The sequence below is a fragment of the Mustela putorius genome, unplaced genomic scaffold (assembly GCF_011764305.1).
Source record: "Mustela putorius furo isolate JIRA1106 unplaced genomic scaffold, ASM1176430v1.1 tig00003862_pilon_pilon_pilon, whole genome shotgun sequence".
In the NCBI taxonomy this organism is placed as follows: Eukaryota; Metazoa; Chordata; class Mammalia; order Carnivora; family Mustelidae; genus Mustela; species Mustela putorius.
In genome coordinates, this window is record NW_025422014.1 from 1474316 (window position 1) to 1546404 (window position 72089).

At 39.7% G+C, this 72089-nt stretch overlaps 1 protein-coding gene and 1 pseudogene across 1 annotated transcript; one reads left to right on the plus strand and one right to left on the minus strand.

Annotated features, from left to right (window-relative positions):
• The first annotated feature begins 14915 nt into the window (after positions 1 to 14915).
• Positions 14916 to 35019, plus strand: RTL3 (retrotransposon Gag like 3). The gene is given in 7 exon segments (XM_045066208.1): positions 14916 to 14922; positions 16154 to 16491; positions 33990 to 34127; positions 34130 to 34249; positions 34252 to 34486; positions 34489 to 34618; positions 34620 to 35019. Coding segments are annotated over 7 exon segments (1368 nt in total).
• Positions 35020 to 48715: 13696 nt separating this feature from the next.
• Positions 48716 to 49365, minus strand: LOC101675401 (annotated as a pseudogene).
• Between the last annotated feature and the right edge of the window lie 22724 nt (positions 49366 to 72089).

Here is a 72089-nt window from a genome sequence, read left to right on the forward strand (position 1 = left end):
AGTGGGGAGAGAAAGAAGACTAGAAGGTATATTTGAACAAATCAGAGCTGAGGACTTCTTTAATCTGGGGAATGAAACAAGCATTTGTGTCCAAGAGGCAGAGATCAATAAAAATAGACCCAAATCCTGGCATGTAATAGTGAAAATTGAAAATCTTAAAACTAAGCAAGCTACCCTGAGAGCAGCTTGAGGGAAGAGATTTCTTACATACAGAGGGAGAAAACCAGAATAACATCAGACCTATCCACAGAGACCTGGCAAGCCAGAAGGGGCTGGCAAGACTTATTCAGAGTACTAAATGAGAAGTACATGCAGCCAAGAATACTTTATCCAGCAAGGCTGTCATTCAGGATGGATGGAGAGATAAAGAGCTTCTAGGACAGACAGAAACTGAAAGAATGTGTGACTGCCAAGCCAGTCCTGAAAGAAATATTGAGATTCTAGGAAAGAAGAAATACCCTCAAGAGTAATATAGACCAGAAATTTACAATCTATAGAAACAGGGACTTTACAGGCAATACAATGGCACTAAATTCATTTCTTTCAAAAGTTATTGTGCTCAACATGAATGGGCTGAATGCTCCCATGAAAAGGCACAGGGATTTGGATCGGATAAAAAAGCAGGACCCATCCATATGCTGTCTACAAAAGACTCATTTTCAACCTAAGTCTCTTCCAGATTGAAAGTTAGGGGATGTAGAAACATTTATCATATCAGTGGACCTCAGAAGAAAGCTGAGGTAACAATTCCATATCAGATAAATTAGATTTCAAACTAAAGACTGTAGTAAGAGATGTAGAGGGACACTATATCATACTTAAAGGGTCTATCCAACAAGAAGATCTAACAATTATAAATATCTATGCCCCAACATGAGAGCAGCCAACTACATAAACCAACTGTTAATGAGAATAAAGGATCATATAAATAATAATATATCAGTATTAGGAGACTTCAACACTCTACTCACAGAAATAGACCAATCTTCTAGTCAGAAAATCAACAAAGAAAAAAGATCTTTGAAGAACACATTGGACCAGATGGACTTCATAGATATATACAGAACATTCCAAAAAAACAGAATACCCATTCTTCCTGAGTGCACATGGAACATTTTCCAGAATAGATCACATACTGGGTCATAAATCAGGTCTCAACCAATACCAAAAGATTGAGATTATTCCTTGCATATTTTAAGACCACAGCACATTGAAACTGATACTGAACCACAAGGAAAAACTTAGAAGGAACACAAACACTTAGGTTAAATAGCATCCTACTAAAGAATGAATGGGTCAACCAGAAAATTAAAGAGAAACTTAAACAGTTCTTGAAACACAATGAAAATGAAAAAAAAAAAAACCCATCAGTTTAAAACTTACGGGTTTTAGTAGGTTTTTGTAGTAACAAAGGCAGTCCCTCTTAGTACATAGTACTATGTACATAAGTACATAAGGCTACCAAGCCTCTCAAAAAAAATTAGAAAAATCCCAAATGCATAAGCTAACCTTACATCTAAAGGAACTGGAAAAATAACAGCAACAAAAGCCTAAACCAAGCAGGAGAAGAGAAATAATGAAGATTAGAGAAGAAATCAATGAAATAGAAACTAGAAGAACAGTAGAAGAGATCAATGAAACTAGAAGCTGGTTCTTTGAAAGAATTAATAAGATCTATAAACCTCTGGCCAGATTTATCCAAAATAAAAGAGAAAGGACCCAAGTTTTAAAAAAATCATGAATGAAAGGGGAGAGCTCACAACAAATACCAAAGAAATAGAGGCAATTTTTAGAACTTATTATTTGCAGTTATATGCCAACAAACTAGGCAATCTGAAGAAACAGATGCATTACTGGACACTTATAAACTACTAAGACTGAAACAGGAAGGAATAGACAATCTGAGCAGACACATAAACAGCAAGAAAATTGATGCAGTAATCAAAATCTCCCAAAAACCAAGAGTCTAGGGCCAGATGGCTTCCTAGGGGAATTCTACTACACATTGAAAGAAGAAATACCTATTCTATTGAAGTTGTTCCAAAAAATAAAATAGAATGAAAACTTTCAAACTCATTCTATAAGGCCAGCATTAACCTGATCCCCAAACCAGGTAAAGAACTGATCAAGATGGAGAATTACAGACCAATATCCCTGAAGAACATGGATACTAAAATACTCAACAAGATCCTAGCCAATAGGATCCAACATTACAATAAAAGGATTGTTCACCATGACCAGGTGGGATTTATTTCTGGGATGCAAGGGTGGTTCAACATTTACAAATCAATCAGTATGATAGATCACATTAAGAAGAGACATAAACATATGATCCTCTTGATTGATGCAGAAAAAGCATTTGGTAAAATACAGCACCCTTTCCCAATTAAAACCCTTCAAAATATAGGGATAGAGGTAACATACCAAAATATCATAAAAGCCATCTATGAAAAGCCCACAGTGAATATCATTCTCAGTGGGGAAAAACTGAGGGTTTTTCCACTAAGGTCAGGAACAAGATATGAATGCCCATTCTCAGCACTGTTGTTCAAAATAGTACTAGGAGTCCTAGCCTCAGTAATCAAACAACAAAAAGAAATAAAAGGCATTCAAATCAGAAAAGAAGAAGTCAAACTCTCTCTCTTCATAGATGCCATGATACTTTGTGTGGAAAACCCAAAAACCTCTACTCCCAAATTATTAGAACTTATACAGCAATTCAGCAATGTGGCAGAATACAAAAATCAATGCAAGGAAATCAGTTGCATTTCTATACACTAACAATGTGACAGAAGAAAGAGAAATTAAGGAATTTATTCCATTTACAATAGTACCCAAACCGTAGGATACCTAGGAATAAACTTAACCAAAGAGGTAAAGGATCTCTACTCTAGAAACTATAGAACATTTATGAAAGAAAATTGAGGAAGACACAAAGAGATACAAAAACTTCCCACACTCATGGATTGGAAGAACAAACTGTGAAAATGTATATGCTGCCTAGAGCAATTGGTACTTTCAATGCAATCCATATCTAATCTGATTAACTTTTTCAAGAGCTTGAACAAAGAACCTTAAAATTTGTATGGAACAAGAAAAGACCCTGAATCACCAGGGAATTGCTGAAAAATAAAACTAAAGCTGCATTATAAGGGTGCATAATGTTGTCTGACTTCAAGCTGTATTACAAAGTTGTGATCAGCAAGACAGCATGGTATTGGCACAAAAACAGACATACAGATCAATGTAACAGAATAGAGACTCAAGCAAAGGCCCCTCAACTCTATGGTCCACTCATATTTGACAAATCAGGAAAAAAATATCCAGTGGAAAAAAGATAGTCTCTTCAGTAAATGGTTCTGAGAAAATTGGACAGCTAAACATAGAAGAATGAAACTGGACCATTCTATTTCACCATACACAAGATGAAATATAAGTGGATAAAAGGCCTCAAAGTGAGATAGGAAACCATCAAAATCCTAGAGGAGAACATAGGCAGTAACCTTTTGACACTGGCCACAGTGACTTCTTTCAATACATGTCTCTAAAGGCAAGGGAAACAAAAGGAAAAGTGAACTTTTGGGACTTCATCAAGATAAAAACTTCTACACAGCAAAGGAAATAGTCAACAAAATTAAGAGGCAGCCCACAGAATGGGAGAAGATACTGGCAAATGACATCCAGAAAAAGAACTATTATCTAAGATCTATAAAGAACTTCTGAAAACTCAACATCCAAAAAACCAATAATCCAGTCAATAAATGGGCAGAAGATATGAACAGACATTTCACCAAATAAGACATACAAATGGCTAACAAACACTTGAAAAAATGTTCAACATCAGTAGCAATCAGGGAAATACAAATCAAAACCACAATGAGATACCACCTTACACCAGTTAGAATGGCAAAAATTAACAAGAAAGGAAACAGTAAATGTTGGCCAGGGTGTGGAGAAAGGGGAACACTCTTACACTGTTGGTGGGAGTGCAAGTTCATATAGCCACTCTGGAACACAGTATGGAGATTTCATCAAGATGTTAAAAATAGAGGCACCCTTTGACTCAGCAATTGCACTACTAGGTATTTACCATAAGATACAGACATAGTGAAAGAAGGGGCACATGCATTCCAATGTCCATAGCAGCAAAGTCCACAATAGCCAAACTGTGGAAGGAGCTGAGATGCCCTTCAATAGATAAATGAATAAAGAAGATGTGGTCCATATATACAGTGGAATATTACTCAGCCATCAGAAAGGATGAATACCTACCATTTGTATTGACATGAATGGAACCGGAGGGTATTATGTTAAGTGAAATAAGTCAAGCAGAGAAAGACAATTATCATATGGCTTCACTCATATGTGAAACATAAGGAATAGTGCAGAGGACCATAGGAAGAAGGAGGGAAAACTTAATGGGAAGAAATCAAACTATGAAAGACTCTGGACTCCAGGAAACAAACTGAGAGTTATAGAAGGGAGAGGGGTGGGGAGATGGGTAACGGGGTCATGGGTATTAAGGAGAGCATGCATGGTGATGAGCACTGGGTGTTATATGCAACTAATGAATTATTGAACACTATATCAAAAACTAATGATGGGGGGGCACCTTGATGGCTCAGTTTGGTTGAGCATCTGCCTTCAGCTAGGGTCATTATCTCAGGGGTCATGGATCAAGTCCTATGTCATGCTCCCTTCCCAGTAGGTTCCTGCTTCTCCCTCTCCTCCTTGCTTGTGTTCTCTCTCACTATCTCTGTCTGTCTATCTCAAATAAATAAAATCTTTAAACAACAACAACAAAAAATGAATGATGGATTATGTTGGCTAAATGAACATAAAAAAATTTTATTGATTCCTAATTAGTTTAAGAGAAAAACCTTGGCTTTAGGACGCATAATGCAAATAAGGGCAGCAATGTATACTAGTTCACGTTCTTCAGTCATAGTTATAAATGACCATTTCACAGACATTGGGTGGAACAGAGAATAAAACTGGTGAGGTCTACCTGAGCACGCAAATGAGTGATGCTATCAGGTCAATTACAGGCAAAATCTTTAAGTAAGCATTGTTTTTGTTGTTGTTATTATTATTTGTTTTGTTTTGGTTTGGTTTGGTGCAGAGATAAGAAAGGACATCTTCGCCAAACACTTCAGATCACTCTACCAACATTTCTATGTTGCAAATCTCTACATTTTTTATATATCTGATGCAGAACCCATGCTCCAGGTCAGCAAAAGTCTACACTGAAGATAAGGGTAGCAAAATTACAACATTGGATTAATTTAATCCAATTAAAACATTGGATGTAATAGTCAGATACATGTCTCTATTTCTTATGGCTACCACCTATTTTGATGCTCCAACGTGATAGAGGCCTTTGAGATGGGAAAAGTCAAACAAATGGAAGGAATTTCTCCAGAGGACAAAGTGGAGCAAAATAAACTCTAGTATGAACTGGAAACATCCACCCTGCTCTGGCCCAGCCAGCAAAATACAAAGTGTAGTCTAAGCCCCAATCACTCCCACTCCCCAGGGTGGTGAGTAAAATGATACATCACCTGGTGTAAAAAAAACAAAGCCAAGTTTATTCAAGCCTAGAGGGGCTTTGCCAGGAAAGAGAGACTTAAATATCTAGATGAATTTTCAAAAAGGCAAACAACCAAAACAAACAAAAACAAAAGATCATTTTAACAGGTAAAAGCACATTTCCCACTTCTGATTGAAACAGAAGAATGAAGGCCATATAGGATACATTTTCCTGCTTACCAGACTCTTTAGTACTCATGTAAATTACCCTGAGGCCAGGCCCCTTACAAGTGATGATTTCTAGGGAGGAAGAAGATTGGGCAGGGCTCCTGTCTCCAGGGTGTGAAAGTTGTTTTAAACACCTAGTTCCTAAGCACTTAGCTAAGGCAACAGCTTATTGTTGACTTCATATTGGTATAGAATACCAATATGATATAGGGATGTTTGATGAGGTTTTGGAGATTATTCTACACAGGACTGGTCTTTGATCATGTAATATGCAAAATATGGCCATCTTTCCTCTCCTCTTCCTGCTTCCAAAGGCTTTTTACAAAACTTTTCTAGTGACTCCTAACCCTTAATCCAGTGATCTCCCACTGAACTATCAGTGACTTCAGAGAACACCTCACTGAGGGACCTCTCTTCCAGGACTTAGTATAAGAGGCTGTATTAGTTTTCTAGGGTTGCCATAGCATAAATAAAATAAATTGAGAAATTTATTTTCTCAAATTTCTACAGGCTGGAAATCCAAAATTAAGGTGTCAGCCTGGACATACACCCTCTGAAGTTTCTAGGAAGGAATCTTTCCTTGCCTCTTCCAGCTGGTGGCTCCTGACATTCCTTGGTTTGTTGATGCATCACTCCAAACCCTGTCTCTTCACGTAGACTTCTATACTGCAAGTGTCTCCATATCTTCACATGGTCTTCTTATGAGGATACCAGTCATTGGATTTAGGGTCCTCCTTAATCCAATATAAACTCATTTTAAATAATTATATCTGCAAAGATTTTATTTCCAAATAAGTTCACATTTCGAGGTTCCAGGTAAATGGGGAAAATTTATGGATACAAAATTTAAGAATGTGTAATGCAAAAGAATATATTTTTCTTAGTGGAAGAATGATGATAAATATAAAATGGCAGACTTTAAGAGAGTGGAACTGGAGTAAAAGAGACAGTTTGGGAGACAGGATAGACATTTTAAAGCCCACAGATCTCTTATTTAAAAAATATACAACCTGTGTTGATTTATTTTTGAAAAACACACACACACACACAGAGAAAAATGAAGGTTTAAGTTACTCTGTAAATGTTAGGCTTTTATAAATATCAAGATTACTTTACACATCTTCATTTCTACCTTAGTGGATAATTAAGGGTTCTAGAACTACAAATGGCTGTCCCTGCTTGAAAGCATGTTGGTACCAGGCATACAGAGATACCTCAAATCTTGGGCATTTGGATTCTTTCCTTTAACATTCACAGTCATGTGTCCTGGAGCAACCTTCCAGAACACGACTTATTTTACAGATGAAGAAACTGAGATCCGTTATGAATACAAGTGAGCTCATAGTCTTGACTGTTTCAAAAAGCAGAATATGTTTTATGCTAAAATCTCTCTTCTGCTGGCCTACAGCTGTTATTCTGAAGCACCATCATCCAGAATTCACCTTGAGATTAAACACTGAATATTGCTTTCTGAGTATTCCTTTTAAATGTTAATTCTCACTTGAAGAGAAGCAGAGAAGGTCACTATCCTCTACTGGAGAGGGTGAGTTTATTTTGGGGCAGAATACCAAGGGTAAAGGCTACCACCTAGCAAAAAGTAATCCAAAAGCAAGCAGGCAGAGTAGAGACAATATATACATTGTGCTGAGGGCAGACCCTACCACCAATTTTCAGAACCTAGAGTGAGTTAAGTATTTTGACCATAAGTTTACTCCCTGCTAGTCTTCAAATATTCTAGCGAATTTCAATGCATTTGTCCTGACATTTTTGAGCACCTTTGGAAAAACATTAAAATTAATCTTTATTTAAAACTAGAATTATTGGGGTGCCTGGGTGGCTCAGTGGGTTAAAGCCTCTGTCTTCAGTTCAGTTCATGATCTTAGAGTCTTGGGATTGAGCCCCGCATCAGGCTCTCTGCTGGCGGGGAGCCTGCTTCCCCCTCTCTCTCTGTCTGCCTCTCTGCTTACTTGTGATCTCTCTCTCTGTGTCAAATAAATAAAATCTTAAAAAAAAAAAATCTAGCATTATCTCACCAGCTAATCTCTTACTACTATTACTTATACACATATATCTCCCCAACAACCACAAGCATACTTTAAACAAGCCAGGAAAGAAATCTTTTCTTGGAATGGTTTTGTTGGGTTTGACTTTCTTCTGCTCTCCTCATTCCAACTGCACACCAACAAATTGACTTATTCAGAGCTGGATTTAAAAGTGACAGACAGAGGTGAAAGGAGTAAGAGTACCCATATCTGTACCATTCCTAATGTTCCCAGTACATGCTAAAAATAAATTGGAAAGCTCTACTTCTAGAGAATCTGAAAAAGTAGGTCTTGATTGGATCCTGGGACTCTGCTTTCAAGGAAAAATATCAAATTATTCTGGGTCACCTTTTTTTAAATTAAATTTATTTATTTTCAGCATAACAATATTCATTATTTTTTCACCACAGCCAGTGCTCCATGCAATCCGTGCCCTCTATAATACCCACCACTTGGTACCCCAAGCTCCCACCCCCCCACCACTTAAAACCCCTCAGATTGCTTTTCAGAGTCCATAGTCTCTAATATTCACCTCCCCTTCCAATTTTCCTGAACTCCCTTCTCCTCTCTAACTCCCCATGTCCTCCATGCTATTTGTTATGCTCCACAAATAAGTGAAACCATATGATCATTGACTCTCTCTGCTTGACTGATTTCACTCAGCATAATCTCTTCCAGTCCCGTCCATGTTGCTACAAAAGTTGGGTATTCATCCTTTCTGATAGAGGCATAATACTCCATCGTGTATATGGATCACATCTTCCTTATCCATTCGTCCGTTGAAGGGCATATTGGTTCTTTCCATAGTTTGGCGACCGTGGCCATTGCTGCTATAAACATTGGGGTACAGATGGCCCTTCTTTTCACTACATCTGTATCTTTGGGGTAAATACCCAGGAGTGCAATGGCAGGGTCCTAGGGAAGTTCTATTTTTAGTTTCTTGAGGAATCTGCACACTGTTCTCCAAAGAGGCTGCACCAACCTGCATTCCCAACAACAGTGTAAGAGGTTTCCCCTTTTTCCACATCCTCTCCAACACATGTTGTTTCCTGTCTTGCTAATTTTGGCCATTCTAACTGGTGTCAGGTGATACCCCAATGTGGTTTTAATTTGAATCTCCCTGATGGCTAGTGATGATTAACATTTTTTCATGTGTCTGAGCCATTTGTATGTCTTCATTGGAGAAGTCTCTGTTCATACCTTCTGCCCCTTTTTCTATATGATTGCCTATTTGTGTGTGTTGAGTTTGAGGAGTTCATTATAGATCCTGGATATCAAACTTTTGTCTGTACTGTCATTTGCAAATACCTTCTCCCATTCCGTGGGTTGCCTCTTTGTTTTTTTGACTGTTTCCTTTGCTGTGCAGAAGCTTTTGATTTTGATGAAGTCCCTGCTTTTGTTTCCTTTGCCTTTGGAGACATATCTTGAAAGAAATTGCTGTGGCTGATATGAAAGAGATTACTGCCTATGTTCTCCTATAGGATTCTGATGGATTCCTGTCTCACGTTGAGGTCTTTTATCCATTTTGAGTTTTTCTTTGTGTACGGTGTAAGAGAATGGTCGAGTTTCATTCTTCTACATATAGCTGTCCAGTTTTCCCAGCACCATTGATTGAAGAGACTGTCTTTTTTCTACTGTATATTTTTTCCTGTTTTGTCGAAGATTAATTGACCATAGAGTTGAGGGTCCATATCTGGGCTCTCTACTCTGTTCCACTGGTCTGTGTGTCTGCTTTTACGCCAGTAACATGCTGCCTTGGTGATCACAGCTTTGTAATAAAGCTTGAAATCAGGTAACGTGATGCCCTCAGTTTTATTTTTGTTTTTCAACATTTCCTTAGCGATTTGGGGTCTCTTCTGATTCCATACAAATTTCTGGATTATTTGCTCCAGCTCTTTAAAGAATACCGGTGGAATTTTGATCGGAATGGCATTAAAAGTATAGATTGCTCTAGGCAGTATAGACATTTTAACAATGTTTATTCTTCCGATCCAAGAGCATGGAATGGTCTTCCATCTTTTTGAGTCTTCTTCAATTTCCTTCATGAGTGTTCTCTAGTTCCTTGAGTACAGATCCTTTACCTCTTTGGTTAGGTTTATTCCCAGGTACCTTTTGGTTCTTGGTGCTATAGTAAATGGAATCGATTCTCTAATTTCCCTTTCTGTATTTTCATTGTTACTGTATAAGAAAGCCACTGATTTCTGCACATTGACTTTGTATCCTGCCCCATTGCTGAATTGCTGTATGAGTTCTAGTAGTTTGGGGGTGGAGTCTTTTGGGTTTTCCATATAAAGAATCATGTCATCTGCAAAGAGAGAGAGTTTGACTACTTCATTGCCAATTTGGATACCTTTTATTTCTCTTTGTTTTCTGATTGCTGTTGCTAGGACTTCTAATACTATGTTGAACAAGAATGGGCATCCTTGTCTTGTTCCTGATCTCAACAGGAAGGCTGCAAGCTTTTTCCCATTGAGGATGATATTTGCTGTGGGTCTGTCATAGATAGATTTGATGAAGTTCAGGAATGCTCCCTCTTTCCCTATACTTTGAAGCGTTTTAATCAGGAACGGATGCTGGATTTTGTCAAATGCTTTTTCTGCATCGATTGAGAGGACCATGTGGTTCTTCTCTCTTCTCATATTAATTTGTTCTATCACATTGATTGATTTGTGAATGTTGAACCATCCTTGTAGCCCAGGGATGAATCCCACCTTGTCATGGTGGATAATCTTTTTAATGTGCTGTTGGATCCTGTTTGCTAGGATCTTGTTGAGAATCTTAGCATCCATATTCATCAGGGATATTGGTCTGAAATTCTCCTTTTTGGTAGGGTCTTTGCCTGGTTTGGGGATCAGGGTAATGCTGGCTTCATAGAAAGAGTCTGGAAGTTTTCCTTATGCTTCAATTTGTTGCAACAGCTTCAGGAGAATAGGTGTTCTTTCTTCTTTGAAAGTTTGGTAGAATACCCCAGGGAATCTATAGGTCCAGGGATCTTGTTTTTTGAGAGGTTTTTGATCACTGCTTCAATCTCTTTACTAGATATCAGTCTATTCAGGTTGTCGATTTCTTTCCTGGTTCAATTTTGGGAGTTTATAATTTTCCAGGAATGCATCCATTTCATCTAGGTTGCTAAGCTTATTGGCATATACCTGTTGATAATAACTTCTGATGATTGTTTCTACTTCCTTGGTGTTAGTTGTGCTCTCTCCCTTTTCATTAATAATTTTATGAATATGGGCTTTCTCTATTTTCTTTTGCATTAGTGTGGCCAGTGGCTTATTGGTCTTATTGATTCTAACCAAAAAACAACTTCTAGTTTCATTGATACATTCTACTCTATCTTTGGTTTCTACCTCATTGATCTCAGCTCTAATCTTGATGATTTCCCTTCTTATGTGTGGAGTTGGTTTTATTTGTTGTTGGTTCTCCAGTTCTTTAAGGTGTAGAGACAGCTGCTGTTTTCTGGATTTTTCAAGTTTTTTGAGGGAGGCTTGGATGGCTATGTGTTTCCCCCTTAGGACTGCCTTTGCTGTATCCCATAGGTTTTGGAACGAAGTGTCTTCATTCTCATTGGTTTCCATGGATTGTTTCAGTTCTTCTTTGATCTCCTGGTTGATCCAAGCATTCTTAAGCAAGGTGGTCTTTAGCTTCCAGGTGTTTGAGTTCCTTCGGAACTTTTCCTTGTGATTAAGCTCCAGTTTCAAAGCATTGTGATCTGAGAATATGCAGGGAATAATCTCAGTCTTTTGGTATCATTTGAGTCCTGATTTGTGACCCAGTATGTGGTCTATTCTTGAGAAGGTTCCATTTGAACTGTGTTTTAGGGTGGAATGTTCTGAATATATCTATGAGGTCCATTTGTTCCAATGTGTCATTCAATGCTCTTGTTTCTTTATTATTTTTCTGCTTCAATGTTCTGTCTATTTCAGAGGCATGTTAAGATCTCCTACAATTATTGTATTTATATCAATATGACTCTTTATCTTGATTAACAGTTTTCTTATGTAATTGGCTGCTCCCATATTGGGGCCATAGATATTAACAATTGTTAGATCATATTGGTGGATAGTCCCTTTAAGGATTATGTAGTGTCCTTCTGTATCTCTGACTACAGTCTTTAGTTTAAAATCTAATTTATCTGATATGAGAATCACTACTCCAGCCTTCTTTTGAGGCCCATTGGCATGAAAAATGCTTCTCCATCCCTTCACTTTCAGCCTGGGTGTATCTTTAGGTTCAAAATGGGTCTCTTGTAGACAACATATGGATGGGTCCTGTCGTTTTATCCAATCTGCAACCCTGTGCCGTTTTATGGGTGCATTTAGGCCATTCACATTGAGAGTGATTATTGATAGATATGTTTTTATTAACATCGAGTTACCTTTGAAGTGTTTCTTTCTGTAGATTGTCTCTATATTTCTGTTCAATGCTATTCTTAGGATTTTTCCTCTTTTATAGAACCCCCTTAATATTTCCTGCTGTGTCGGCTTGGTGGTTGCAGTCTTTTAAGCCTTGCCAGTCTTGGAATCTCTTTATCTCTCCACCCATTTTGAATGTCAGTCTTGCTGGATAAAGTATTTTTAGTTGCATTTTCTTCTCATTTAGTGCCCTGAATATATCTTCTCCGCCTTTTCTGGCTGACCAGGTCTCTGTGGTCAGGTTTGATGTTATTCTGATGGGCTTTCCTCTGTAAGTAATGAGCCTCTCTGCCCTAGAGGTTTTCAAGAGATTATACCTACAATTATAATTCCCCAATTTGACTATCAGGTGTCGTTATGTTTTTTTGGAATGTGTTATCATGGGTGGAGTCCGTTCAGCCTCTAGTACATGAACGCTGGTTCCATTCGCGAGATTGGGAAAATTTTCATGAAGGACTTGTTCCATCCATTATATCTTCTAGACTTCTTTCTTTCTCCTCCCCTTCTGGGATTCCAATAATTCTGATGTTGGAACGTTTCATGGCATCATTTATTTCCCTGATTCTGTTTTCGTGGTTTCTAAGCTGTTTGTTCCAGGCTTCCTCCTGATCCTTTCTCTCTATCTGTTTGTCTTCCAGATCACTAATTCTATCTTCTGTCTCAGATACCCTAGCTTTGAGGGAGTTTAGATAAGATTGGAATTCATTGAGAGCATTGTGAACCTCCTCCCTGGTAGCTTTAAGCTCTTCCGTAACATTGTGCACATCCTGTCTGGTTGCTTTCAGCTCGGCCCTAATCAATTCTGTTTGGTCATCCATGGCTTTCTCCAACCTAGCGATTGCCTGGATAATTGTTAGCCTGAATTCTCTTTCCGACATATTGTCTATGTTGATATCTGTTAGCTCTGTTGCAGAAGGTCCATCCTCTGTATTTTTCTTCTGTTGGGCATTCCTCCTCCTAGTCATTTTGGTGGGAGATGACTGAACAGATGTAGCTGGATGTATTAACCATGGTGCAGTCAAGGTGCACCCTGGAGCACTTCTCAGCAATCAGGATTCCCCACCCAAATGAGAGACAAAAGAAAAGAAAAAGAAAAAGAAAAAGAAAAAAGAGATAGAGAGAGAGACAGGAAAGAAAGGGAAGATGAAAGAGAAGGTTCAGCCCAAATGGGCCCCTAGGTAAGATTTATGAAGTAAACAAACAAAAAACAGACAAACAAAAAGACTGATAAAAGTATATGACAAGAGAAAAAATATATATATGCAAATAAAGGAAGAACCTCGTTAAAAAGAACCCCAAGTGTAAGATTTATATACTATCAGGACAAACACAAAAACACAGAAACACTGGTGGAAGAAAAAGATGGGATAGTGGTTATAAATTCTCAGTGTGTGTGAGGAAGGTTGTTTTGATTCTTCCTGGATGTATCTTGATATCTTTGTTAAAGGACTCAACTTTCCTAAGATAAAGGGGGATTAAATATTAGTTTACCTATAGGGGTAGTATTGATTGGGGAAAGGGGATTACTTTGAAATTTAACTCTATATGAATATTAGAAGATAAAAATAAAAAGGAATAAACTAGACTAAACTAAACTAAAACTTAAAAAAAAAGAAGGAATTCAAAAAATAGAAATGTAAAAGAAAAACATCGGTGTATGTATCAAAAAGTTCAGGTTAGAAGGTTATTATGGAAATTGATGTACTGGATAGCTCGCTGTGATGGTTATTAGGTTAAAAAAATTACCTATATATAAAAAAAATGAACCAGAATGAATAGTAGAATGAATGAAAAATAAAAGTTTTCCTATGAAGTAGAGGTTGTTCTCTTGTAGTCCTTTTTTTTTTTTAAAGATTTTATTTATTTGACAGACAGAGATCACAAGTAGGCAGAGAGGCAGGCAGATAGAGAGTGAGAGAAGGATGCAGGCTCCCTGCTGAGCAGAGAGCCAGATGTGGGACTAGATCCCAGGACCCTGAGATCATGACCTGAGCCAAAGGCAGCGGCTTAACCCACTGAGCCACCCAGGCGCCCATCTTGTAGTCCTTTTTTTTTCCCTCTTTTTTTTTTCTTTCTGGTTTGTCTTCTGGGGGAGGGGCCTGCCACGTGCGTTTTTAGTCAATGATGTCCCCTGACTTAAGTCCTCCCGCCCCCCTCAAGGGGGTGGGCTCTGAGGAAACTGGTTTTTGGTTCCCCTCCCCCAGGCTTTTGTTCTCTGGCTGTTTTTATGTTTGTTCACTTTTTTTTCTCACTTTGACCGCTTTTGATGGTTTTTGTAGTTTTAGAGGAAAACAAATCGCACCCTGATCTCCCTCTCAGAAAGAAGCCTCAGTCTGGCTGCAGAGCCCAAATAAGTTCCCCCTCGGCCGCTGGCAGAGCAGGTTCCAAGTCGTGGTCCCTGGGGATGCAGGATCTTTTGCTTGTACCCCAAACCATGGCAGCAGTGGCTCTGGGCACCTCCAGACCGCTAGAAAGGTTCCAAGCAGCAATCGCACACTGACATTTTCCCGCTGGCCCAGGCTGGGAGTGCCTGGTATTTCTGGGTCTAAGAGCGCCCGGCTTGTGCACACCAATTTCAGGGGAGGCTGAGGTTTGTGCATGAGTCTCACGCTCTGAGAACGGGTTGCAGGTCCGAGAGCACCAGTCTGGGCCTTTGCGCACCTCTCTGGGGGAAGAGTTTGGTGCAGGCTCTGAAACAATGGCGCGTATCAAAGGGCATAGGCTGCGCCTTTATACCTCTCTCAGGGGAGTATCTCAGGCTATATAGCAGGGCTCTCACGTTCTGCCGCCCGGCATGGCTCCCATCCCCTCACAGGGAATGGACCCCATGCGTTCTCAGGCACGCTGGCGGCTTAGGGACCAAGAGCTGGTTTCTCCGCCGCACTCTCTCTGCCTCAGTGCCAGGGGAGGCTGTCCTGGGACCTGGGACTTAAGCCCCTGTCCCTAGCCTTCCTGATTCCCACAATTTCCCCCCAGATCCTTTGCTCTTTTGGAGTGCTTTCAACCAGTCTCCAAGTTAATGCTAGTCCCCAGATGCAGGGCGGGCACTCTTGCTCATATTGGGGTATTGAAAGACCCCTCCCCTAGAAGATAGATAGGATAACTAACCGCTTGTTTCCTTTTCTGTGAACCGCTGGCTTTTAGGCGTAAATTAGGTTATTAATTGCTCTTTTGCCCTTCTGTAACCACTTGGCTTATAGAAATAATAGAAGACGCCATGATGGCATTCCTACCTTCCCCCTCTTGTTCCCCCTCCCTGCCTCTCTCCTCCCGCGCGCGGGCCCTCAGAACCAATCAGCTTGTTCCCCCTTCCCGCCTCTCTCTTCGCGCGAGCGGGTCCCCAAAGCCAATCAGCAAACTCCACTAAGGCCTTTTTCAAAAGTTCTAATTGTCAACCAATCAGTTGCACCCCACCCAAAACTTGTTTGTACCTGTTTATAAAAACCCGGCGCCACCACAGCCGGGTGTGCTCAGCTAGCAGGAGCTGCTGACCACCCGCAGGCGCGCGCTGACCACCCACAGGCGCCTGCGTAACAATAAAGAACCTCTTGCTGATTGCATCCAGTGGCAGTGTTGGATTCTTGGGTAAGGGGATCCGCGGGTCTTTCATTTGGAGGTCCCACCGAGATCATCGGACTCCTGCCCACGGATCCAACTGACTCCCACCGGGAGGTAAGCTGGCCAGCATTCTTGTCTCCTGTCTCATGTTCTCGTTTGTATCCAGTCTCGTGTTCTCGTTTGTAGGCCTCTGTTTTGCCTATGCTTCGGTAGTATAGGACTGTACGACAGCGCGCGTTGTTGCTCTGTATTCTGTAGGCAGCTTGAGAAGGAGTTGACGAACTCGGACTTCTCCCCTGCCACCCTGGGGGACGCCCCTGGGATCAAGGGGGGCCGCTTTTTCGGGGCCCCACAAGTACATTTCTCTGTCCGCCACAGAGGAGCCTCTTGGTTCCCCTGGGCTGGTTCTGTCTGCCACAGTGGAGCCTCTTGGTTCCCCTGGGCTGGTTCTGTCCGCCACGGAGGAGCCTCTTGGTTCCCCTGGGCTGGTTCTGTCCGCCAGGGAGGAGCCTCTTGGTTCCCCTGGGCTGGTTCTGTCCGCCACGGAGGAGCCTCGTGGTTCCCCTGGGCTGGTTCTGTCCGCCACGGAGGAGCATCTTGGTTCCCCTGGGCTGGTTCTGTCCACCACGGAGGAGCCTCGTGGTTCCCCTGGGCTGGTTCTGTCCGCCACAGGGAGACCTCGTGGTTCCCCTGGGCCGGTTGAATTTGTACTTTCGGTTTTGTACCGAAATCGCGCAGCGTCCTTCTTGTTAATTGTTTTGTGTGTCTTGCTTATTGTCCTTGGTGTTTTCTTTGACTCCAAATGGAGGCCAACAATGTATGTCTCCATGTTATGTCTTTAAATGTGGATATATGTTCCTTGTACTGGTCATGCCTTGTACTGGTCATGAAGGTTACATTCTTTTTAAGGGGTCTCTGGCTTTATTTCTCTCTGTTTCTCCTAATAGATGTGGGGGGCTTCTCCCTCACTCACTTCCCATGTAAATGGCTATTACTGGAGCCAACTGGGGTTGGTCTAACTCGAGACAGAGACTATAAGGAATATTCCCAAGCAGCTGCCAAAACTCTCTTTGTTTCAGGGAAGTTTCCTTGTGTTCTCTGGCCTGACTTGGACTGCCTAACCCCTCCCCCCTTGCTGGTGGGAAAGCATGGCGTCTGCTCCTCTGTTGGGGCTTATGAGCTCTGAAACCGGGAATCTTTTCTCTGCCTCCTGGCAGCACTTTGTTTCCTCTGTTTTCCTCTTCTGTTTCTGTACCAACGCGCGTGCAACCTGCATGACTAGCCTCTAGATCATGCACCACAGCTCCTTCTCTCTTCACTGTCAAGGAGCAAGAAGAGAACTCCCTGGACCTAACATCCACTCCAGATCTTCCCACACATGTCTCAGGTAAATATTCAAAGCGGAGTGGGCCCAGGTGGAACGTAAATCAGTGTTGGAACTAAGTTAAGTCTGTTGGTTTAATTAAGATAGATGCATCTTTGAAGTTAACAGCAGTAAATGTGAAGCTTTATTCTATCGAAGTTTACTAAAGGTCAAATAAGCTCATGTTATTTATTAAAATTTGTTAGCAAAGAAATGACTAAACTGATGGTTAATTGTCTGTCTCAAAGTTCTAATGGGTAATTGCTGAAGTAACTTTCAAAGTCTTTGGTAACCTGAAAGTTTTAAAGTTTTGCTTGGATGACAAGTGGAATTAAATTGTGGACATCTAGGTCTTAACCAAACAGGATAAAATGCTAAGTCATTAATTACTGGATGTAGGTTTGTGCTTTTTTACTTACTGCAAAGAAACTAAGAGTATTTAAATCTGCTGGTAAACTTGTTTGCCACTTAACTGATTCATAAATTGCCACCTGAAGAATTCTGTTGTAACAGTTCACAATTGGTTAATAACTAAAGGTGTTTCTAAGAATACAAAGTTCTGCTTAGTGTAACTAAGACTGATGGAAATAAAGGGAAACTCTGTATGTAGGAAAGTAGGAGATATGTAAGAAAGATTTAAGGAATGGGAATACATTTTGTTGAAGGTAAAGGAAGGTAATTTTGTCCTAAATGAGATGGTTGTTTGGAAGGAAATGTCTTGGGACAAAACCTGAATGCAAAGGAAAGTTGTAGAAGGTTTGTGAAGGGAAATCTTCAGAAAAGGAATTTTAGCTATGGTCAAGAATGGATTAAGATTGAAATGAGTGGGTTTTAAAGGTACATTGGTACAAGACTGAAATTGTCTCTGTTCAAAAGGACAATGTTTTCTTAGATCAATTGATCTGTTAAGAAAATGTAAATGGTTTTCTCTTTGCCTGCCCAGAAAAACCAGTTTCTATGTTTTGTTTATCAGGTGTTTAACATTCCTAATTATATTGAGGCATGTGCTTTAAAACTTTCTAAGATTTTAGCAAATGTTGACAAGATTTAAATTGTAAATCTCTTTAACTCAGGCTTTTCCTTGGTATGTGAAGTTGCTCATGAAGTACTACGGAACCAATGATAAACCTTGGATTACATTTGGGAAAATACTATAACTATTCTAGAGATTCTATGCACTTCCTAAAGTTTTAACGTTTTGAGAGACCACCGCTTGATACTGTAATTATGGAAATGTTATGTATCACAGAAATAACCTGATTTCCTTGCAGCTAAATTGTAAACTCCCATTTCTCTTTAGCTCTAACCATATCTATTCTGAGTTTTTGTAATTTATAATTGTTTTAATTCTCTGGTAAAATGAGTTTTATCTTCAAGGAGATTCCTATAAAGGACTTTCAGGACAAATACAGATATTTGATATACTTGAAAATCCTAAAACTGAAATGGGTAAGAATTTCCAAAACTGACTAAAGCCGCATTCACCAGAATTAGTAACATGGGACTAAATGAACTAAAAGATGATAGTGTTGTGTCTCTTAATGTTTTGTCTTACTTTAAACATTGCTGGTTCTCTCTACTGTTTGCTCTTACAGACTAGGGATACTCCCTCCTAGTTATCTGTAACTTATAGAGATGTAAAAGTGCTCATTTGTAAAAGTGCTCAAAGCATTCACCTTTTCTCTCTATCTGAACCCTCTGAAACCAAAAGGTCTTAGTAAGTATTCTTTCTTCCATGGCAATCAGTCATTTGCATAAGTTCAATAAGAATCTGTTCTCCTTGTAACAGGAAAGAATTGGAAACACGGGTTATTTTACCAAGGCTTTGACTGGGATGTCATATTTGAAAAGACTCAGATATGACCAGACAGCTTTAAGGAACTAAGGTTGACTTTATGAAACCTGGAGCCATAAAGCCCCTTGGGACTGTTGGCCTGATACCTTGCTTACAGAGTTCCCAGCAGCCCCACCAGGTGAGTAAAGAATGTCACTCCTTGGTAGGTGCAGTCTCCGGAAGAGGAATTCGCCCAAAGGTATTGCAGGCATGCCTCATGGCAAGTACAGGGCTTGGCTTCTGGCCCGGAGAGGCTACTAAAAGTTCAACCTAGAGATTCCTTATACAAAGTTCCAGCAAAGCAGATTCTAAAAGATCTATTGATCACAGTCACTGTTCTTGCTGAGCTTATGTAAATAATTAGGCCAAGTTTGTTTTAAAACTGGACTTGTTTCACAAGTGAATTAGTCCTGATTTGGCTATCTCTGGAAATGAGGGTTATTTTAGAGAGAAAAATTGTGTTTTTTAGTAACACACCTTTATGGATGTTAAATTCTAGATTTGATTGTCTTTAAATGTTTGTTTACCTAAGCTAAACAATTTGAGGTAAACTTCAGAGAAGTTGCACAATAGCTTCTTTAGTCGATCTTATTATTTTGTGGGGATATTAGCAGACCCCACAGCACATGATTAAACAACTGGAAAATGGGATTGATTCCCCTACAATTGTAGAACTTAACTAACACCTTATGTGTGGCTGGGATAATGAAATTGCCTAAAAACCACCATACCACACTCCATAGGATTAACTATGGACTTGTGGAGATAATGGATGACCCCACTTTCTTTATGAGTGGATTGGATGATCCATGGGGGGTTCCCCTTATCTCTTGACAAGTTTTCTCACTTGCCAGTGATCCTCTGTAATCAGGATATTGTTAAGGCTGGACCACTCAAAGGTCGTCTTATTGGTTTCATCCCTTAGTCATATTTATCCTAGAGGCCACCTCTGTTGAGGTGCGATTGCAAACAGATGCTTTAGCTAAGCATAGAACAGCCCTAATAAAAGGAGCCTCAAAGCTCACTATGGGACAGTCCTTGACTGTAATGATGTCACATCAGGTCCAGATTTGTCTTAGAAGGCAAAGGCCACCAATGGATGATGGAGGCCAACTTATTAAATACTGGGCTACATTAACAGATATGCCAGAAATAAAACTTGTCAAACTTTAAACCTAGTTACCTGTATGCCTGAACCTGACCACTGTACTTCTTTCTCTTTAGAGCAAAAATGTTCTTTGTATTTTATTTGATCTTGCTCATTCTATATGGCCAGATTTAAGATACCCCTGTTAAAAATATGAATGACAGTTGGTTTTCTGATGACAGTAGTTTTCATAGAAAAAAATAAGAAAAGCTAGGTGTGCCATAGTGCTCACTAGCACTTTGCAATTGCCAAAGCCTAAGAATTAACATTTATACTGACTCCAAATATGCTTTCCTGGTACTACATGCCCATGGAGCTATTTGGAAGGAAAGGGGATTGCTATCAAGCCATAACTCCCCAATCAAATATGGGCCTAAGTTCCAAAACCCTCCTTATCACTATTCTAAGGATGGCATATATCAAATCTGGGATACACATCTGTGGCTTACACCTATGATTGGACAGCTCAGTCAGAAGGCAGTTTTATGCTGGGAACAAAGGAATCATACGAGTGGTACTTGGGCAAATAACACACGATATCTGGGATGGCTATCACTAGAAGTGTGTTCCCAAGTTATAGTACTCCAGGCTACTGACTGGTTTGCTACTGACTGGGCAAGGCGACCTGGCATTAGATGGCCAGCTCCAAACGGAACCCACTGGATATGTGGAACCAACCTGTGGCCCTGGCTTCCTCCAGGGTGGATAGGTCGCTGTACTTTAGGATTTGCCTGGATTCATGGGCGCATTACTAAAACCATTACAACTCCAGCTAATCTCCCCAACTTGAAACAAAGATGGACACGATCTGTTTTTAAATGGTATGATCACTTAGCATCCATTTTTGTTCCATCTGCGGGACTAGAGGATGTCATGTGGCATGTAGAAGCCCTTAATAAATATACTACAAAGGCACTCAATGATCCACTAAATGGCATCTCCCTCCTTAATACCGAAGTGTCACAAATACGCAAGGCAGTCCTACAAAATAGGATGGCTTTAGATGTCCTGACAGCAGCCCAGGGTGGCACAGGTGCAATTATCAAGACAGAATGTTGTATATACATCCCAGACTATCACAAAAATATCACAGGACTAATAAAGGATATAAATGCCCAGATTAAGGCTCTACAAGGTCCCTCTCTTAGTGATTGGTTAAGTTCCTGGTTTGAAGGAGGGCTATGGCCAAATCTCCTTCTCGGGCTTCTTATTTTTATCACCTCATTAACCTTAATATGTTGCTTTGTTCAATGTTTCTCTACTTGGTACCAAGACTCCATTGCTGCAATGACTTCACCATGACAGACGATCCTTGTCGCGCGCAAGGACGCCTCTTCACTGTCAGCGCTGGATTCAGCTGCCTCCACCTTTGTTAACTCCCTTATGTTCCTACCCTGATCAATATTGACCCGAGCAGGTAGGGACAGCTCTACGCCCCTATTCAGCACGAAGAAGTTATAGAAGATGAGACCTTCCACCTTCAACCCCCTTAAAGATTTCAGGGTCAAGATTGTTCAGGGGGAAATAAAGGAGCAGGAGGCTGGCTGAGGAGAAAGCAAAAGCTGGCCCCTTGCACCCCACTTAGTGCAAGAACAGGACGAATGGATATAAGATTCTATCCATGATAAAGAAAAAGGGGGGAATGAAAGACCCCTCCCCTAGAAGATAGATAGGATAACTAACCGCTTGTTTCCTTTTATGTGAACCACTGGCTTTTAGGCGTAAATTAGGTTATTAATTGCTCTTTTGCCCTTCTGTAACCACTTGGCTTATAGAAATAATAGAAGACGCCATGATGGCATTCCTACCTTCCCCCTTCTTGTTCCCCCTCCCTGCCTCTCTCCTCCCGCGCGCGGGCCCTCAGAACCAATCAGCTTGTTCCCCCTTCCCGCCTCTCTCTTCGCGCGAGCGGGTCCCCAAAGCCAATCAGCAAACTCCACTAAGGCCTTTTTCAAAAGTTCTAATTGTCAACCAATCAGTTGCGCCCCACCCAAAACTTGTTTGTACCTGTTTATAAAAACCCGGCGCCACCACAGCCGGGTGTGCTCAGCTAGCAGGAGCTGCTGACCACCCGCAGGCGCGCGCTGACCACCCGCAGGCGCCTGCGTAACAATAAAGAACCTCTTGCTGATTGCATCCAGTGGCAGTGTTGGATTCTTGGGTAAGGGGATCTGCGGGTCTTTCAGTATTACTTTCCAACTGGTCGCCTCTGGTGGCTCCCTCCCCCTTGTGTTTATCTTCTGATATCAGTCCGCTGTTCCCACTCAGCTTTACCTGCCCACTGGCGTCTTCTCCCCCTGTAGAGATCCAGACATGTGTAATTCTGATCTCAGGCTGATTTCATTGGTGATTGGAGTTCTTTGGTAGGTAATCAGCTCACTTTGGGGTACAAGTTGAAAAGGCGCCTCCTCCTACTTCCCTGCCATCTTGGGGGTCCCAGAAGGCCCTTGCTTAACCAACTGAGCCACCCCCTGAGGTCACCTTTTGAGGACTACCATTTGAGAGCTACTGAATACCATTGTTTTATAAGTATCTTGTTTAAAATGAAATATTCAATTCATATGTCCTACAATGCACAAATCTTCAGTGGCTTTTTTACCTATGCATACACCCATATGACCACCACTCAGATCAACATATAGAATATTTCTATCACTCATACTCAGAAAGTTCCCTTATACTTCCCATTCAATACCCGGAGGTAACCTATTCAGACTGGTAGCACTACCTATTAAATTTGCCTCCTCTTGAACTTTAAAAAGTAGTATCATTTAGTTTTTTGTTTTTAGCTTCTTTCACTCAACATGTCTTTGAGGTGCATCCACATTCTTGTGTGTATCAATAGCAACTTTAGTATTTTTTTTTACTTCACATAGAATAGTTGAATTTCAAAACTTGAATGGACGTCAAAGATCATATATCAGGGATTAGAGGTCCAGTTCAAATGTCTACAAGGAATAAGGCAGATAAAGGTTAAGGATAAAGCAGGTATGTGTCATGCAGTAGGGAGTGGTAGGAATGGCAGAAAACTAAAGATAGTTCTACAGCTAAAGAAAGCAACCAGTATTTACTCAGGTCCTGTTAGTGATTGCTATATGGGAATGTGCACTTAGCATAGGTTTTTAATTTCCCAAGAGAAGTCCGATATCTATATGGTTTTGTGGAATCTTCTCCTTTTTAATCAACTTTCAAATAAGTACAAAGTAATCAAAATACATCTGCAGGCTACCTCTAGCCCAGAGAAAGTCAGTTTGCAATCTCTGACTAGTCTAGCCTTCTCACTTTCAAATAAGTAAATAGGCTCAGAAAGGAAGGGATTTATTCATGATGTACAGGAAGTCAGAGGCAGAGCTGAAGCAACCTAGTATAATAGTTTAAATCAATTACAGCACAGAGTATAAAGACAAATGGCTTGAGATGGAGTTCCACCTCTGTAATCAACCAGCTGTGTGACCCCTTGACACATTATTTAACCTGTCTGGGCCTCAGTTTTCAAATCTACAAAGGATGGGGAAAATGCTTTCCTTATAGGGTTATTGTAACAACTGAATGAGTTAATGTAAAGTTAAAGTAAGCAAAGAGATAGTTTAGTGCCTAATGCATAGTATGTGACATAGAGATGTTTGTTCTTATTGTTTCCATGGATTATACATTTTCAAACTTGATGAAACCAAGCCTTTAATGGGTTCCTAATTCCAAATCCACATTTAGTCAAAATATACTGAAGTGATTTTTAGCTCAAGAATAAAAAGCGTAGGGGAATGTAGGTGTCTCAGTTGGTTAAGCATTTGACTCTTGGTTTTGGCTCAGGTCATGATCTCAGGGTCCTGAAATCGGACCCCACATTGGGCTCCACAGTCAGCCCAGAGTCTGCCTGTCTGTCCCTCTGCTCCTCCCCGCTCCCATCAATCAATCAGTTAATCAATTCTTTTAAAAAGAATGAAAGGCATAGCTGCCAATAGAGGAAAAATGTTTAAATCTGTTTCCCTAACGTGTGAAAAATAAGCTTTCTGATTTTTTTGGAAGTAGGACTTTAACTGTTATGTAACTCTGAACTCTTAGGCCTTTGTTAACCAGAGAAGTAGAATTTTTATTAAACTTTAAGATGATTTATATAAGCAGTTTTTCAGAAATACAGCTATTTTACCTTGTAATGTAAAAGCTGTGGAGAAATTTTTTTTAAATGCAATTCTAATACCACTTTCTATTGTATAGTGTTTTAGAGTTTTTTGAAAGCTTCTTTCACAAATATTATAATCCTAGATTGTTAAAATAGAAGGTACTTAGGAAATAATCTAATACCCTTTATTTTCTAGATGAGAAAGCACAGCTTGCTGTCCACCCAAGATCATATAGCTAGGCTGTGACAGAACAAGAATATGGACCCTTCAGAGAAAACTAAGAACAAATATAATTAGATTCCAAAGAGGAAATGCAATCAGTTTTGGCTGCATTTGTAACACTAGCACATAGCAGAAAGAGGATATATGGGCTAGGGAAATCAGGTAAGGCATTTTGGAGGAGACAGCTTCTGGGATGAGCCTAAAAAGGACTAGATTTCTAAGTGTAGAAAGCTAGTCAGAGGGCATACACATGTAAACAAAGACAGGGTGACTGTGCCATGTGAGTGACACAGTGTAAAGGCTAACAAGGCTAGTAGAGTGTAAATAAAGGAAAAGGGAAGCACTGTTGGAGAAGTAAGGTAAAACTGCATCCTAGAGGATTTTGAATACCAAATCAATAAACTTGGACATGAGGCCACTGATAGGTAGTGAGGCTCCTTTTTTTTTCATAAAAGAAGTATATGTTCTTATGTTAAGTGTTCTTGACATGCCAACCCCCCCCGACACACACACATGAACAAGGGATACAAGGAAGTTCTGGGAGGTGTTGGGTATGTCTATTACTTTGATTGTGGTAATCATGGATGTTTGCATATGTCCAAAATCATCAAGTTGTACACAAAAATATGTGCAGTTTTTAAAATGTGAATTATAGCCCAATAAAGCTGTTTTAATAAAAAATTTTTAAAAGTATGCTCATATTTCAAAAATAACCCAAATGCTACATTAAAATGTAAAATGAAAACTAAAAATCCCCCCCATCTTCAATACCCAGAGTCACTTAAAATTAACAGTTTCTTATAAAACTTATCAGAAAGGCCCCCAGTGGAGCTCTTTTTAAATAACAATCCTTATTTTTCAAACTCTATCTACTGCAGTTATTCTGGTGTAGTACAGTGATTAGATTTCATCATGTCTTGGTTATACAAATGTTTAAAGCAAAACGTGGCCCATTGGTACCACTTGGCCTGCCTGAAGGCAACTGAAAAAAAGAAATCTCCAAGTCCTCTTTTGTTTTTAAATTTTATTCATTTATTTATTTCACAGACAGAGATGACAAGTAGGCAGAGATGCAGGCAGAGAGAGAGAGGGGCAGAGAGAGAGAGGGGCAGAGAGAGAGAGGGGCAGAGAATCAGGCTCCATGCTAAGCAGAGAGCCCAATGCGGGGCTCTATCCCAGGACCGTGAAACCATGACCTAAGCCGAAGGCAGAGGCTTTAACCCACTGAGCTACTCAGGCACCCCTCCAAGTCCTCTTTAAAAATGAAGAAAACTGGAACACCTGGGTGGCTTATCAGTAAGCATCTGCCTTGGCTCAGGTCACAATTCCAGGGTCCTGGGATCAAGTCCCCATTAGGCTACTTGCTCATCAGGGAGCCCGTTTCTCCCTCTTCCCTCCCGCCCCGCTTGTGCACTCTCTCTCTCTGACAAATAAACAAATAAAATCTTTTAAAAATTAAGAAAACCAAAATGACCTTTCAGCCCTTGACAAATAATTCATCAGTATAATCTTCCCCATCTGCACATGCTGGAAGATTCTTGCATGCATGAAGAAAATACAATGTCCCAGGAATCTGATGTTACTCATCAGTAATGATATGTTCTGCTTTAGTCTTTCAGCCAGAAAATAATCAAAGAATAAGAGGGGTCCTCTTTTTCTGTCAGGGATATACATAGGAACTCAATTTTAGATAATCCAGCTGTGCTAGAAAAATCATATACAGTAATGACAAGAAAAAAATCATGGCAGAAATGAAATGGAAGGAAATGGGTAAATGGAATTTTGTTATGTAAATATGATCCAAGAGAAAATAACTGAGATGAAATAGCTAAACCATGCTGGGGTTAAGATGAGACAGTCCTGCTTGTTTAATATCCAGTTTAGAGGAGGAAAGGAATCTAACTATTCCAAGCATGGAGGAAATCACAGGCAGGATTACACAGTGTTAATGAAACACACTTTAGAAAGTTCTTAAAAATGTTAAGAGATAAAATCAGCTGATAGAATATATTCAAGACCTATCAGATATTTTTGAGAGGAGGAGGTAATGGGAGCCATATATATATTAAGAAAATATATAGGGCAGGGATGCCTGGATGGCTCAGTAGTTTACACATCTGATTCTTGATTTTGGCTCAGGTCATCTACTCAGGATCCTGGGATTGAACCCCACATTGGGCTCCATGCTCAGTGTGGAGTCTGCTTGTCTCTCTCCCTCTGTTCCTCCCCCTGTGCTCTCTTTCTCTTTCTCCTTTTGTTTCTCTCTCTCTCAAATAAATAAATAAAATCTTTTTTTAAAAAAGCAAATATATATGGCAGTTTGAAATTGCCAGGATCACATATTCCCTGACCATGTATATGTGGTTCATATTTGCTATTTACTGTCATCTCTGTGCTAAATCCCAACTTTCTCTTTGAATAGCTATGTATCACATTATGCATCTTTAAATTTGTAAATTATGCACTTCCTTCATATACCCTAGTCTTTGTTCAAACTGAACCGTTGCTTACCCATTTATAGGCTGCAATTCCTAACCTCATGCTTTTGTTTTTGCTGTCTATTGAGTTGGGAATGTCCTTTTCCTCACCCATTCTAAGTTCACCCTCATAGTGGAATGGTAAGGTCTTACCTTCCTTTCAAGTCCAACCCAAAAGCTCAGCTCAAAGGTTACCACTTTTATTAAACTTTCTCAGATTCTATCCCTCACTCCTCCACCCACCTTACCACATTAACAAACTCTCTCTCTTTTCTACTTTCATAGGACTTTATCTGTATCTCTTATTTGGCATTTAGCACTGGGAAATTTCTTCATTATTAATGTGAAAGTACATACGTTGCCTGCTTTACTGGCTTGTACATTCTTTAAGAGAAACTCCACATAGGTTATAACATATATGCCACACACACACACACACACACACACACACACAGAGCAACATGCCTTTAACCGCCTGGATGCTCAATAAATATTTGTGGTGCAATTGTGCTAATTATGGTGGTTTTATAGACAAAAAGTTGAGAATAATTTTTTGAATGCTATAGATAAGCTAGTACGTGAAGTTTAGTGGTAATTCTTTTTACCATCAATATGATTTTATTATCAGCTACAACTAAGCAAATCCTTATTGTTATGTATGAACATTATTTTTAATCCTCACAACTAAATAATGACTTATTATTATTCTCTGCCTTCCACATGAGGAAAGTAAGTCTCAGAGAATTTAAGTAATTTGGCCAGGATCACACAGCTAGTAAAGAACAGAGCTATGAATTGAGCCTTAAGCTTGCCCTACTTCAAAGCCTGGTTTCTTTCCATATTTCCATATTTTCTCCCATATTTTTTCAAAGAACTTTCACAACTATTATCTCATTTGTACCACACAACAAAAATGTAAAGTTGGCAGGGCTAGGTATTGGCCCTCCTCAACACCCCATTCACTGCTGCATCTCTCATCAGTACACTCCAATCTTCCTCTCCAGTCTGACTGAGGGTCTATCACCATCCCTTTAGCCATCTATAACTCAGTATAAACCATACTATCCCCATTGCCTGATTAAGACCTTTACAAGTAAACTTATGCACTAAAAAGTAGTCTTCTACCATGTGATTTTCAATATGTTAAACCATAAAATTATTTTTAATTTAAATTCAAATTAATTAACATATAGTATATTATTAGTTTCCAAGGTAAAATTTAGTGATTTATCAGTTGCTTTTAACACCCTGTACTCATTCCATCAAGTGCCCTCTTTAATGCCTATCACCCAGTTACCCTATTCCCCCACCAACCTCCCCTCCAGCTGCCCTCAATTTGTGTCCTATAGTTAAGACTCTCTTATGGTTTGCCTCCCTCTCTGTTTTTACCTTATTTTCCTCCCATTCCCGTATGTTCATCTATTTTGTTTCTTAAATTCCACATGTGAGTGAAATCATATGGTTTTTATCTTTCTCTACTGATATTTCATTTAGCATAATACCCTTTAATTCCATCCACATGGTTGGAAGTGGCAAGATTTTATTCTTTTTGATGGCTGAGTTATATATATATATATAGTTATATATAACTATATATATAGTTATATATAACTATATATATAGTTATATATAACTATATATATATATATATATATCACATCTTCTATACCCATTCACCCATTGATGGACATCTGGGCTCTTTCCATATTTTGGCTATTGTGGACATTGGTGCTATAAACATATAAAATTAAGCTTTATCTTCAAATAACCAAAATGAAAGGGTTCCTGGGTGGCTCAGCCAGATAAGCAGCTGACAACTGATTTTGGCTCAGGTCATGATCTCGGGGTCATGAGATCAAGCCCTAGGTTGGGCTCCACGCTCAGCAGGGAGTCTGCTACTCTCCCTCTCCCCCTCCTCCCAATTGTGTGCTCACTCTCTTTCAAATTAACTAATTAATTTTAAAAGAATAAATGACCAAAATGTACACATGCTCAGTTTTAAAGTTTCTTTCTCGACCTTCTGATATCTTTCCTTCTCCCTAACCCCACCTTCTTTCCTCTATGCTCCTCTTCCCCCTCCTCTCTCTTTTGCCTTGCTGATGCCATCAACTCTGGCTTAGTCTGCTTTATGGGTGAACCAACATTGGCAAACCTCAGGATCCAGAAGGTAGAGGAGAGGGCCAGATAAGAAAAACATTCCTGCAATTTGAATTATAGCAAAGACCCCCATATTTCCTTTTTATGTCATCATGGTGGTTCCCTCAGCCCTTAACTATCACATCATCAAGGTTCAAAGAAGCCAGAGCATTGAAATCATTAAGCAAATCTGCTAAGACTAGAAAGCATACTAGACCAGTATTATAAGGAAATGAAATACAGAGCCACTTGAATGGTATAATCTGAAGGATGTTAAAATGATATCTCTGTCCCAGAACATCTTTCCTAGCAAAAAGTTCTTGAAGGGATTGCAGCCTTTCAGAATATCCTATGAAAATGAAAATTCCCCCAAGAAAGTTTTTTTAGAAGCCTAGGAGATAATATCTTAGTAGAGATTCATTTCCCAAGGTGACAGTGGATCAAAGGGAAAAGCCACATAAGAATGCACAGGACAAGAAATAGAACGGGAAGATGGTACATGTCATAAAGGAAGATAAAAGGGTGACAAATTTTGACTCCTTCAGAGTTATACTAAGGTACACCTTGTTCCTACTGCTTTACCAGGTGCTCTGGATCCCAGTCATGTAAGTAAGAAGAATTTTTGGAAAGCATTGTAAAGGAATTGGGAACTCCAGCTGTCCTAGTGCTATGTGGTGTTGATGACAATGAAAACTTTCAGTCTGTACTAAGCACATTATGGGTTAAAATTACAAAAGTCCTTCAAGCTCTAATGCAATCATAGGAATATCATGTTGAACAAAATAGACACCAGAATGGAACTGTACCCAAAGGGTAGCTGGGCATTGGGCCAGAGAGCTGTCAAGTAACCTGTCTTTTTGACTATTTCCAGTACAGAAAAAAGAAGGGGCAGGAGCTTGAGTTGCTTGAAGATGCAGTTCAGCCAGCATTGGGAAGGAAGACCCAGACACAGACCTGAAATATTTTAGAATATACATTTGTCCCCCACCCCCAAATTGTGGTGTACAAAGTAGAATTTCAAATTATTCAATCTTTCTTTTCTCCCTAATCTAACAATTAGCATGTGTATTTTATTAACGTAACTGAGCATAACTGCAGTCTCTTTATAAATCTGTTTAATGAACACATTTATCTCATGTTTCTCTAAAATTCATTTGCCCCAGTTAACAAAACCTCATTTGCTTAAAATGTGTTAATAATCACTATAAAGCCTCCATAAATCTCACAGTGTTGTGAGTGTAAGAAGGATTAAAGTGCGGGTGAAACACAAGACTTTCAATGTGATTACTTCCCTATTCTTATTTTCACTTATTCAAGATACTAAAACAACTTTAGTCATTCTGACAAAAGTCATTGTAGCTCCTTTTTTTCTACTCAAAAGAGAATAATTCTGTAAGTTTAGGTAGTTTGGAACTCATACTTAAAGATGTTCAATTTGGTCTTTGCTCTTTAGCATGAGGGTGGGGGTGAGGAGAAAGGTCTGTATTCTTATCCATTGGGTAAATATGTCTGTAGGCAGGTCACTGTTCACTGCTTTAGTTCTTGAACTGTTTAAAAACCTTTCTTGGTTACTCCACAATCCCCTTTTTAATCATCTCATCTTCCTGCTCAAGTGTCTCCAGTTCTGATTCTAAAGCATTATTTGGTAAACTATATCATTCATAACTCAACCAGGAAGGGGGAATAAAGAGAAAGCTTCTGAGTGGTGAAAAATGGATGCCATAAAAGTCATGCACTGCATATGTCTTCATGTGAGAGCCCCTGCTCTGCCCCTAAACAATTTCAGGAAGTCTACCTGTCTACTTTCAAATTCACAGATGATTAAAAATAATAACTTAAAATGAGGTTACTGCTGCTACTGACTATTATTATTTTTAACCTTTGTTGCATGTTACTAGCTACTGAACACTATGCTAAGCCTTTTAATCCATTATTTCACTAAATCTTTGCAACAACTCTATAAAGTTAATATACTAAATAAATCAATTTTACAGTTTCATAAACTGAGTTTTAGACTAAGTTTTAGGATTTTCAAATTTATCTATATTTAGTATGGACAGGCATATAGGTAACAGTGTAAAGGGCTATGAGATAGTCTGATAACAAAAGATTAGAAAAAGTACAAAAGAGAAAGAGAAAGAAAATACATGCAGTTGGAAAGCATGCAGTTGGAGGTTTTTAATTTGGATACAGCCTACTTTATACCTCTCAGCAGGTTTCAAAAGGCAATATGGTGTTAAAATATTGTTAAGGAGCTGGTTTGTGTACTTATAACCCCTAAACCATTAAAAATAAATTAAATTGGGCGCCTGGGTGGCTCAGTGGGTTAAGCCGCTGCCTTCGGCTCAGGTCATGATCTCAGGGTCCTGGGATCGAGTCCCGCATTGGGCTCTCTGCTCAGCAGGGAGCCTGCTTCCTCCTCTCTCTCTCTCTCTCTCTCTCTCTCTCTCTGCCTGCCTCTCTGCCTACTTGTGATCTCTCTCTGTCAAATAAATAAATAAATAAATCTTAAAAAAAATAAATTAAATTACATTTAAAACCGTTATTTAAGAATGGAGAAAGAAGTGTAATGCATGCTATAAGTACTGGAAATTTTTAATTAAAGCCTCTGGATTCTGGTTCTGTTCATCAGTTTGCTGTGGTCTGAGCATATTCCATCACCAGAGTTTATCCATTATGCTGACTAATGTGGAATTGACCATTTTTAAAGGAGACTTGGGAACACAACTGACTAGATGTGTGATTTGAAGTTGCCAAAGACAATCCCCAGCCCCACTCTAATAAAGAGACAGAAATACCTTTCCCTTAGCCCTACTTAATACGATCACGGGGCCCAGGTTCAGGATGTGATTGTAATTTGTGATGAGAAGAGGTTAGATCTTGAGCAAGGGCATTTCTCAAGAAGCCAGCCCTTGGTGGAGTACCTGGGGTTTGCCTAGTGCACCTGAGTGATTCGGGGAAGAATGAGAACTCTGGGCAAAAACATTTAGAACAAGCCAGGTCCCTGTAGGACTACTACAGGTACCCTTCAACAAAGTTGGCCAGATCCACAATCTTACCTATGACACCTTGCCTAGATCTATTCATGGTAAATATTCCAAACAAAACATTGTAGGAAGGGACCCTAGGGACTGAATAGGTAGGATGTGGAAGAGGCTGAGGTACTGCAGGCTGTGAGAATTAAACAAATGGCCTAGTGTGGATGGAAAAAGGGGAAGTTACATAAGACAGACATTTAAAAAAAAGTCCCAAACCTCTGTGGTCTTTGAGAAATGTTTGCAACTTTTTACAAGGGCAGTGGTATTACTCCTAATTTCCTAGCCAAATATTTATTAAATTGACCAAGGACTGAGTACATCAGGCTGCCTCACATCACTGCAACATCTCACTTACTTTCCCTGCAGCTCTAAACTGAGGTACTGTAAAAAAGAAAAAAAAACAAACAAGCAAACAAACACCTCTTCCACACTCTAAATAGCGACATTACAGTGGAAAGTTGGAATGTGTCCTGGGAGTGGGTGTGTTTATTTGAGTTCAGTGTGTGCAGAAAAGGCAAGACTCCATAGCCATTTACACATTTTCCTCCTCAATGATGGGTACAAAGACAGCTGAGCTCCTGGACTAAGTCTCTGAATGATAATGTACATTTATAAAGATTATTTTCTTAACTATTTTGAGACACTTTATAAATAATGCGCATGTGTCTGCTGAGTATATATATATATATATATATATAGTCAACTTTTGTTTATTTTCTCCTGAGGGTGATCTTATGTGGTTACTTTTGTGATATGATTTCTGAGGTGTCAGAAAGAGTTTCTACCTCAGCCACACCAAAATTGGGTTGACCCACCACAGAGACTAAAATCTCCACATTGCTCAAACATTTGATTTAGTCATTGAAAGCAGCTGTTAAAATCCAAATGTTACATTGGGATATTAAGCAGACATAAGAAATTAAATACTAAGTAAAATAGAAAAGAATACAGAGAAATTGTCTCTAATGTTAAGTTTCAAAAGAAGAAAGCAAATGACATATACAGTCTGGATCAGATATTGTTCTTAAAATGTCATGGGGTCAGAAACCAGCATATATGATTCAACTCGTGAATATGAAACTATAGTAAAAGAAACCCAATATTGTTAGGCAGGTTTTGTTCTAATTTATTTTAAATTAGTACTTTCCACAGTTTATGATCCTCAGATCCCACTCTCTTGACAGTGTATCTCATATTCCCCTTGCTGAGCTCCAGAGGTTCCCAATGACCTGGTAATCAACTTTGGTGGGACCCAAATCCCTACCTCCTGGGAAACTTGCAGAGCCTGACATCTTTTAGAAAGGATCTTTTTCTAAATGGAGTTTTTAGTAAAACCACCCAATCTCTCTTGGTAGCAAACTGCCAAACCAAGCTCATTTCCTCAAAGGATGGTAGAGAACTTAGCAGCCTCCTATATTGCTCTGAAATTGGAGAATAAAATTTTGTAAGCCCAAGTGAAGTGGATGATGAAAGAAAATGTTGCCCCACAGGCCCAGATCTTCGAGCTCCAGATGCCCCAAACAGTCAAGGAGACCTGACCACTCCAGAATATCTCAGAGTCCCAGGAACCCCAGAAACCTCTAGAAAACCTAGATCTCCCTCGGGACTGGAAGTACCAAGAACTCACAGAAGTTGAGGATCCCCAGAACCCCAGGGACTTCCAGACTGGAAGCCCCCAGCAGCCCAGGAGCACCAGGAAGTGCCAATGGTCCAAGAGACCCAGAAGCCCTTAGAACCCCCAGCAGCCCCATAGGCCCTGAAGCTTCCAGCAATCCATGAGCCACAGGCACCTTCACTGGTTTGGAGCTCTCAGCAGCCTGGAAATTCTAAAATGTTCCAGAAGTCAAGGAACTCCAGAAGCCCCCACTTTGCATAGGAGGCCCAGGAGCCCCCAGATACTCAAGATGCCCTGGTGCCCAAGAAGCCCCAGAATTCAGAGCACCAGGATCTTCCAAGTGCCCAGGAGACACAGGATGAAACAGAATGCCAGGAGACCCCAACAAACCTAGAACACCTTAACTTCCAACTCTTCAGGAGTCTCTGGAAACTGGAATGCCCCACCAGCCTCTGGATCCTTTAGATGCCCAGGACTTCCTGGGAAGTCCTTTAGATCCTTTAGAGGATCCAGCCTCTGGATCCTTTAGATGCCCAGGACATCAGCAGCTTCAGAGTTCCCACAATCTCCCAGTGGGTTAGAGGGTGAAGCTGTCTTCCTAGAATACTGTTTAGCCTTCAGTGGAGATTACCAGAAACTTGCTGAGTTCCTGGTTCAATTAAATAGTTACATGAGAGTCAGAAGGCACCTGTATCCTACTAAAGCAAGTGTGGTGAGCTTTGTTGGCAATTGATTCTCAGGTGAGGCAGGAATGTGTTTTTAAGCCCTTAATATATATCTAAAGTGTGCCCTTTTGACAGTCCAGAAAACATGGAAGATGCTAGTCACTGCATTTGTCAGCTTTGCCAAGGGGAGGGTCCTGTCCACTAGCGTGTGACCCACTTCCATCTCTGCTCAAGAACTAAACTGGAATGAAAGCATTCTCTGCATCCAATTTCAGGAAGGCCTTGCCAGTTCTGTCCCAGATGATCTGTCTCACACCAGCCCAGCAGCCACCAACCTATCCGATCTGATCATTCAGTGCCTAGAAGAGAAGCTAAGTGGCAAGCCTGATCTAAATCCACAAGGAGCAAGTCCCTATAAGGAGATAACTGGACCTGAGTGTTCACTAGCCGAAAACCAGCCTGTGCAGGCTGCAAGCAATAACCCACATCTCACTGAAGCTGAACATGCCCACTGCTGTGAAGGCCTCTTGTGCCTCTACTATGGTCATCCTGGTCATTTTGACAGAGATTTTTCTGTCAAGCCTCATCGTGCATCAAGACCCTACAGTAAGGGAGAGCCCACATAGGCCGATTTACAAATATGGGTCACCCTCACTTTCAGTATCCATGTCTCATACCCTATGGCTTACTGTTGAATTCCGACTAGGAAGACTATAGTTCTTTGAGCAAGCAATGGTGGATCCAGGTTCCTAAAGGAATAGAACTGACCATTCTGTGGTTCTTTGAGAGAATTGTCCATCCACAATAATATCTTCCCTCTGATGCTTGAAATGGTAGATGTTCAACCACCAATTGATGGACCCATAACCAAGGAAACACAGTCTGTGGAAGTTAACATTAGAAACCACATTGAATAGCTCCAGTTTGATATTATTCATGCACCATGGTACCCTTTGTTTCTTGGAATTCACTGGCTTGAAACACATGATCCAAACATTGAGTGGAGCAGCTGCACTGTGTCCTTTCCATCCCATTATTGTCACTACAGTTGCTTCAGGCACAAGTGGAATGGAAGATGTTGTGATGAAATAATTGGTGAATAGATCTTGTGTCCTTAATAATCTTTTCTCTGTTCCTCAGTTCTCATCAGTATTTGCTCCTCTCAGAATCTTCCACTGATAGGGCACCAGAGTGGTACAGTCAGTTGAGATTCCAGCTCTTGGTTTGGCTCAAGTCGTGATCTCAGAGTCCTGAGATAGAGCTCATGTTGGTCTGTGGTCTCAGCAAGAGTCTGCTTAAGGTCCTTTCTCCCTCTGCTCCTCTCCCTTCCTTGTGCTCGCTCACTCTCTCTCAAATGAAAATAATTAGTTTGGCGACCATGGCCATTGCTGCTATAAACATTGGGGTACAGATGGCCCTTCTTTTCATGACATCTGTATCTTTGGGGTAAATACCCAGGAGTGCAATGGCAGGGTCCTAGGGAAGTTCTATTTTTAGTTTCTTGAGGAATCTCCACACTGTTCTCCAAAGAGGCTGCACCAACCTGCATTCCCACCAACAGTGGAAGAGGGTTCCCCTTTCTCCACATCCTCTCCAACACATGTTTTTTCCTGTTTTGTTAATTTTGTCCATTCTAACTGGTGTAAGGTAATATCTCAATATGGTTTTAATTTGAATCTCCCTGGGGACTAGTGATGATGAACATTTTTTCATGTGTCTGATAGCCATTTGTATGTCTTCTTGGAGAAGTGTCTGTTCATATCTTCTGCCCATTTTTTGATGTTTGCCTGTTTCATGTGTGTTGAGATTGAGGAGTTCATTATAGATCCTGGATATCAACCTTTTGTCTGTACTGTCATTTGCAAATATCTTCTTCCATTCTGTGGGTTGCCTCTTTGTTTTTTTGACTGTTTCCTTTGCTGTGCAGAAGCTTTTGATTTTAATGAAGTCCCAAAAGTTTATTTTCGCTTTTGTTTCCTTTGCCTTTGGAGACATATCTTGAAAGAAGTTGCTGTGGCTGATATCGAAGAGATTACTGCCTATGTTCTCCTCTAGGATTCTGATGGATTCCTGTCTCATGTTGAGGGCTTTTATCCATTTTGAGTTTATCTTTGTGTACGGTGTAAGAGAATGGTCCAGTTTCATTCTTCTACATATATCTGCCCCGTTTTCCCAGCACCATTTATTGAAGAGACTCTCTTTATTCCACTGAATATTTTTTCCTGTTTTGTCGAAGATTAATTGGCCAAAAAAAGAAAATAATTAATTAGTTAATTAATTAATAAAATATATTTTTTTAAAAATTTCCACTCAATCTTTGGCAAGGAAATAAGGGTATTTGCACAATGACCCTGCCTCTCAGATCATGCAATGATCTCAGATCAGGCGATTAACCTGGTATCTTTGAGTTGCTTTTTTTCACCAACTCTGCATACCCCCACCTTGAACCCTGCATTAATGTGGGGTTGTTTTAATTGCGATTTATTCAACAATATCCATGAGCATAGGTATTAGGAACTAACATTGAAAAAGTGTAGTTGAGGGACGCCTGGGTGTCTCAGTCGGTTAAGCATCTGCCTTAGGCTCACGTCATGATCTCAGAGTCCTGGGCTTGATCTCTGCCTCAGGCACCCTGCTCATTAGGAAGCAAGCTTTTCTCTCTCCCTTTGCCCCTCCCCCTGATTATGCTCTCTCTCTTTCTCTCCCTCTCTCTCTCTTAAACAAATAAAATCTTTTTAAAAAGAAAAAAATGGAGTTGTTAGATTTACTTGACTTTTTGGTCAAAATTTTACCACAATTGCAACATTTTCTCAATAAACAAAACAAATTTGCAAGTGATAATTTTTAAAAATCAATAAATATTGGCAATTTCTTCTAGTGTTTGAATTATTTCATGACTTAGCTGAGGGAAGAGGAAAGGGGCAAATAAATTGGGAAAGAGGAGATTTGGCAAGGACTTAAAGTTTGGGTGAGATCCTGATTATTCCAGGGGCAGTCAGGTCAGTGGGTGATGGGGTTAGGGGAGACAGAGAGTAGGGGAATGGTTGTGGTAGAGGGAAATTGGGTAAGGTATGAGGGAGTAGGGGGTAGAGGGTAGAGGGAAGGTTGTGAAAAGAGTTTGGGGAAGATTGGGAGGGAAGGTTGAAAGGGGTTCAGGTGAGGGCAGGGATGAGAGGAGGATGAATTCCTACAAAAATAAAGGGAGCAGCAAAGAGAGATATTGAACAACTTTAAAAGCAAACATCTTGGACTTTGTAAGTTAAATAAACAAAAGCATTGAAAAAGGTAATGACACCCCTCAGTGAACCAACTTTCCCAGTAAAGTGACAAGGGTTTATTCCCTGCACCCGGGACATTTGTCTTAGGGCTCATGCCTGTTAATTTGCTCTTGCTGGTGCTTAAGGATGGGATAGCAAGAATCAGCTTTCAACACATGCAGATCATTAGTAGCCAACTATAACTCTTCCACATATATAGGTTGTCCCACCCTTCAAGTCATGCTGCTTGCATGACACACAGAGAGAGCCAAGTCAGTGAAAATAATTATGTCCTTATGGACCTGAGAGGGGGTAGTGTTCTGACTTAAATCACACACACATATACATTCCCACAAAATACAGGGTGAGGAGAAGGAGGAGTGGGATCTCCAGGTAAGATGTAAAAAATTATCAAAAGATTCTAATGCTTTTCCTCTGTCATTTCAACACTCCTTTTGGAGTCTTCTTCTGAAGCCACTTGAAGGAGTTTCTACCTCTTACTTAGAGAAATAATCAAATATATGAACATAACCTTAGAAAGAGATAGGTGAGGAACCTACCATCATTGAGCACCTAATATGTTCCATTTATAATATCGGGATGTTATACACATTAACTTATGTCTCAGAATAATCCAATGTAGTAGGTATGTTTCCTCCTGTTTCATCAATGAACAAATAGAGTCCCATGGAGGCCAGTTCACTTGCCCAAAGTCACATTAGTAAGTATTGGAGACCTGTTTGGTTTTCACAACATTTGCCCTTTTTCCTACAGTATGCCAATTTCCCTAAAGCAGTGGTAAGGGTCAAACGAGATTGTGGTGGCAGAAAGCTAAATGAGATAACTTTGAAAAGGGAAGAAAGGACCCAGAATAAAATCTGCAGTGACTATTTGGGTAATAGTTCTGTTTCCCGAGTTCCCATGGTCTTACTCTCAACCCCTTCTCCACCACATTAATCCCTAAACTTTCTATTTCATCTCATATATATATATACATATACATATACATACACACACTCATTTTATCATCTATGCTAGCTGTGTGAAAATTTATATATCTATAAATTAGTGCTATATATATATATTCATATATATCTGAAATATGATAAAATTAACAGTAATAACTACACTTGGGTTTTGCCAGACATCGGACTAAGTGATTAGGTATTATTAGGTATTATTAGTAGTATTAGTATTAGTATTATATTATTAGGTATTATTATTAGTCCCTTTATATAAATCAAAGAAGTGAAACCCACTGAGGTGAGGTCACTTGTCAAAGGTCACACTGCTAGGAATTTGTAGATGCTAAAAATGAACCCTGATCTGTCTCATTTCAGAGCTGGAATTCAAGCCAATACACCACACTGCTTCTCAGGCTGAATAAACTTTACTCTTTATTACCACTTTAACAATATTTATTCACCAGACATGAGTTATATTACTTTAGAAAAATATATTCATTTTTTAGTGCATTTATTTATTTACTCATTGAACAGGCTTTGCTGAATGTCTTCAATGTGTCAGACAAAGCATGTAGGAAGAGGAAGAGAGGTACAAAGATGTCTAATGTATGATTCATGGTCCTTGCTCTGACCACATTTAACAGGGGAAGTTATGCAACCAACAGTCCTGGTGTACAGAGGAAAGCACTAATTTTGCTATGGACTAAAAAAGTGTGTTTTGAGCTGGGTCTTCAAGGTATATCACTGGAAACAAAAGAGAGGGCATGGCTTTCTAGATTGAATAAAGTGTACACAAAAAAGCAAGGAGGAGGGAAAAATAATGATGTCATTAGAAAAGATAGGTCTATTTCACTGGAGAGTAGTGATGTCTGTACATGTATGTAGGGTAACTGGTAGGTGTCGTTGGGGAGATGAAACTTAACGAAGAAATTGCAAGTTCCAGGTTAAAGACCTATCTACATGGATAAAGCATTTAAAATTTATCCTATGGTCAGATTGCACTGGAATCTTTGTTTTTCTCCTGTATTAGATTTGGGTGTGCTTTTTTCCCTTTTTTGCTGCAAAGTAATGTACACCCATTGTAACAAATTCATATATATATAAGAAGTTTATAATATAAAGTTAACATACCCCTTATCTCACAAATTATTTTTTAAGTAGGAAAGAAACATGATTCATTTACATTTTATAATTTTTTTTTTATTTTCAGCATAACAGTATCCATTATTTTTGCACCACACCCAGTGCTCCATGGAATCTGTGCCCTCTATAGTACCCACCACCTGGTACCCCAACCTCCCACCCACCCCCACCACTTCAAACCCCTCAGATTGTTTTTCAGAGTCCATAGTCTCTCATGATTCACCTCCAATTTCCCTGAACTCCCTTCTCCTCTCTAACTCCCTATGTCCTCCATGCTATTTGTTATGCTCCACAAATAAGTGAAACCATATGATAATTGACTCTCTCTGCTTGACTTATTTCACTCAGCATAATCTCTTCCAGTCCCATCCATGTTGCTAAAAAGTTGGGTATTTCTGATGGAGGCATAATACTCCATAGTGTATGTGGACCACATTTTCCTTATCCATTCGTCCATTGAAGGGCATCTTGGTTCTTTCCACAATGGCAGGGTCATAGGGAAGTTCTATTTTTAATTTCTTGAGGAATCTTCACACTGTTCTCCAAAGAGGCTGCACCAACTTGCATCCCCTCCAACACATGTTGTTTCCTGTCTTGTTAATTTTGGCCATTCTAACTGGTGTAAGGTGATATCTCAATGTGGTTTTAATTTGAATCTCCCTTATGGCTAGTGATGATGAACATTTTTTCATGTGTCTGATAGCCATTTGTATGTTTTCTTTTCTTTTTTTTTTTTTAAATTTTATTTATTTATCAGAGAGAGAGAGGGGAGGGGGAGAGAGCAAGCACAGGCAGACAGAATGGCAGGCAGAGGGAGAAGCAGGCTCCCTGCTGAGCAAGGAGCCCGATGTGGGACTCGATCCCAGGACGCTGGGATCATGACCTGAGCCGAAGGCAGCTGCTTAACCAACTGAGCCACCCAGGCATCCCCATTTGTATGTTTTCATTGGAGAAATGTCTGTTCATATCTTCTGCCCATTTTTTGATATGATTGCCTGTTTTGTGTGTGTTGAGTTTGAGGAGTTCATTATAGATCCTGGATATCAACCTTTTGTCTGTACTGTCATTTGCAAATATCTTCTCCCATTCCATGGGTTGCCTCTTTGTTTTCTTGAGTGTTTCCTTTGCTGTGCAGAAATTTGATAGCAATATAGAAAATAGCAGAGAAAGTGACAAAGTATCCCCATTATATTTTATCTTCTTAGATTTTTATGAACATAAGCTCAAATCATCAAAAGCAAAGAATTAAAAGTAGATTAAATCCAATTTTCCTCAAATATTTATTTTGAGTTCCTAGTATGAGCAAGATATTGGAGTATGCATACATATACACAGAATGTCCAAACCATTAAAAAATTTAAAATCTAATAATGAGTGAATTATAAGAAGCTCATGAATTATAAGAAACTGCTTTTCTTTTTGGATTTCCTTTGTTTCACATTTTAAAGATACTAACTGGAGAGGATTTTCTGAAATTATATATTCTGCAATATTGGCACAGGTACAAAGAAAACAGTTCCCTCTTTAGCTAACTTTTCTAAGTTTAAGCTTTAATAGGAAAATTAATCTCCATATATTTTGGTAACTTCCCTTCCTGGTTTGTTTTCTTTAAAAATATTTCATATTTCATGCTACCAAAGTACACCTGGAGTAGTCATGGTCATTCCATGGAGGGCTTTATGTCCTTTAAATATCTGTATATTTCTCAAAGTATGTTTTTATATATTTCTCAAAGTATGTATATCTTTAAAAGTATATCTTTAAAGTACCTGTATATTTCCAGAAGTATGATTTTAAAAGATTTTATAGGGATAGATGACTTTAAAATTCCTACTGTAATTAACTTTGATATCTAGCATGTTATTAGATATCAAATATTAAATGACAAGAGTAACATAAGGGTCAGAAAATTAGGGATGAGGATATTAAGATTAAACTCCAGAGTTCATTGCTTACTGGCTGTATGACCCATTTGACTTATGAAATGAGAATAATAATACTTACTTTGCCTACCTGATGAAGGTAGAAAAAAAATGAAAAAGCTCATGCTAAAAAAAAGTCATGAAAGTTAAAAATGTTGTTCAAATAAAAAGTATTAAAATAAGTTATGTTTGTAATAATGACCCCAAGGAACTCCACGGTACTAAAATACCTGTTTCAGGCTCCAGTTATAGAATGAATAAGTCATGAATTTGAATAAAATGTACAGCACAGAGAATATAGCCAATGATAATGTAATAGCATTGTATGGTGACAGATGGTGGCTAAATTTAAATAAATAAACATTAGTTATTATTGATTTAATAATTATTAATAAGTATAACTATAATTTTAATAAATATGGCTAGTTTTTAATATTTAAATTATATAGAGTACATAACATTGTTAAGACAAACATTCAGACCTACCTCAAAAAATTGATGTGCAAAAGATCATTTATACAAAAGAATATGCCATTAATGAATAAACATCATAAGAAGCATTTGACTATTAGTAATAAACACATCTTTAATAATGAAAAATAAAGTGCCCATTTAAATTAATTTCAATTTCACAGACATCTAGTAAGTATTTATTATCTTCCAGTACTCTATATTGTCAATCAAGCAAAATTTAATTAGGTTTGATATAATTATTATATTAAGTAGATTTGGGGTATTAGTGTAATCAAATTATTTAAATATAGAAATAACAACTTTTGCGTGTGTGTGTGTGTGTGTATATATATATATATATATATATATATATACACACCAGCACTCTATCAGAATATTATATTATTTAAAATGCTGCTTCTTTCCTGAGGTATATCACTTAAATAAGAACTTACTAAATTGGTCTGAGCTTATTTCTTCATCTATTTAACTGAAGCTGCATAAAACAAGTCAAAACAAATTAATCTTCATGTCCCACCAAAAAATTTTAAATTAAAAATTGAAACTCATAAGACTGTCATATTTTCCACTTTGAATTTATTTACATGGGATTGGGAGGGAGACAAACCATAAGTGACTCTTAATCTCACAAAACAAACTGAGGGTTGCTGGGGGGAGGGGGTTTGGGAGAAGGGGGTGGGATTCTGATTTCTATGTAAAAACAATTGATAGTTAAAATGTCAAACTGTACTGGCTTCTTAGTAAGTCATAGTGTGTATAGGAAACAACTGCCATTATCATTTAATATGACTAACAAGGTCCTCACTTTAGTTATTATTCTGCTTCAAAATAATCCAAATACGTGAGAAAGTTTGGTGAAGAATTTTAGTTTGGAGAATGTGTGACATACTCCAGCCATGCTGGTGGGGGTAGGGTGGGGAACAAATGCTAGCAATAGTCAAATGTGCCTGACTTGACTCAAATGGGAGAACCATTATGTATTCTGATACAGATGAAAATGGGATATGGCACAGAAACACAAAATAGTCATATGTGCACAGAACATCTAACAACCTAAAATTTGCATAAGAAAAAGAAAGTATGAAATTTTACAACCACTGCTGTAAATTCAGAACAGAATGTCTGAAACTCTATACCTGATCTCAGTTTTTCTTTACCTTTCACATTGCTTTTTCCTGTCAGTTATACCACAATCACCACATAATAAGCAACAAATGAACCAGCTGTATTGCCAGGGAAGCTCCTCTATTAGAAGAAAGGGCAGCCAAACTCCAATATTATTAAAGACATTCCCCAAAAGGTAAATACTAAAGGGAATTTTCATTTTTCAATTTCTATAGATGTAACATTGACTTCTGTTGTAAAATTGGACATGTGTCTGAAGTAATGGGAGACAGACCAATTAGGGACTAAGCAAAATCACACTTAAGAATTAACAATATTCGGGGTGCCTGGGTGGCTCAGTGGGTTAAAGTCTCTGCCTTGGGGTCGGGTCATGATCCCAGGGTCCTGGGATCAAGCCCTGCTCAGCAGGGAGTGGGCTTACCCCTCTCTCTCTCTGCCTGCCTCTATGCATACCTGTGATCTCTGTCTGTCAAATAAATAAAATCTTTTAAAAAATTAACAATATTCAATGGAAAATGTGAATATATTCCAATTCTTTTAATTTTTTTTTACCAATAAGTTTTTATCTATTCTCTGTATTTTCCCTGAGTAAAGAGAAGAGGGAAAAGAGTCAGCATGTGTGTTAAAAAAACAAAAACAAAAACAAAAAAACAATAGCTTGATGTCCGGAATTGTGATGCCACCAACGTTGGCTTTCTTTTTCAATATTCCTTTGACTATTCGAGGTCTTTTCTGGTTCCATATAACTTTTAGGATTATTTGTTCCATTTTTTTGAAAAAAAAAAATGGATGTTCTTTTGACAGGAATTGCATTAAATGTGTAGATAGCTTTAGGTACCATAGACATTTTCACAATATTTGTTCTTCCGACCCGGGAGCATGGAACATTTTTCCATTTCTTTGTGTCTTCCTCAATTTCTTTCATGAGTACTTTATAGTTTTCTGAGTATAGACTCTTAGCCTCTTTGGTTAGGTTTATTCCTAGGTATCTTATAGTTTGGGGTGCAATTGTAAATGAGATTGACTCCTTAATTTCTCTTTCTTCTGTCTTGCTGTTGGTGTAGAGAAATGCAACTGATTTCTGTGCATTGATTTTATATCCTGACACTTTACTGAATTCCTGTACAATCTCTATTACAAAGTTGTCATCATCAAGACAGCATGGTACTGGCACAAAAACAGACACATAGATCAATGGAACAGAATAGAGAGCCCAGAAATAGACCCTCAAATCTATGGTCAACTAATCTTTGACAAAGTAGAAAAGAATGTCCAATGGAAAAAAGACAGCCTCTTCAATAAATGGTGTTGGGAAAATTGGACAGCCACATGCAGAAAAATGAATTTGGACCATTTCCTTACACCACAAACGAAAATAGACTCAAAATGGATGAAGGACCTCAATGTGCGAAAGGAATCCATCCAAATCCTTGAGGAGAACACAGGCAGCAAACTCTTCGACCTCAGCCGCAGCAACATCTTCTTAGGATCATCACCAAAGGCAAGGGAAGCAAGGGCAAAAATGAACTATTGGGATTTCATCAAGATCAAAAGCTTTTGTACAGCAAAGGAAACAGTTAACAAAACCAAAAGACAACTGACAGAATGGGAGAAGATATTTGCAAACAACATATCAGATAACGGGCTAGTGTCCAAAATCTATAAAGAACTTAGCAAACTCAACACCCAGAGAACAAATAATCCAACCAAGAAATGGGCGGAAGACATGAACAGACATTTCTGCCAAGAAGATATCCAGATGGCCAACGGACACATGAAAAAGTGCTCCACATCACTTGGCATCAGGGAAATACAGATCAAAGCCACAGTGAGATATCACCTCACACCAGTGAGAATGGCTAAAATTAACAAGTCAGAAAATGACAGATGCTGGCGAGGATGCGGAACAAGGGGAACCCTCCTACACTGTTGGTGTAGTGCAACTACATGCAAGCTGGTGCAACCACTCTGGTAAACAGCATGGAGGTTCCTCAAAATGTTGAAAATAGAACTACCCTATGACCCAGCAACTGTACTACTTGGTATGTACCCTAAAGATACAAACGTAGTGATCCGAAGGGGCACATGCACCTGAATGTTTATAGCAGCAATGTCTACAATAGCCAAACTATGGAAAGAACCTAGATGTCCATCAACAGATGAATGGATAAAGTAGATGTGGTATATATACACAATGGAATACTATTCAGCCATCAAAAGAAATGAAATCTTGCCATTTGTGATGACGTGGATAGAACTAGAGGGTCCCATGCTTAGCGAAATAAGTCAATTGGAGAAAGACAACTATCATATGATCTCCCTGATATGAGGAAGTGGAGATGAAACATGGGGGCTTAAGGGAGTAGAAGAATAAATGAAACAAGATAGGATCAGGAGGGAGACAAACCATAAGTGATTCTTAATCTCACAAAACAAACTGAGGTTTGATGGGGGGGAGGGGGTTGGGGGGGTTGGTTTATGGACATTGGAGAGGGTATGTGCTATGGTGAGTGCTGTGAAGTGTGTAAACCTGGCGATTCACAGACCTGTACCCCTGGGGATAAAAATATATGTTTATAAAATATTTAAAAGGAAAAAAAAAACAATAGCAAGAATGGTGAGTGCTAGGAATTGTGTAAGACTGATGATTCACAGACCTGTACCCCTGAAGTAAATAATACATTATATGTCAATTTAAAAAAATAGCAAGTGAGAAAGGAAGTACCCAGCACAACAAAATCCACCTTCAAACAAACATTCCTCAGTAATGGAGTCACTAAAGCCCAAGGAGGCTCACTCAGTCTCCTGCAGTTCAGAAGTGAGAAGAAAGGATGAGGGAAAGAACAGATGGGACAAACTTTCATACCCTCTCCATTTCCCAATGAATTTCAAGATTTCACACAAAACTTTTGCTTCTAGCACTAAAGAAAGGGTTATATTTGTCTGTCTCCTATTACATAGTCTTGTGGCCACTTTGACATGTTTCTTGCACCCACCAAAAAATTCTTGAATGACTTGAATAAACATTCATCTTCCCTTTCTTGATCTCTTGGCCCTAGTTTCTACATGGAAAACTCCACTCATTGCTTTTGCTTCTCTCTACAACAAGAGAAGAGATTAAATTAGGTTTGATCCATCAAAATAAAAGTGTATTAGTAAGAATCACATCAAGGAATGATCTTGGAAAGGAGATTGAGAACAAGGAGGTGGAGAGTTCTTAGCTTCTTTGGGATTTTTGCAGAAATCATTAAAGAGTCATGGAAAAATCCCACAAATTAAATATGTATGTGTGGGGGCTTTTACTGGGAGAGGGGATAGGATAGGGGTCATATCTGGCCCAAAATAGGAAATAGGGGAACAGGAACACAATAGAAAGGATGGTTCAAGACCTCCACACTTGAAGAGGGGCCACCAAGCTATGTTCCATATTCTTTCCCTTGTGCAGAACATTTCATTAAAGATGCTTTGGCTATTTTTCTAAGTGTAAAAATAAGTTTGTTAATAATACTAAAAGAACATGGAGAAAACTAACACATTATATTTGCACAAACCAGGCCACATAGCAATCACCCAGTCAGTTATTCGTGAACTCCTATGAATCCAGACAAATACGACAACTAGACAGGGGCAATGACTGGAGAAGACAAGAACCCAGGATCAGACACACATCACCCAATGCACTCTAATTGCATTTTCCCTGTTTCAACACAATGAGGTATGTTTATGGTGATCTCATAGCATGTAAACAAAACCTTCTTTTCTCCTTTAGCTACCATGACACTAATCACTGCAGCAACAGGGCAGGGCACAGGCTCTGGTCAGCACGAAGAAGTCATGGTTTATGTTCTCCTTGGAAGCCAAGAAGAAAAGCCCAGAATTTATAAAGGTTAAGAAATTTAGTCTTTGGGGCACCTGAGTAGCTCAATCGTTAAGCATCTGCCTTCACCTCAGGTCATGATCTCAGTGTCCTGGGATTGAGCCCTGTGTTGGGCTCCCTGCTCAGTGGGAGGCCTGCTCCTCCCTCTCCCTCTCCCTGCTTGTATTCCCTCTCTTACTGTGTCTCTCTTTGTCAAATAAATAAAATCTTAAAAAAAAAAGAAATTTAGTCTTTGCTTCTTGCACCCACCCCTGGACAGCTCAAGATAGGTTCAGAGGTATTGTTCTTAAACCTGTTCTTACCAACTCATTCTTTTTACACACACACACACACACACACACACACACACCTCACACACTCTGTTGCGCATGGTAGGCCTAGCCCAATCAAGTGAAGGATGGCTCTAGTATGTAAAGTGAGTCCCATGCCCTGGGATTAGAGGTCCAGAACAAGAATCCTTTTTAGACCTATAGACAACCCTTACCTAATCTTGACTTCCCTTCTGCACCTTTCACCTGGTGCAGCCTCTCCTAACCTTCCTACACCATTTTTCATGTCCAGAAAGATTTCCAATCATCCAGTAGAAGGATATCAAGTCATGGGGCAACTGAGTTAAAACCCAATCTCCCAAGGAACATTGAAAGTAGAGGAGATACTACACAGAAAATCTAGCTCAAATTAGCAAAAATAAGGTAAATCAATAGTCTATGCACTCAAATAATTTGTTTTTCTGGTGATAAAAAAAAAGTATTCCTGCTGTCCAGACTTAGAATTGCTGTCAATTCATCCTTGAGATTGCCCATGTACCTAAGAACACAATGCAGTAACAAGGGTCTTAAAATTAAGATATGCAAAATTACAAAACCAGAATATTTATGTTAGGAAAAAAAAAGTTAAAATGCACAGTGTCGTGTACATCATTCACGTGCAGCAGTGCAGTTGGCATCTTGGATAAAGTGGGACCTAATGTGTGGTTATCCAAGGGATCAAATAAAATTCTATTGGCCCAGAATGGGGTGGGAGTAAGCTTAGCAGCAGCAAGTGTACAACTATTCTCCCAACAACCCCTTTGCCTCTTGTCACAACCTATTGCCTTGGACAGTTCTCAATACCCTATCCTAAGAGTGGGTTATGAGACAATATGTGGAGAAACCCTGCCAAACCCCTGAGAGATTCCCTCCCATAAAATGTAATGGTTCATGAGTTGGGTCCATCAATCTGGTCTCACGCTTAATCTATGCACTCTGGCATAGGAAAAATCATTATGTGTTTCTTTCTTTGAAGGGAAAACAATTTCCCTATATAGGCCACTTTCAAAAGCTGAAGATTCTCAGGGCAGAGAGTCAAAGCACACAAAGAGGGATTTTTCCCTAAAACCCTCACATGCATTTGGATAAAACAGGGTTGGAGTTCATTTGCCTTCCCCCTTCCTCCATTTACCCTGCCAAAAGGGAAGAGAGGATAATATTGTGGACTCCAGCCAGAGATACATGGCAGTGCCAGCTGCCCTCTCCCTACCCTGTTCCCACTTTCTCCACTCTGTCATTGATGCCTGCTCCTCAAAATCTCCTGAACACAAAAGGATAGCCCCCATCCACTGCAGCCCAATTCTGGGCCTCTGGGAGCTGGGCAGGGCTATGGATTTCTTCTTCTTCCTCCCAAAAGTAGGCTGGTTTTCATGTGAGTTCAGGGCCTGCTGGTCCTTAAGAGGACATGAGACCACCATATGGTTGATGCTCTGGCAGAAGTGGCACTTCTTTGGTTGGGGTGGCAGCTTGCATTCCTCGGCATGGTAGTCTAGATCTCCACAGTTGTAGCACCTGTCTTCCTTTGATCTGTGCTTCCTCATGTTGTTCCCTTTGCGTCACCTCTCCTAGTACAGAACTCCCTACCAGGGCAGGTGACTCAGATAGATTCCAGGCCATTACCAGACTTCTTAAAGGTAAAGTCCACTGCCTCACCCTCCTTCAGGCTCTGGAAGCCCTCCATGTTCAGCTTAGTCTGGTTCACAGACATGGACAGGGGTCAAGTATGACCCTAGCGCATGTTGTCATGGACAGGAAGCTGAACTCCATGCACACATTTAACCACTTAAAGAAGTGGGAGCCCTACAGCAGCTGTGACTCCTCTGCCGTTAGGCAGTGTCAGGTGCCTCCTCAGGCACCTTGGTGCAGCCACCTGTAACCTGTTGTTCTGACACAGAGCCCATGGTAGTTGACTGAGTTTGTAATCCAGGTCAGGTGGCTGCTGGCCTCAGAGAAGTCTAGGGGCAAAGGGATGGCTTGAAAAAGAGGCTGCTACATCTTCCCCCAGCACCTGTTCTAATACTTTTTAAATAATTATGCTAAAATAAAGTGCAAAAAATACAATTTCTAGCATAGAAAATGCCATAATGATATTGGAAATTGTTGGTCCCAGCTTCTCTCCAAGTATACTTTCTTTCTAGGCTCTTTGTTTTTTGTTTGCCTGTCAGAAACCTAAACAACAAAACACTCACAGATAATTAACCATCAATAACTTTCTAGGAGAAGACTATCTCCTCACTATCTTTCCTTATGGGAAGAAAATTAGATCATAAATCCATATATATATATATGTATGTATATATATATATATATAAAAATTTAATAACATTGTTAAAGCCTTTTTAAAACAATAATGACATTATTTTACAAATGAAGAATGGATAGACAGGCAAGGGCTAAGAAGCTTTAACCAAGTCGCATGGTGAGGTAAAATGAGGAGCACAGGAGTAGTCAGGACACCTAGATTTCAGATTTAGTTTTTAACCTGCCCTGTGACCTTGGGTAAGTTAAATGACCTCTCCTCTGAGGCAGTTTCTCCATAGGAAAAATTGTGATGGTGATATCAGTGCTGCTTACCTTTGTAAAATATTACAAAAAGTAATTTAGTTATCCAATAGACATTTGTTAAATTCTTATTACATGTCAGACACTGAGTTAGAATCAAATGAGATAATGAAAATCAAAATGGCAAGCCCAGATATAAGTTAGAGTGTTATTATTGCTCTAAAACCTGCCTAACTCTTCAAAGAGATATAGGTTTTGCACAAAAAATAGATAAAAAAGGACATAAACTTAATATTTTCTTTCATATTTTTATTCCAGAAAATTTCTGTTATTAAGTCATAGCTGTTTAGCCTATAAAATTTAGCAGAATCATCTAAGAATTAATGTTTTTCCTCCTTACCAGATATGAAAGCTCTCAGGTTGCTTATCATTTAAATGAGCATAGACATTGCATAGCAACTATTGTTACTCCTCCTCCTCCTCAGGCTTTTCATTGATTCCTCATAGAAAAAATAAAAAAGGAACTAATACTTAGTGAGTATCTATTATTGGTCACACTCTGTGCTAGCTCTTTTATCTATAAGAACTCATTTAATCCAAATAAATGTTTGGCAAGGTATATATTATTCTGCCCATTTTATAAATTCACTAACCATGTTTTAGTGAAATGAGGGTCACTTAGGAGAAATTGGTGAAATTCTAAAACAAACTCAAGTCTTTCTCTCAAATCCCATGCTTTTTCTGACATATTTAAAGAAAAATTGAGTTATAATAATCCATATTTACTGGTAGAGACAAGTAGAGATGTCAGATTCTCCATGGAGGGCATATGGCAAATTAATGATGGAATCAGATCTAGAATACATGTCCTATGTATTCCAGTTTATTGTATTTTTCCTTTCAGTTTCATTAAGTGTATATTAAGTGTCAATTTAACTATAGCTACCAAATATAATTAACTAACTGAAGAAGTGAAGCAATATTAGCCTTAAAGTCAATAATTTATTAAAGATTGTTTTCCACAGGAAATAAATTTAAAAGAAAAACGTATTTTGATACATAAATACAAATTGATTTTTTTTTTCATTTTTACTTTATAGCTGGTTTGGTTAGTAGTTTCCTGCCTTTCTTAAAGTCTTATCAACTTGTTTCTTTTTTATTGGTTTTTCAAGTAAAAGAGAAACCATTTTTAAAAACTGCAATTAAGGGGCACCTGGGTGGCTCAGTTGGTTAAGTGTCTGACTTGTATTGGTCTCCCCACTCAGCAAGGAATCTGCTCGTCCCTCACCCTCTTCCCCTTCCCACTGCTTGTGCTGTCTGTCTCTCAAATAAATAAATAAAATCCTTAAAAAACCCACATAAACATATAAAACAACTAGACATAACAGGCACCCAGAACACTGCATCCAACAACAGAAAAATATTTTTTTAAGATTTTATTTATTTGTTTGACAGAGAGAGAGAGAGATAACAAGTAGGCAGAGAGAGAGGGGAAGCAGGCTCCCTGCTGAGCAGAGAGCCCGATGTGGAACTCCATCCCAGAACCCCGAGATCATGACCTAACCCAAAGGCAGAGGCTTAACCCACTGAGCCACCTAGGTGCCCAGAAAAATATTTTTCAAGTGAACATAGAGCATTCTTTAAAATAGACTATATGGTAGGCCATACAATAACCATTAATAAATTTTAAAGGATCAAAATCCTACAAAATATGTTTTCCAACCATAATAGAATAAAATTAGAAATCAATAACAAAAGGAAAATAGGAAATTTCACAAATATGTGGATATTAAACAACATGTTTTCAAATAACCAGTCAGAGAAAAAAATTACAAAGGGAATTAGAAAATCCTTTGAGGGGTGAGTGGGTGGTTCAGTAATTAATTGTTTGCCTTTGGCTCAGGTTATGATACCAGGCTTGGGATCAAGCCCCACATTGGACTCCCTGCTCAGTATGGAGCCTGCTTCTGCCTGCTGCACCTCCTGCTTGTGCTTGCTCTCTCTCTCTCTCTGTCATTGAATAAAATCTGTTAAAAAATGCTTTGAGATGAATGATAAGGAAAACATAACAAAATTTATGTTATGCAGCAAAACCAATCCTTAGAAGGAAATTTATGGTTGTGAAGACCTATATATAAAAATAAGACAGATCTCAAAATAATAACCCAACTTTCTACTTTAAGAAACTAAAAATAAAGAAACACAAATTAAACACAAAGCAGGCAAAAGAATGAAATAATAACAGAGCAGAAATTAATGAAACAGAGAAGGAGGAGGTGCCTTTTTCAGCCTGTACCCCAAAGTGAGCTGATTACCTACCAAAGAACTCCATTCACCCATGAAATCAGCCTGAGATCAGAATTATACACGTCTGGATATCTACAGGGGCAGAAGATGCCAGTGGGCAGGTAAAGCTGAGTGGGAACAGCGGACTGATATCAGAAGATAAACACAAGGGGGGAGGGAGCCACCAGAGGCGACCAGTTGGAAAGTAATACCCCAATATGAGCAAGAGTGCCCTGCATCTGGGGACCAGCATTAACTTGGAGACTGGTTGAAAGCACTCCAAAAGAGCAAAGGATCTGGGGGGAAATTGTGGGAATCAGGAAGGCTAGGGACAGGGGCTTAAGTCCCAGGTCCCAGGACAGCCTCCCCTGGCACTGAGGCAGAGAGAGTGCGGCGGAGAAACCAGCTCTTGGTCCCTAAGTCGCCAGCGCGCCTGAGAACGCCTGGGGTCCATTCCCTGTGAGGGGATGGGAGCCATGCCGGGCGGCAGAACGTGAGAGCCCTGCTATATAGCCTGAGATATTCCCCTGAGAGAGGTATAAAGGGGCAGCTGGTGCCCTTTGATACGCGCCATTGTTTCAGAGCCTGCACTAAACTCTTCCCCCAGAGAGGTGCGCAAAGGCCCAGACTGGTGCTCTCAGACCTCAGCCTCCCCTGAAATTGGTGTGCACAAGCCGGGCGCTCTTAGGCCCAGAAAGACCAGGCACTCCCAGCCCGGGCCAGCGGGAAAATCTCAGTGTGCGATTGCTGCTTGGAGCCTCTCCAGCGGTCTGGAGGTGCCCAGAGCCACTGCTGCCATGGTTTTGGGTACAAGTAAAAGATCCTGCATCCCCAGGGACCGCGACTTGGAACCTGCTCTGCCAGCGGCCAAGGGGGAACTTATTTGGGCCCTGCAGCCAGACTGAGGCTTCTTTCTGATGAAGTCCCAGAACCTAAGTCAGGTTCGGTGGGGTGAGGAGGTTCGGAGCCGACGACTAAAGAAACAATTCTTAAGACGTCGTTAGTGTAAAAGGTGATTTATTAGAGCAAGGGGACAGGGCCCGTGGGCAGGCGGAGATGCGGCTGCCCCGGGTTGTGAGGGTAGGCATGTTATATACCCCATGGCTGGGGGGAGGTGGTGGAGGGATGGGAGATTTCAACAGAGTTCTCACATGTTAGGGAGGGCCTACAAGGTGCGGGGGGGGGGGGGGGGGGGAGGGAGGGAGTCCTTGCCCTTATGGCTTGATCAATGTCATCTTTAGGTCAGGCATTAACATCAAGATAATTGGGAGATTCTTGGTGGGGTATTATGATCCTGCTGTCATTTACATTCCCTTCTACCTCAGTCTCCTCCAGTTTATGGTGGGAGGGAGACATTAGGGCTTCAGGAACCAAGAGTTATTTGCCTCTGGAAATTGTGCTATTGATAAGGTAACCTCCCTGTTTAGGTCTCTAGGACATCTGTAGAGCAAGGGAGATTCCTGTTCTGCAGGATTGCGATCCCTGCAAGTTAACTATTTATCGTTTTATGGCAGTCAGGGGTGCCTGAGGAATGCTACACATATGGAGGGGAAAGGGTGAAGAGGGGGTGCAAGGCGCCAGCTTTTGCTTTGTCCTCAGCCAGCCTCCTGCTCCCTCATCATTCCTCTCTGAACAATTTTGACCCTTAAATCTATAAGGTGGTTGAAGGTGGAAGGTCTCATCTTCTGTAACTTCTTCCTGCTGGATAGGGGCGTTAGAACTGTCCCTACCTGCTCAGGTCAATATTTGTCAGGGTAGGAACGTATACGGGAGTTATGAAAGGTTGAGGCAGCTGAATCCAGCGCTGACAGTGAAGAGGCGTCCTCGTGCGCGACAAGGATCGTCTGTCATGGTGTAGTCATTGTAGCAATGGAGTCTTGGCACCAAGTAGAGAAACATGGAACAAAGCAACATATTAAGATTAATAAGGCGATAAGAATGAGAAGCCCGAAAAGGAGATTTGGCCATAGCCCTCCTCCAAGCCAGGAACTTAACAAATCACTAAGAGAGAAAGAAGGATCTTGTAGAGCCTTAATCTGGGTGTTCATATCCTTTATTATTCCTGTGACATTTTTGCGATAGTCTAGGATGTATACGCAACATTCTGTCTTGATAATTGCACATGTGCCACCCTGGGCTGCTGTCAGGACATCTAAGGCCATCCTATTTTGTAAGACTGCCTTGCATATTTGTGAGACTTCGGTATTAAGGAGGGAGATGCCATTTAGTGAATCACTGAGTGCCTTTGTAGTATATTTATTAAGGGCTTCTACATGCCACATGACATCCTCTAGTCCCGCAGATGGAACAAAAATGGATGCTAAGTGATCATACCATTTAAAAACAGATCATGTCCATCTTTGTTTCAAGTTGGGGAGATTAGCTGGAGTTGTAATGGTTTTAGTAATGCGCCCATGAATCCAGGCAAATCCTAAAGTACAGCCACCTATCCATCCTGGAGGAAACCAGGGCCACAGGTTGGTTCCACATATCCAGTGGGTTCTGTTTGAAGCTGGCCATCTAATGCCAGGTCGCCTTGCCCAGTCAGTAGCAAACCAGTCAGTAGTCTGGAGTACTATTATTTGGGAACACATTTCTAACGACAGCCATCCCAGATATCATGTGTTATTTGCCCAAGTACCACTCGTATGATTCTTTTGTTCCCAGCATAAAACTGCCTTTTGACTGAGCCGTCCAATCGTGGGTGTAAGCCACAGATGTGCATCCCAGATTTGATATATACCATCCTTAGTATAGCGATAAGGAGGGTTTCATAACTTAGGCCCTAGCTGGTGAGTATCATCTTGTGAGCCTGTAAGGTCAGTTAGGATTTTAATAGTTTGAGAATATGAAAAACTTTGATTATGTCCTGGTGAATCCTATGTTTTACTGATCATGGGCCAGGAAGAAACATTTCGATTAGTAATAGATTTATCCCAGAATGTGCTGTCTCCATCTATCATATCTGAGATATAATTTTGTAGAGAATGCCAATCAGTGCCCTGTAAAGGAGAAACCCACCAGGGTAATCCAGACGTACTTGAAATAGGCAAACTTCCACATATCCAGCAATCTATCTGATTATGTAGTTCAGCAAAATGCTGTGCCCACTGTAGAAAGGAATTGTCAGCTAAGACAAATGAAAGGAAGACAAAGAGAATATATATAACCTTCATTTTTGTTTGAAGAGAAGTTTGAGGTCTTCTAGGGACTCACAGGAGTAAGAAGTCACATTGGTTTGTTTGCTCGGTTCCTGTGGAGGAGGTACAGGTTTTATTCTAGATATATGAACCCATGAGGAGTGTCCTTCTAGTATTACCGCAGTGGGGGTACATAATATGACCCGATATGGACCTTTCCATCTTGGATGTAAGTTTTCAGTTATATCTGACTTCCAATTTTTTAAGTAAACCATGTCTCCCAGATTTACATGGGGTGGGTTTTCAGTTATAGTTAAATCAGGTTTGGGGAGAATACGATTAGTATACTCATTGAGTGACTTATGAATTAAACCAGCTTCCAGTGAATAATTTAGTAAGGCATTATAATTTTCATCTAATAACAGATCTACAGAAAGAAATGGTCTTCCATCAACTAACTCAAAAGGGCTAAGTCCTATAGGTTGTTTTGGGGGCAGTTCTCATCCTGAGAAGTCCTATTGGTAGGAGAGTAACCCAATTTTCCCGGGTTTCTAGACTAAGTTTAGTAAGATGACGTTTTAAAGTATGATTAGCTTTCTCCACCTTCCCGGAGGACTGTGGATGCCAGGCTGAATGTAAGAAATATTTAATTTTTAAGGCTTGAGCTATCTGTTGAGTTATCTGAGCAGTAAAAGAAGGACCATTATCACTTTGAAGAGATTGAGGAAGGCCAAATCTAGGGATAATTTCTCGCAACAAAACCTTAGTTACTTCTACGGCCCTTTCAGTTTTACATGGAAAGGCTTCAACCCATCCGGTGAAGATATCAACAAATACTAACAGATACCTATAGCCTTTGCAAGGTGGCATTTGTGTGAAATCAAGTTTCCAGTCCTCTCCTGGATAGGATCCACGCCTCTGGACTGGTTTTAAGAGAGGTGGGGGGCGAGCTGCACCCTCCGGATTTACTTGGGCACAGATGCTACAGGATTAACACACCTGTTTTATTGTGGTTGTTAAATTTACTCCATCAAATATATTTTTGATTAAATGTTTTAAGGCGTCTTTGCCCAAATGAGTAGCCTGGTGTAGGCCCTGTATTATTTTCCATTGACTAATCTTAGGCATAAAGAATTTTCCCTCATCATTAACAAGCCAGTCTTGTGCATTTTTAGTATACCCTCGCTCCTGAGCAATATGAATTTCTTGGTCTGAATAGACTGGAGTTATGGACTCCATTGGAGTCAAGACTGGTATGAGGCTTAATATCTGTTTACCCTTTGCTGCCTCTTTGGCTGCATGGTCTGCTAGATTGTTTCCTTTAGATTCTAAGGTCATATCCTTTTGATGTCCTTTGATGTGAATCACCGCTACCTCCTTAGGCAAGTGTACAGCCTCATGAAGGGCTATGATCTCAGGTCCATATTTGATTGGGGAGTTATGGCTTGATAGCAATCCCCTTTCCTTCCAAATAGCTCCATGAGCATGTAGTACTAGGAAAGCATATTTGGAGTCAGTATAAATGTTGAGTCTTAGACCTTCTGCCAATTGAAGAGCACGAGTAAGTGCTACTATTTCCACTTTTTGGGCAGAAGTATTTGCTGGAAGGGGTTTTGTCTCCATTGTTTTAACCAAACTAACTATAGCATATCCAGCCTTTCTTTCTCCCTTATCCATAAAACTGCTGCCGTCAATAAACCAGTTATCATCCGCATTTTCAATAGGGGAGTCCTTTAAATCCAGCCTGCTTGAATAGACAAGGTCAACAATCTCTGAGCAGTTATGTTCTACGGAAGCAGGATGGTCAGGTACAGGCATCAGAGACTCTGGGTTTAAAGTTTGACAGGTTTTAAGTACTACTTGAGGCGTATCTAAGAGCATAGCCTGGTATTTAGTAAGGCGGCCTCCTGTCATCCATTGGTGACCCTTAGTTTCTAAGACACTCTGGACCTGATGCGGAGTCATCACTGTCAGGGACTGACCCATCGTAAGCTTTGAGGCTTCTTCTACCAGGAGGGCCGTGGCAGCCACTGCTCGAAGACAGACTGGCCACCCTTGGGCCACATTGTGAAGTGACTTTGAAAAGTAGCCCACTTTCCTCGTTTCATTCCCTAATTTCTGGGTGAGAACTCCCAAGGCTTGGCCTTGCTTCTCTGCCACATATAAAGTAAAAGGTTTCTCTAAATTCGCTAGGGCCAGAACTGGAGCTGACAGAAGTTTAGATTTTAATGTTTGAAAGGTTGTCTGCTGAGCTTTAGTCCATAGCAAAGGTTCCTCATCGGGGTCTTTAATTGAGTCATATAATGGTTTGGCCAAAAGTCCAAACCCAGGAATCCACAGGCGGCAAAAACCTGCCATTCCTAGAAAAGTGCGAAGTTGTTTTTCCGTAGTTGGAGGCTCAAGATCTAGTATGGCCCTTTTTTTGTCACTAGATAGAACACGGTGACCAGGCGTTAGTTCATATCCCAAATAGTATACGTTTTGTTGAGAAATTTGTGCCTTTTTAGGGGATACACGATACCCTCTATCTGCCAAAAAGTTAAATAAAGTTATAGAATTTTCATCAGATGCCTCTTTTGTAGGACTACAGATTAAAATGTCATCTACATATTGAATTACCGTTCCCTTAGATAAGGACACATCACGGAAATCTTTGCTAAGTACAGCTCCAAATAGATGAGAACTGTTCTTAAATCCTTGTGGTAAGACTGTCCAGGTTAACTGAGCAGCCTGTGAGCTTGAGGGTGAAGTCCACTCAAAAGCAAATAGCGGCTGTGCTTCCTCACTTAATGGGATGCAAAAAAAAGCATCTTTCAAACCAAGTACAGTAAACCAGTTGGCGTCACCGGGGACATGGTTGAGAATAGTATTCGGATTTGGCACTATAAGATGAATAGGCATTACTGCCTCATTTATGGCTCTTAAATCTTGTACCATCCGATACTCTCCATTCGACTTTTTTACTGGTAAAATTGGGGTGTTATAAGGAGATTGGCAAGGCTTTAGTATACCATGTTTTAGAAACTTGTCAATAAGCGGTTGTAACCCAGCTTTGGCCTCAGGTTTTAGAGGATACTGTTTCTTATGAGGTATATTGGCTGGGTCCTTTAAGATCACCTTGACGGTTGGGCTGTAAGAGCCCGTCCTGGGACATCACAATCCCAGACCTGTGGGTTTACTTCCTTCCAGACATTGGAAGGGATGGTAGGGTATGAATCAAGCTCTCCGGATGTTAAAGAGAACAAGCCATCCCCCTCTATGATAAGAGCAAATCGGCTACCCAGTTTATACATTAAGTCTCGTTCAAGTAACGGGGTGGGACAAGACGGAAGGACTAGAAAAACATGAGTTACCAATTGACTCCTATATTTACAGGTTAAAGGCATTGTCTGATAGCATGTTTTAGTTTCTCCCTCTATGCCAACAATTTTAAGGCTAGAAGGACAAGTAGGGCCGGAGTGCTGAATAAGGACAGAGTAAGTGGCTCCAGTATCAATAAGAAAATTGATAAACTTACCTCCCACATCCAGGGTAACCCGGGGCTCAGTCATCTTGATGACAAAGGGAGCCAGACCAGCCTCAGGGCCCCGTCATGCCAGTTCCTCCTCCGACATCTACTCTCGGGCGGGGAAGGGAGTTCCTGTCCCCTTCTCTCTCTGGAGACGAGGGCAGTCTCTCTTCCAATGTCCTGTTTCTTTACAGACAGGACATGGCCCTGGTGGAGAGTTCCTGTTCAGACATTTTCTGCTCCAGTGTCCGATCTGGCCACACGTATAGCATGGGGACTTACCTGGTTCCTTTCTTGCTGCCGGCCCCTTCTTTGGCCTCTGGCTCTCTGGCTCTGTGGGGAATCCGCAATAGTGGCAGCCATTACTTGAGCCTGTATCTTACCCTGCAATTTAGTCCTCCGGTCCTTTTCTTGCCTCGAGGCCACATCTCTATTGTTAAAGACTTCAGTCGCTACCTCTAATACGCGCTGGGTGGGAGTCTGAGGACCTAGGGCCATCTTAGTTAATTTTCGGTGGATGTCAGGTGCCGATTGACTTATAAAATGCATGTTCAGTATGGTTATTCCCTCAGGTGAGGCTGGGTCCAGATTTGTGTATTTATGGATGGCCTCCACCAGTCGCCCCTGGAATAGGGCTGGATTTTCTTCAGTTCCCTGTGTAACTTCCAGGAGCTTGTCAAAGTTCACAGGTTTAGAAAATCCTTTTTTCATTCCTTCTATCAAACAAGTAATCATATGGTCCCGTTTCTCTCTCCCTGAACTATCCTCCTGATAGTTCCAATGCGGCTCAGTATTAGGGACGGCAGTGCCCCCTACTGGGTAATGATTCCTGTCTCTTACTGCTAGTTCATCAACGAACTCCTGTGCTCCCTCCCAGATTCGTCTCTTTTCCTCGGGGGTGCAACAGTGAGTTAACATGATATATATATCCTTCCAGGTCAAATCGAACATAATAGATACTTCCTGAAAACCATCAATAAATTGAGAGGGGTTTTCTGAATACCGTCCTAAACGTTGTTTTATCTGAGCCAGATCTGTCATGGAGAATGGGACATGGACCCTAATTGTGCCTGCTTCTCCATTGGCAACTTCCCTAAGAGGATGCATCCCATATTTAGATGGAGCTCCTGGTAAGTAGGGAATCCCGCTCCTAGTATGTCCAGCGGGACTAGGGGCAGTGGGTTCTTGGGGTTTATAAGGAGGAGGAGTAGCATCAGAGTCAGTGTTCTCTTCTTTGGGACTGTCTGGCAGTTCCCTCAACATCCCGGGTTTGTTGAGAGGAATCGGCCTGTTTAGACAGTCATCATCCAATATATCCTGGGGGGGGGTAGAGGGCCGCTAACCTGGCCTAGGATTAGACACATTCTGCAAGAGGCTTGGACATATGGAATTTCAGTCCATTTGCCCTTTTCCCTGCAGAAGAGGTCTAACTGATCGATTGACCTATAATTTAGAGTCCCATTTATGGGCCACTTTTCTCCGTATCCTAAGGAGTACTGAGGCCATTCAGTATTACAAAATAAGATCATCTTCTCCTTTCTTAAAACTTGCAGTTTGAATTGATCCCAGTGGGTTAAGAGGCATCCCAAGGGAGAGTCCTTGGGTACAGAAGAGGAGGATCCCATGTTCCTAAAAAGTAAAGAAGGTCCATTACCATAAATTCCCCCAACTCCTGTGTGGCGTCCCACTCAGGGTATGTCAGAGGTTTCAGGTGTCAAGAGCGACCAGAGGCGTCCCTCACGATGTCGCCATTGATCACCTTCATGCCTCCCAAGGAAGGCATTTCTGCCAAAAGGCCCTGGAAGGGGTGCTGGCGTCCCTCCACTTCCCCATTGCATCCTAGGCTACAGATGGGTACCTGGTGAATGGACTAGGGAACTATGCCATCCTACACTCAAAAGGTTGTGCTGTCCTGCCATTTATAACCCACAAAAACGCTAGAGAAGTGTTGGCAAGGGGAAATTACTCAATTTCTTAGCTTTATGCGGTTTGCAGAAGACACTGACGAGAAACAGTGGAGACTGAAATCCATCATGGTCTATGCGACATTCCAACACATGTGGTCCTTACAGCCAACTTCCCTAGGAAACAGTCCCCGGTTGCGTTTTAATTGAATCGGGTACTAGTTTCGGCCAGCTCCCAGTGGAGGTCTCGCGGCCAGAAGTGGCTAGACCAGGGATGTGGAGGGGATCACATTAGATCAATCAGGAGGAAACCTCACAAGGGAGTCTTAAGATTGGCAGCCGTCCTAGTGACTTAGGTGGCTGTCCCGTGCCCAAGAAAGACAACTTTCTATAAGAACAGGAATAAAGAGAGAGTATCAAGTTTCTGGGTCTTATTGCCATTCCGGCCAGGGTACTAGCTTACAGCCCTGTGGAGTAGCAACAGGCTAGAGGATTACAGCCTGAGCAATTGACATGGAAGTGTTCCAATAAGACCATACTCCTTGAAAAAGCCCTGGAATCTTGCCATTTGCAACAACATGGATGGAACTAGAGCGTATCATGCTTAGCGAAATAAGTCAAGCAGAGAAAGACAACTATCATATGATCTCCCTGATATGAGGAAGTGGTGATGCAACATGGAGGCTTAAGTGGGTAGAAGAATAAATGAAACAAGATGGGATTGGGAGGGAGACAAACCATAAGTGACTCTTAATCTCACAAAACAAACTGAGGGTTGCCGGGGGGAGGGGGTTTGGGAGAAGGGGGTGGGATTATGGACATTGGGGAGGGTATGTGATTTGGTGAGTGCTGTGAAGTGTGTAAACCTGGTGATTCACAGACCTGTACCCCTGGGGATAAAAATATATGTTTATAAAAAATAAAAAATTAAAAAAAAAAAAAAAAAAAAAAAAAAAGAATAAAATCTTGTAATAAATGGCCTATGTCAATAATTAAAAAAAAAAAAAAAAAAAAAAAAAAAAAAGCCCTGGAATGAGAATAAAGGAAAAGGAGAAAAAGTACTCACCAATTTTGCACCGAAGCTCAGAGTCCAAATGTAAAGATTCACAAATCTCCTGCCTGGCTCGCCAAAAATGATGAAGTCCCAGAACCTCAGTCAGGTTCGGTGGGGTGAGGAGGTTCGGAGCCGACGACTAAAGAAACAATTCTCTAGACGTCGTTGGTGCGAAAGGTGATTTATTAGAGCACCGGGACAGGGCCCGTGGGCAGGCAGAGATGCAGCTGCCCCAGGTTGTGAGGGTAGGCATGTTATATACCCCACGGTTGGGGGGAGGTGGTGAAGGGATGGGAGATTTCAACAGAGTTCTCACATGTTAGGGAGGGCCTACAAAGTGCCAGGGGGAGTCCTTGCCCTATGGCTTGATCAATGTTGTCTTTAAGTCAGGCATTAACATCAAGATAATTGGGAGATTCTTGGTGGGGTATTATGATCCGGCTATCATTTATATTCCCTTCTACCTCAGTCTCCTCCAGTTTATGGTGGGAGGGAAACATTAAGGCTTCAGGAACCGAGAGCTATTTGCCTCTGGAAATTTGTGCTATTGATAAGGTAACCTCCCTGTTTAGGTCTCTAGGACATCTGTAGAGCAAGGGAGATTCCTGTTCTGCAGGATTGCGATCCCTGCAAATTAACTATTTATCGTTTTATGGCAGTCAGGGGTGCCTGAGGAATGCTACACTTATGGAGGGGAAAGGGTGAAAAGGAGGTGCAAGGCGCCAGCTTTTGCTTTGTCCTCAGCCAGCCTCCTGCTCCCTCATCATTTCTGAGAGGGAGATCAGGGTGCGGTTTGTTTTCCTCTAAAACTACAAAAACCATCAAAAGCAGTCAAAGTGAGAGAAAAAAAAGTGAACAAACATAAAAACCTCCAGAGAACAAAAGCCTGAAAAAAGAAAAAAAAAAACACAGTTTCCTCAGAGCCCACCCCCTTGAGGGGGGCGGGAGGACTTAAGTCAGGGAATATCATTGACTGAAAACCCACGTGGCAGGCCCCTCCCCCAGAAGACAAACCAAGAAAGAAAAAAAAAGAGAGAAAAAAAAAAAGGACTACAAGAGAACCACCACTACTTCATAGGAAAACTTTTATTTTTCATTCATTCCCACTATTCATTCTGGTTCATTTTTTTTATATATAGGTAATTTTTTTAACCTAATAACCATCACAGCGAGCTATCCAGTACATCAATTTCCATAATAACCTTCTAACCTGAACTTTTTGATACATACACCGATGTTTTTCTTTTACATTTCTATTTTTTGAATTCCTTTTTTTTTTTAAGTTTTAGTTTAGTTTAGTCTAGTCTAGTTTATTCCTTTTTATTTTTATCTTCTAATATTCATATAGAGTTAAACTTCAAAGTAATCCCCTTTCCCCAGTCAATACTACCCCTATAGGTAAACTAACTTTTAATCCCCCTTTATCTTAGGAAAGTTGAGTCCTTTAACAAAGATATCAAGATACATCCAGGAAGAATCAAAACAACCTTCCTCGCACACAATGAGAATTTATAACCACTCTCCCATCTTTTTCTTCCACCAGTGTTTCTGTGTTTTTGTGTTTGTCCTGATAGTATATAAATCTTACACTTGGGGTTCTTTTGACGAGGTTCTTCCTTTATTTGCATATATATATATTTTTTTCTCTTGTCATATACTTTTATCAGTATATATATATATACTGATAATATATATATTATATATATATTTATATATTATATATATATGCAAATATATATATATTTTTTTCTCTTGTCATATACTTTTATCAGTCTTTTTGTTTGTCTGTTTTTTGTTTGTTTACTTCATAAATCTTACCTAGGGGCCCATTTGGGCTGAACCTTCTCTTTCATCTTCCCTTTCTTTCCTGTCTCTCTATCTCTTTTTTTCTTTTTCTTTTCTTTTGTCTCTCATTTGGGTGGGGAATCCTGATTGCTCAGAAGTGCTCCAGGGTGCACCTTGACTGCACCATGGTTAATACATCCAGCTACATCTGTTCAGTCATCTCACACCAAAATGACTAGGAGGAGGAATGCCCAACAGAAGAAAAATACAGAGGATGGACCTTCTGCAACAGAGCTAACAGATATCAACATAGACAATATGTCGGAAAGAGAATTCAGGCTAACAATTATCCAGGCAATCGCTAGGTTGGAGAAAGCCATGGATGACCAAACAGAATTGATTAGGGCCGAGCTGAAAGCAACCAGACAGGATGTGCACAATGTTACAGCGGAGCTTAAAGCTACCAGGGAGGAGGTTCACAATGCTCTCAATGAATTCCAATCTAATTTAAACTTTCTCAAAGCTAGGGTAACTGAGACAGAAGATAGAATTAGTGATCTGGAGGACAAATAGATAGAGAGAAAGAATCAGGAGGAAGCCTGGAACAAACAGCTTAGAAACCATGAAAACAGAATCAGGGAAATAAATGATGCCATGAAACGTTCCAACATCAGAATTATTGGAATCCCGGAAGGGGAGGAGAAAGAAAGAAGTCTAGAAGATATAGTGGAACAAGTCCTTCATGAAAATTTTCCCGGTCTCGCGAATGGAACCAGTGTTCATGTACTAGAGACTGAACGGTCTCCACCCAAGATTATACATTCCAAAAAAAACATCACAACACCTGATAGTCAAATTGAGGAATTATAATTGTAGGTATAATCTCTTGAAAGCTGCTAGGGCAGAGAAGCTCATTACTTACAGAGGAAAGCCCATAAAAATAACATCAAACCTGTCCACAGAGACCTGGCAAGCCAGAAAAGGCTGGCAAGATATATTCAGGGCACTAAATGAGAAGAACATGCAGCCAAGAATACTTTATCCAGCAATACTGACATTCAAAATGGGTGGATAGATAAAGAGATTCCAAGACTGGCAAGGCTTAAAAGATTATGCAACCACCAAGCTGACACTGCAGGAAATATTAAGGGGGGGTTCTATAAAAGAGGAAAATCCTAAGAATAGCATTGAACAGAAATATAGAAACAATCTACAGAAAGAAAGACTTCAAAGGTAACTTGGTGTCAATAAAAACGTTTCTATCAATAATCACCCTCAATGTGAATGGCCTAAATGCACCCATGAAATGGCACAGGGTTGCAGAATGGATTAAACGACAGGACCCATCCATATGTTGTCTACAAGAGACCCATTTTGAACCTAAAGATACACCCAGACTGAAAGTGAAGGGATGGAAAAGCATTTTTCATGCCAATGGGCCTCAAAAGAAGGCTGGGGTAGTAATTCTCATATCAGATAAATTAGATTTTAAACTAAAGACTGTAGTCAGAGATACAGAAGGACACTACATAATCCTTAAAGGGACTATCCACCAAGATGATCTAACAACTGTAAATACTATGCCCCCAATATGGGAGCAACCAATTACATAAGTAATCTGTTAATCAAGATAAAGAGTCATATCGATATGAATACACTAATTGTAGGAGATCTTAACACGCCTCTCTCAGAAATAGATAATCGAAGCAGAAAATCAATAAAGAAACAAGAGCATTGAATGACACATTGGACCTGATGGACCTCATAGATATATAAAGAACATTCCACCCTAAAACAACAGAATACTCATTCTTCTCAAGTGCACACGGAACCTTCTCAAGAATAGACCACATACTGGGTCACAAATCAGGACTCAAACGATACCAAAAGACTGAGATTATTCCCTGCATATTCTCATATCACAATGCTTTGAAACTGGAGCTTAATCACAAGGAAAAGTTCAGAAGCTAAAGGCCACCTTGCTTAAGAATGCTTGGATCAACCAGGAGTTCAAAGAAGAACTGAAACAATTCATGGAAACCAATGAGAATGAAGACACTTCAGTCCAAAACCTATGGGATATAGCAAAGGCAGTCCTAAGGGGGAAGTACATAGCCATCCAAGCCTCCCTCAAAAAAATTGAAAAATCCAGAACACAGCAGCTGTCTCTACACCTTAAAGAACTGGAGAATCAACAACAAATAAAACCAGCTCCACACATAAGAAAGGAAATCATCAAGATTAGAGCTGAGATCAATGAGGTAGAAACCAAAGACACAGTAGAACGTATCAATGAAACTAGAAGCTGGTTTTTTGAAAGAATCAATAAGATCGATAAACCATTGGCCACACTCATCCAAAGGAAAAGAGAGAAAGCCCAAATTCATAAAATTATTAATGAAAAGGGAGAGAGCACCACTAACACCAAGGAAGTAGAAACAATCATCAGAAGTTATTATCAACAGTTATATGCCAATAAGCTTAGCAACCTTGATGAAATGGATGCATTCCTGGAAAACTATAAACTCCCCAAATTGAACCAGGAATAAATCAACAACCTGAATAGACTGATATCTAGTAAAGAGATTGAAAACCTCCCAAAAAAACAACAGCCCTGGACCTGACAGATTCCCTGGGGAATTCTACCAAACTTTCAAAGAAGAAAGAACACCTATTCTCCTGAAGTTATTTCAAAAAAATTGAAGCAGGGCACCTGGGTGGCTCAGTGGGTTAAGCCGCTGCCTTTGGCTCAGGCCGTGATCTCAGGGTCCTGGGATCGAGTCCCGCATCGGGCTCTCTGCTCAGCAGGGGGCCTGCTTCCCTTCCTCTCTCTGTGATCTCTTCCCTTCCTCTCTCCTACTGTGATCTCTCTCTGTCAAATAAATAAATAAAATCTTTAAAAAAAAAATTGAAGCAGAAGGAAAACTTCCAGACTCTTTCTATGAAGCCAGCATTACCCTGATCCCCAAACCAGGCAAAGACCCTACCAAAAAGGAGAATTTCAGACCAATATCCCTGATGAATATGGATGCTAAGATTCTCAACAAGATCCTAGCAAACAGGATCCAACAGCACACTAAAAAGATTATCCACCATGACCAGGTGGGATTCATCCCTGGGCTACAAGGATGGTTCAACATTCGCAAATCAATCAATGTGATAGAACAAATTAATATGAGAAGAGAGAAGAACCACATGGTCCTCTCAATCGATGCAGAAAAAAGCATTTGACAAAATCCAGCATCCGTTCCTGATTAAAAGTATAGGGATAGAGGGAGCATTCCTGAACTTCATCAAATATATCTATGAAAGACCCACAGCAAATATCATCCTCAATGGAAAAAAGCTTGCAGCCTTCCCGTTGAGATCAGGAACAAAACAAGGATGCCCACTTTCACCACTCTTGCTCAACATAGTATTAGAAGTCCTAGCAACAGCAATCAGACAACAAAAAGAAATAAAAGGTATCCAAATTGTCAATGAAGAAGTCAAACTTTCTCTCTTCGCAGGTGACATGATTCTTTATATGGAAAACCCAAAAGACTCCACCCCCAAACTACTAGAACTCATACAGCAATTCAGCAACAGGGCAGGATACAAAGTTAATGTGCATAAATCAGTGGCTTTCTTATACACTAACAATGAAAATACAGAAAGGGAAATTAGAGAATCGATTCCATTTACAATAGCACCAAGAACAATAGGATACCTGGGAATAAACATAACCAAAGAGGTAAAGGATCTGTACTTGAGGAACTACAGAACACTCATGAAGGACATTGAAGAATACACAAAAAGATGGAAGACCATTCCATGCTCTTGGATCAGAAGAATAAACATTGTAAAATGTTTTGTTAAGTGTTTTCCACAGTGGCTCCACCAGTTTGCAGTCTGACCAACAGTCCAGGAGAGTTCCTTTTCTTCCACATCCTTGCCAAGACCTATTGTTTCTTGTGTTGTTGATTTTAGCCATTCTGACAAGTGTGAGGTAATATCTCATTGTACTTTAATTTGCATTACTCTGATGGTACATGTTAATGAATCTTTTCATGTGTCTGTTGGCCATCTTTATATCTTCTTTAGATAATTGTCTCTTTATGTTTTCTGCCAATTTTAAATTGAATTACTTTTTTAATGTTGAGTTGTATCAGTTATTTATATATTTTGGATGCTAACCGTTTACTGGATATGTCATCTGCAAACATCTTCTCTCATTCTGTAGGTAGCCTTTTAGTCTTGTTCATTTCTCCTTTGTTGTGCAGAAGCATTTTATTTTGATGTAGCCCCAATAGTTTATTTTTGCTTCTGTTTCCCTTGCATCAAGGACATATCTAGAAAAAAGTTGCTAGGTGATATCAAAGAAGCTACTGCCTGTTTTCTTTTTTAGGATTTTTATGGATTCAGGTCTCACATTAATTATTTAATCCATTTTGAATTTATTTCTGTGTATGGCATAAGAAAGTGTTCCAGTTTTATTATTTTTTATATTATTTTATATTATTTTATGTTGCTGTCCAGTTTTCCCAGCACCATTAGCTGAAGGGAATTTTATTCCCAATTGGATAATCTTGAATATTTTGTTGATTAATTGACCATATAATTGTGCATTTATTTCTGGGTTATCTATTCTATTGATCTATGTATCTGTTTTTGTGCCAGTACCGTACTGTTATGGTTACTAGAGTATTTTAATATAACTTGAAGTCTGGAACTGTGATGGCTCCAGATTTTCTTTTCTTCCACAAGATCGCTTTGGCTATTCAGGGTCTTTTGTAGTTCCATTCACATTTTAGAATTGTTTGTTCTAGTTGTGTAAAATTCTGTTGGCATTTTGATAAGGAATTGCATTAAATGTGTAGATTGCTTTGGGTGGTATAGAATTCTAACAGTATTTGTTCCTTTAATCCATGAGTATGAAACGTCTTTCCTTTTTTTGTGTTGCCTTCAATTTTCTACAACAGAGTATTTGTTTTTTATTGCAATAGTGTTTTATAGTTTTCTGAGTACAGATCTTTCACCTCTTTGGATAGGTTTATTCCTAGGTATCTTACTATTTATGGTGCAATTGTAAACTGCACTTCTTATAATTTCTCTTTCTTTAGTGTGTGGAAATGCAACAGATTTCTGTACATTGATTTTGTATTCTGCACATTTACTGAATTTATCAGTTCTAGAAGATTTTTGGTGGAGACTATCACATTTTTTATATATAGTATCATGCCATCTGCAAATAGGGGTTTTAATTCTTCCTTACCAATATGAATGCCTTTTATTTCCTTTTGTGATCTCATTGATTTGGCTAGGACTTCCAATACTATGTTGAGTAAGAGTGCTCAGAATGGACATCCTTGCATTGCTCATGACAATGTTCATGACATTAAGGGAAAATCTCAGTATTTCCCATAAAGGATAAAGTTAGCTCTGGGTTTTTCATGTATGACCTTTATTATGTTGAGGTATGTTCGCTCTAAACCTACTTTATAGAGGGTTTTTATCATGAATGGATATTGTGCGTTGTCAAATGTTTTTTTTTTCTGCATCTATTAAAATGATCATATAGTTCTTATCTTTTCTCTTAATGATGTGCTGTATCATACTGATAGATTTGCAAATATTGAACCACATTTGAAACCCAGGAATAAATCACACTTGATTGTGGTGAATGATTTTTTCAATGTATCATTGGATTCAGTTTGCTAGTATTCTGTTGAGAATTTTTGCATTCATGTTCATCAGGGATATTGGCCTATAGTTCTGTTCTTTTTGTGGTGTCTTTATCTGGTTTTGGTATCAAAATAATGCTTGCCTCTGAAGGAATTTGGAAGTTTTCTTTCCCTTTCTATTTTTTGGAATAGTTTGAAAAGAATAGGTATTAACTCTTCTGTAAATGTTTGGTGTAATACATCTATGAATCCATCTGACCCTGGAATTTTGTTTGTTGGGAGTTTTTGATTACTCATTCTATCTTCTGGGTGGTGTTCAGTCTGTTCAAATTATCTGTTTCTTCCTGTTTCAGTTTTGGTGGATTATATATTTCTGGAAGTGTGTACATTTCTTTCAGATTGTTTGTCATTTCTTTCAATTTGTTGGCATACAGTTTTCCATAATATTCTCATAATTGTTTGATGTTGGCTGTTATTTCCCCTCTCTCGTTCATGATTCCATTTATTTGAATCCATTCCTTTTCATTTTTTATAGGTCTGGCTAGATATTTGTTGATTTTATTCAATTTTTCAAGGAACCAGCTCCTGGTTTCATTGGTCTGTTTTTGTTTGTTTGTTTTTTAGTTTCTATATCATTTATTTCTGCTTTATTCTTTATTATTTCCTTCTTTCTGCTTGTTTTGCACTTTTTTGTTGTTCTTTTTCTAGCTTCTTTGGGTGTAAAGTTTGTTTGAGATTTTTCTTGCTTCTTGAGGTAAGCATGCTTTGCTACAGATTGCCCTCTTAGAAGAGCTCTTGCTGCATCCCAGAAATTTGGACCATTCATGTTTTCATTTTCATTTTTCTCCACGTAATTTTTTAGTTTCTTTTTAAATTTCTTGATTGACTGGTTCATTATTTAGTACCATGTTATTTAATCTCTATGAATTTATGCTTCTTCCTAATTTGTTCTTATGGTTGATTTCTGATTTCATAATGTTATGGTCAGAAAATATGTGTGGTATGGCTTCAATCTTTTTGAATATGTGAGACTTGTTTTGTGGCCTATATGTGTTCTATTCTGGAGAATGTCTCATGTGCACTTGAAAAGAGTATGTATTCTGTTCTTTTCAGGATTGACTTTTCTGAATATATCTGTTAAGTCCATTTGGTCCAGTGCAGCATTCAAAGTCACTGTTTCCTTGTTGATTTTTGTTTGGATGATTTATTCCTTGCTGTAAGTGGAGTATGAAAATCCCCTACTACTATTGTATTATCATCAATTAATTTCTTTATGCTTTTACTTTGTTATGTACTTGGGTGCTCCTATATAGTTACATAAATATTTATATTCACTATATCTTCTTGTTAGGTTGTCCCCTTTATTATTATATAGTATGTTTCTTTGTCTCTTGTTACAGTCTTTGTTGTTTTGGGTTTTTTTTCACATTTTTAAAATTTTTTTTAATTTCTTTTCAGCATAACGGTATTCATTGTTTTTGCACCACACCCAGTTCTCCATGCAATACTTGCCCTCCCTAATACCCACCCCCTTGTTGCCCCAACCTCCCACCCCCCACCCCTTTAAGAATCTCAGGTTGTTCTTCAGAGTCCATAGTCTCTCATGGTTCACCTCCTCTTCCAATTTCCCTCAACTCCCTTCTCCTCTCCATCTCCCCATGTCCTCCATGTTATTTGTTATGCTCCACAAATAAGTGAAACCATATAATAATTGACCCTCTCTCCTTGACATATTTCACTCAGTATAATCTTTTCCAGTCCCGTCCATGTTGCTACAAAAGTTGTGTATTCATCCTTTCTGATGGAGGCATAATACTCCATAGTGTATATGGACCACATCTTCCTTATCCATTCGTCCGTTGAAGGGCATCTTTGTTCTTTCCACAGTTTGGCGACCATGGCCATTGCTGCTATAAACATTGGGGTACAGATGGCCCTTCTTTTCACGACTTCTGTATCTTTGGGGTAAATACCCAGGAGTGCAATTGCAGGGTCATAGGGAAGTTCTATTTTTAATTTCTTGAGGAATCTCCACACTGTTCTCCAAAGAGGCTGCACCAACTTGCATTCCCACCAACAGTGTAAGAGGGTTCCCCTTTCTCCATATCCTCTCCAACACACGTTGTTTCCTGTATTGCTAATTTTGGCCATTCTAACTGCTGTGAGGTGGTATCTCAATGTGTATAAGTATAAGATTTATATACTAATAGAAGAAACACAAACACACAGAAACACTGGTGGGAGGAAAAGATGGGAGAGTGGTTATAAATTCTCAGTGTGTGTGAGGAAGGTTATTTTGATTCTTCCTGGATGTATCTTGATATTGTTGTTAAAGGACTCAACTTTCCTAAGATAAAGGGGGATTAAAAATGGGTTTACTTATAGGGGTAGCATTGATTGGTGAAAAGGGGTTACCTTGAAGTTTAACTCTATATGAATATTAGAAAATAAAAATGATGAAAGAATAAACTAAACTAAAATTTTAAAAAATTTGAAAAATAAAGCAAAAAAACCCATGGTGTATGTATCAAAAAGTTCAGGTTAGAAGGTTATTATGGAATTTGATGTACTGGACATCTCACTGTGATGGTAAATAGGTTTAAAAATTATCTATATAAAAAAAATGAACCAGAATAGTGGGAATGAGTTAAAGATAAAAGTTGTATCTATGAAATAGTGGTGGTTGTTCTCTTGTTTCTTTCTTTCTTTCTTTTTTTTTTTTCCTGGTTGGTTTTCTGGGGAAGGGGACTGCCACTTAGGTTTTCAGTCAATGATGTTCCCTG